At 41.7% G+C, this 61,882-nt stretch overlaps 6 protein-coding genes across 11 annotated transcripts; 3 read left to right on the top strand and 3 right to left on the bottom strand.

Annotated features, from left to right (window-relative positions):
• The first annotated feature begins 5,360 nt into the window (after positions 1-5,360).
• LOC108261303 (N-lysine methyltransferase KMT5A-like) lies at positions 5,361-7,789 on the top strand. Its single transcript, XM_017462211.3, has 6 exons — positions 5,361-5,555; positions 5,668-5,781; positions 5,949-6,082; positions 6,197-6,721; positions 6,849-7,064; positions 7,271-7,789. The coding sequence occupies exons 4-6, from the start codon at positions 6,586-6,588 to the stop codon at positions 7,678-7,680; spliced, it is 762 nt and encodes a 253-aa protein (XP_017317700.1). The 5' UTR covers positions 5,361-5,555; positions 5,668-5,781; positions 5,949-6,082; positions 6,197-6,585; the 3' UTR covers positions 7,681-7,789.
• Positions 7,790-8,632: 843 nt separating this feature from the next.
• On the top strand, positions 8,633-11,074 carry LOC128629019 (nanos homolog 1). 3 transcript variants are annotated; one of them, XM_053675080.1, is made up of 3 exons: positions 8,633-8,678; positions 9,722-9,824; positions 9,933-11,074. In XM_053675080.1, exons 2-3 carry the CDS (start codon positions 9,732-9,734, stop codon positions 10,305-10,307), a joined length of 468 nt encoding a protein of 155 aa, XP_053531055.1. In that variant the 5' UTR covers positions 8,633-8,678; positions 9,722-9,731; the 3' UTR covers positions 10,308-11,074. The 3 variants fall into 3 exon arrangements, with proteins under 3 accessions (XP_053531055.1, XP_053531053.1, XP_053531054.1); XM_053675078.1 differs by having other exon boundaries at positions 9,722-11,074; XM_053675079.1 differs by lacking the exon at positions 8,633-8,678 and adding an exon at positions 8,679-8,766 and having other exon boundaries at positions 9,722-11,074.
• Positions 11,075-11,859: 785 nt separating this feature from the next.
• Positions 11,860-17,821, top strand: LOC128629018 (uncharacterized). 3 transcript variants are annotated; one of them, XM_053675076.1, is made up of 10 exons: positions 11,860-12,233; positions 12,644-12,758; positions 13,417-13,516; positions 14,187-15,380; positions 15,522-15,946; positions 16,114-16,247; positions 16,362-16,583; positions 16,686-16,885; positions 17,057-17,272; positions 17,462-17,821. In XM_053675076.1, the coding sequence occupies exons 5-10, from the start codon at positions 15,770-15,772 to the stop codon at positions 17,809-17,811; spliced, it is 1,299 nt and encodes a 432-aa protein (XP_053531051.1). In that variant the 5' UTR covers positions 11,860-12,233; positions 12,644-12,758; positions 13,417-13,516; positions 14,187-15,380; positions 15,522-15,769; the 3' UTR covers positions 17,812-17,821. The 3 variants fall into 3 exon arrangements, with proteins under 3 accessions (XP_053531051.1, XP_053531050.1, XP_053531052.1); XM_053675075.1 differs by having other exon boundaries at positions 12,633-12,758; XM_053675077.1 differs by lacking the exon at positions 11,860-12,233 and having other exon boundaries at positions 12,550-12,758; positions 17,465-17,821.
• A 14,849-nt stretch (positions 17,822-32,670) lies between these two features.
• LOC128629075 (uncharacterized) lies at positions 32,671-34,554 on the bottom strand. The gene is made up of 3 exons (XM_053675333.1): positions 33,970-34,554; positions 33,634-33,840; positions 32,671-33,514 (listed from the first exon to the last, which is right to left on the bottom strand). The coding sequence occupies exons 1-3, from the start codon at positions 34,164-34,166 to the stop codon at positions 33,256-33,258; spliced, it is 663 nt and encodes a 220-aa protein (XP_053531308.1). The 5' UTR covers positions 34,167-34,554; the 3' UTR covers positions 32,671-33,255.
• An 8,513-nt stretch (positions 34,555-43,067) lies between these two features.
• On the bottom strand, positions 43,068-45,333 carry LOC108261509 (serine/threonine-protein kinase pim-2-like). Its single transcript, XM_047153835.2, has one exon. It carries the CDS (start codon positions 45,071-45,073, stop codon positions 44,150-44,152), a length of 924 nt encoding a protein of 307 aa, XP_047009791.1. The 5' UTR covers positions 45,074-45,333; the 3' UTR covers positions 43,068-44,149.
• A 151-nt stretch (positions 45,334-45,484) lies between these two features.
• LOC108261511 (uncharacterized) lies at positions 45,485-46,981 on the bottom strand. 2 transcript variants are annotated; one of them, XM_017462371.2, is made up of 5 exons: positions 46,925-46,981; positions 46,222-46,275; positions 46,083-46,109; positions 45,841-45,954; positions 45,485-45,731 (listed from the first exon to the last, which is right to left on the bottom strand). In XM_017462371.2, the coding sequence occupies exons 2-5, from the start codon at positions 46,264-46,266 to the stop codon at positions 45,666-45,668; spliced, it is 252 nt and encodes an 83-aa protein (XP_017317860.1). In that variant the 5' UTR covers positions 46,267-46,275; positions 46,925-46,981; the 3' UTR covers positions 45,485-45,665. The 2 variants fall into 2 exon arrangements, with proteins under 2 accessions (XP_017317860.1, XP_053531467.1); XM_053675492.1 differs by lacking the exon at positions 46,925-46,981 and adding an exon at positions 46,729-46,906.
• Between the last annotated feature and the right edge of the window lie 14,901 nt (positions 46,982-61,882).

Below are 61,882 nucleotides of genomic sequence, written 5' to 3'. Positions count from 1 at the left end.
CACCTCTGGGTCCTTGTGAGTCTCCGGATCTGTTTAGCATCCAATGCGCTGTCCACGGATCCATGGGGCTTCCATTCTTTGACGAACTGGGCTGCACTGGGTATGTTGCTCCTCCATCCCTGATCAGAGATCCACTTGCTGACCTTCTCCTCACTAGGTAGACGAGGGCCAAAGCGCGCTGTCAGGAAAACATGGAAAGATTTGGTTAGTTAAGACTATACTTCACAACTGTGAACATAGCACTATATTACTTGGTAAATATAAAGATTTTTACTTGGTAAATATCTTTTTAGATATAGTTTTAAAAAATACTTACAGTGAATATGTTGCTTGCGCAGTTTCATCTGGGCCTTCACCCATCGCTCGTACAGCTTCCGCTGAAAGCTAGGTGAGATGTCGGCGCGCAGAGCCTTATCTGGTTCTCCACCCTCCAGAGTCACCAGGTGCTGTTCTACAAGCCGGTTGTACGCTGCCTCAAAATCCATTTGCACGTCTGCCATCTCTGCCTTCTGCTGGGCAGCACTGCGAGCAATGCTACGGGCAGCGTGGCTGGATTCCCCTTCTGAGGGATCAGTGCTGAAAAAAAAGAAATAATATTTTAGAAGGAGATGAGCATGAGACTAGTGCGTATAATATAATTTGCTTACAAATTGTGGATTGTTTTAATTGTGTCTACAACTATAAAACATGTGTACCTCGACTGACCAGCCAGCAAATCCAGGAGCTGACTAGCCCTCACGACGTTGTCTGCCTGCTTCATGCGGTAATGTTTCTCTGCTTTAGCAGTCGAATGTGTCAGATAGTCAGCTACCAGAGACTTCTCTGTGTCAGTCAGACTCTTGGTGGCTGTCTCGAAGACCCGGCGTGCTCTCTGGCTGGTCACCCATGGTCTGATGCCATACCTAAAGTGCAAGTCGAAACCGTATATTAATTTGATGTTTATTTATTTATATACATATAAAACACATCTTCCCTCAGACCTCAGATGCCATACACAGTGTATGCGAAATGAATCATGATGGTCAGCTTACCTTATGTGCAGCCGTTGGAGGTCATTGGAGGGATTGTGTATTCTTCCACTCGCGGATGAGATGAAGAATCTCTCTTCAGTCCCATCTATATCTTCCCTCTTCCGCTTCCTGATGCAGGACTGGAGTTGTGGCCTCACACAAGTGTAGTACAGCTCAAACCACTGTTTGCAGTGGAAAAATAAAAAAGTAATTACATTCATTCATTAATAACATTAAGATAAATTAATGCATCCTGTTTCTGACAGGAAAATAATTTCCAACTTACAGTATCCTCCTCCTGGGAAAGGGCAAATGTGGCCACTTGTTGAGCACTCGTCTTGTGCTCCTTGACACCCACTACTGTGTACCCCGATGCAGTGGTCCTCTTGTTCAGCCACTCTGGAACCTACACAAAACAAGAATATCACGGCGGTTAATGTCGGTAATGGCAAAAACATCAGACGATTCACTGTGAAATTTAGAAAAAATTTAGGAAAACAATAGTACTCACAGTCATGTGCGTCACCACGCCCAGGCGATGGAGGTGCTTCAGTATGACCAGTGCCTGGAGATAGTACATATAATCCAAGCACTCGTCGGTGGTCAACTGTTTCTCTGAGAGCATCTTCCGGGTGATGGCCAGGAAGTCTCCTTTGGCGGCCCTGAGCACAGCTGTGCAGTCATGCGTTGTCAGTTCTCCATCTGCTGTCAACCTCTCGTGCCTGTGAAAAAGATCAAACATATTAACACATCATAATATTATTTGTCACAGTGCTCACATACATTTGCTGTAATTCAGAAAAATGGGTGCAAAAATAAACCTGCCTTTTTTGGGTAATCTCCTTGCTGACCTTCTTACTGCAGCTCTTCTGCAGCAGTCCGAGGTAGCCTATGAACTCCCTACAGACGGTATGCAGGTCCTTGTCATCATGCCTCAGGTTGGTGTTGATGGTCTGGTATTTGAGGAATCTGTATAGAAAGTACAAGTAAAAATTATGAACATGTATTCAAGCACGATTAAATTTTGTGTGCACAAGTTTTAATACGAAAAAAACCCCCCACCAAATTCTACCAACCTTTTCAAATTTTTCATGTAGTTAAGTTGAGTTTGTTTCGATAGCCCCGCGTCAGTCAACGAAAAAAAAAACCCTCAGCAAAGCATGGTCGATGGAGTGCTTCTTGTAAAGCCCCTTCTCTGTCATCAGCTTTCTTGCTGGATTCTTCCACTGCACACCACCGTAACTGCAGTGAGGAAAAGATGTTTGGTTATAGAACTGAATATGTCTGACTCAATTAAGAAAAGTATGAGATTTAACTAGGCAGGAGAAATCGGGCGTGGGGATATCCTGGGAATATCCTTTTTTCTGATTTTTCCTGCCTAGCTAAAGCTCATTGCGATGCCTGCCCCGGTGGACGTTGAAGGTACTGCAGTGAATTTCTGATATTTTCACTCTGACATTTCGAGAACCCATGTTACACCCCTCTTCATCTCCATTCACTGGCTTCCTGTAGCTACCCGCATCAAGTTCAAGGCCTTGATGCTCACCTACGAGACCTTGTCAGGAACAGCACCCTCCTACCTGAACTCTCTCCTGAAGGCCTACGTTCCCTCTCGCAATCTGCGATCGATTATCGACAGACGTTTAGCAGTTCCAACTCAGCGTGGAGCAAGGTCCCTTTCCAGAACCTTCACACTAACTGTTCCTCAGTGGTGGAATGCACTTCCAATCTCAATCCGGACCGCAGAATCTCTCACCATCTTCAAAAAACAGCTAAAGACCCACCTCTTCTATGAACACCTAAGCAACTCATAAATAAATAAATAAATAAATAAATAAATAAATAAATAAATAAATAATAATGCACTTACACCTCTACTCTGCACTTTGCTTCTTCTGGAATTTAATTAATAGATCTTGTATGGTAGCACTTCTTGTATTGTTCTCTGCTTGATATATCGCTTTGCTTGTATCTTTCTCATTTGTAAGTCGCTTTGGAATGTAAATGTAAATGTAAATGTAATCATTTCATTTTTCCCTAAAGGTCAGGGTCCACCGTTTCACGGGGAAGTCTTTTGTTCACCTCGATGGGCCGTTAACGAATGAGCTATCGAGCTATTCAGCTGATGGAGCTTAAATTCTAGGTGAGAATTTGTTACAATGAGCTATTCTGACTTCATCTGTCACGAAATAAGTATCTTTACAGGGTACACTTGAATTCTTGTTATAAACTTTATTTCAACACTTATACAAATACTTCTGACTTGTTTATATTATTATGTTATATATATATATATATATATATATATATATATATATATATATATGAAATAAATATGAAATATGAAATAAATACTTGTGAAAATAAAGTATGCAATGAAGGGAGTTTTTTCTACACACACACACACACACACACACACACACACACATATTTCTAGATTATATTTCTATATTATGCCATTTATATATATGTATATATATATATATATATATATATATATATATATATATATATATATATATATATAAATATATGGCAAAACTTTATTCCATATTTTATGGAGTTACAGACACTTCCCATTTGAATTCACGAGTCTGTTGTTGGGTTTTGCAGTATATACATAACCATGTAAAAATAAAACATTTTGGAAGAAAAAAAATGAATTCAATTTAATACTTTTATCTTGCGTACACAGACCAGCCCTAAAAAGTCCATTGTTCAGCTGTATCATGTGTCAAAACTAATGCAGTTTAATGGAGTGGCTAAAGGACGTGGGGTCTTTTTTTTTTAAATGAAAAAAAATTCTCGTAAACATGGAGTGCCTCGAAAAATGGACTTGTTAATTTGCATGGCCATATATATATATATATATATATATATATATATATATATATATATATATATATATATATATATATATATATATATATATATATCTGTATGTCAGTAAATGCTTCTTTCTGGGTTGTCGTTCAGAAATGTAATCATTTCATTTTTCCCTACAGGTTGAGTTCCAAGTGAGAATTTGTTGCAATATGGACTGTTTGTTATTATTATATAATAATATGAACTAGTCAGAATAACAGACTTCATCTGTCACGAAATAAGTATCTTTACAGGATACACTTAAATTCTTGTTATAAATTTTATTTAAACACTTATACAAATACTTCTGACTAGTTTATATTATTATTTTGTGCCACTAAAATATTATTTATAAAATACTAATAAATTGGCTTTCACATCCCTAATAGCAAGATGCTCCCTAGCGTTCCATCGGAATATCCATCCATCTCCCAGTGGCTAATGGACGTGATGTGTTTTTTTAAAGAAAAAAATTCTAGTGAACTCCAAAATGGTCTTGTTAATTTGCCTGACCATATATTTTTGTTATGTATATCTGTATGCCAGTGTTTTTTTTTTTTTTTTTAAAACTCTATTTATTTGCATAATGCTTAATCAAAACATACATTTTAGATAGTCCGAGCTGCATTTTCAAGACAAAGTGATATGCCAAGCATTACACCACAGAAGGCGTATCCCTCCAGACCTCAACCCAGCTTTGTATTACCTGTCAACGAATTGGTGATTGGTCGCCTGATGCCTCAGAATAGGTGGGCGTGTCTAATGTTTGGGCATAAATACAGAGGGTACATTCAAGGTACTTTACTCTTTTTTGGATAAGGATATATATTCTGTTCCTGCATTTGCTTAATTTTGCTTTGATACCGCTTTAAGAATGGCTCCAAACAGGTAAGACATTTTGTGTCATTTACTGTATTTGCTTGTGTTTATTTGTGTTTCCTTCACTGGACTTTCTCTGTACTCATGGTCTCGTTATTTTGAAGGTTTGCTGAACGCAACATTGTCCACTGCTTGCGGTGCAAGAAGCCGCAGAAACATCTCTCTGGCCACCTGGCTAGAGTGTGTATGAAAGACAGCACAGCAGAAGAAAGGCAAGCTGAGATCCAGAAGGCCAAGGTATCTTCCAGACGGTGGGTCTGGAGGAACAGGACCTGGGATTACCGCCAGCTTTGTTCTATCCTGCCCCACAGTCCGTGTGCTTCTTTACTGACGGAAGAATTTCAGAGGCGTGGGTTCTTTATCACCAACATGCCGCAAGAGTCAGACACGGCCATTGACTCAGGTGATGCCACCTCCTCACAACAGGATTCGACTTCTGCTCAGAGGTAACTACAATAAGTAATAAAGTGTTCTGTATGACAATTTCTGTATTATTACTGATTCCTTCTGTATTATTACAAATGTTATCATTCACTACTACAACGCTGAGTACGGCCTTTTTAATTACACGTCTCTGTTTCTTTTCTGTGTTATCAAAATAGATATGATGAAAGTGTTCGCACACCGACACAGTACCAGGCCATTTTGGCGGTAGCCAGGAACGACTTCCTGAAAATCTTTCGGAAGCTCGTCTCAAGCGCACAGGTCCTCTCAACAGAGGAGACCAGCTATCGCCGCTACTGCACGGCACTTTTGGTGTTACGTCACTTTCAGTGCCCGGCAGCTGTGCAAGGCCTGACAGTAAGTGTATCTATTTTAACGGTCTAAATGACATTTTTCTCTTAAAAATATGCTGTGGTGGTTATTTACAAATGTGTTCATTAACAAATTCTGCCTTTCCATTGTTTTTCAGGTGTCAGAGTGGGTCAACAGGAAGGAAGTTGACGACAGGGTGGTGATTGGCTTCGGCCGAAATGAAACGATGCAGCCAGCTGCCTGTTTTGCCTTGACAAAGGAGGAGGAAGCTGTAAGTTCTTCTGCTAGCCCATGATTTTAGTGGGGATTTTGGAAGTGTATATAATTGTGTCTATACTGTACCTTACAGAAATTGTTCAGCCTGTGGTTCAGATCATCTGCATTTTATTCCTGAGACAACCGTAAAATTAAGTGCCCGCGTATTTCTCATTCACACAGTGGTTGCAGGCATATTACTCGCACATCCGGCCAAGAGTGATCAGGAGTGACCTGAACTGTGACAGGTTCTTCCTTTCGTCAGCTGGCACTGCTTTGCTCACAGTTTCGAATGACCTCGGTGTGCTCCACAAAGCGTACGTACCTACACAATTCGACATACTCGTGTGTGATTGTTCACTTTCTATACAGAAAATATCAGACCCGATCATACTACAATTAACATTTCATGTAACCTTTTCTTTCTGCAGTTATGAAAAAAGCTGGAGTATGGGAACACTCGAAAACTTTTTAAGAGCCACCAGTCGTCAGGCGAGAGGTGCTTTAGAGATAGCGGCGGCTAACCTGACGGACACGGAGAAGGAGGCCGTGTCCTCTTACCTGGCCTACAACACTGCTGTGGCAAAACTGCGCAGAGTACCTACGCCACAGACTGTAGTGGCCACGGCTACACTGCTGGACTCCTTGGCAGGGTAGGGTTCTTCCTCTTAAACAGACACGAAACATCACAATTGCATGTATTTGTTGTTCACCTAATTTCTAATATGTTAACACATACCTTCTTTCCTCTTACAGCACTGACACCGACCGGTTTTCCGGTCCATCGGGCACGAAGTCTTTGGACTTTGCAGACTTTTTAATGAAGTTTCCGGCATCGGCAGACAGCAAAGCACCCACCAAACTGGACAGGTTAAAGGCAGGGTTTCCGGGCGATCGTGTCTTCTACGACAAGTGGCGTGCCGCCCAAAAGGCCAAAAGAATGGAACGGCTGCTGAGTAAGTACCCTGTTCAATAAATACCACGTTGACTACCAAAATGAATTTAAAAAAATTTTGACAAGGGAGCAAATCTATGGTCTCCACCCACAAGCTCAAACTGAAGTTATTTTATTCTTCGTTCTAGAGGCCTTTACCCGAAAACCCCAAGAAAGCACGGTGAAATACGGGATTCTGAAGGAAGGGTGGAAGAACAACTGTCCAAAGCCAGCGGACGTTTTGGCGGCTTGGAAACCAGCCACCAAACTTGTCATCGAGACTGAAGAGGATCTCCACCGGAACGTGTCTCAGCAGACGTTGAAAGGCCTGGCCATCAAAGATTTTGGTGGAGAGAAAGGGCTAGGTAAAAGGGCTAGGTAAAAAAAAAAGAAAAAGAAAAACTATTTTGTTATTTTTGTAATGAGGGGAGAAGTTATTATTACTTAAATTCTGGTTTTGCTATTTGAATTTACCTTACAACCTAACAGAAAAAATTAAAACAAAACACTGTTTGTAAACCTGTTGATTTCGTTCTTTTCATCTGATGCATACTGTTGCTCTCTTTTGCAGGAGTTGTTGCAACCCAACCCTTTTCCAAGGGTGACATCGTGTGTAATTACCATGGGAAGGTAATCACATATGCCCAGGGAAAAGTCATGATGCAGAATCTACAGGATGAAACAGGGTACCTGTTTTTCTTCAGGACCGGCCAGAGGCATCTCTGCATCGACGCCCAGACTTTTCCCTGTGAATGCCATCCCTGTGCAGACACTGTGGGCAGAAGACTGAACCATTCTTCCAAGCAAGCCAACCTGTGTCCAGAACCTTTCGTTTTGAAGGTGAATGTACAGGACGTGGATGTCATCCTCTTCAAGGCCCTGCGGGACATCAGTGTGGACACTGAACTGAAGTTTGACTATGGGGTGAAAAGGAAGTCCTTCCGAGGAGAGGGCCAGGATCTGCAATGGCTAGATGAGTGATTTTGCTCATCTGATGATGTGCTATGCTAGTCAAACGGGGTTCAGATCCCTATGTTGTAAATTATGTCAATATTTTAAAAGCCTAATTCTGTGTAGACTGTTACTAAGAATTTTTTTTCCATCCACTTTTTTGCAAAATAAAAATGTGACTAGAGTATGTGTTTTGTCTTCACTTGTGCTTGTTTAGGGTGGCTATTAAGCAGACACAATCTTTTTGACACAATCTTTGGTAGTTTAACTCAAATTTAAACTTGAAATCCTGTATCATGTAGACTTTGTATTTTTGTCTCACTTGTGCTAGTTTAGGGTGGCTATTAAGCAGACACAATCATTTTGACTTAATTTAATTCAAATTCAAACTTGAAATTCTGGGGGAAAGCAGGGCCATTAAGGAAGACAGAAGAGCATATTCCACCAGAGCATATTTTCATAGGTCAAGTACTTAAAGAATTAATAAACTTTTAATTATTGTGTGTGTGTGAAAACATTACATAATTGACAACTTTTTCAAACATGGTGCAACATTGTTCATGATTTGTTGAAATGGTTTGTCAGTGGCTAGTGACAATGGGACATTTTTCCTATGAAATGCTGTAGAAGTGATCATCTCAAAATTTTAACAAATGCTGAGATTAATATAAATAAATTGTTGAATATTGATATTGTCTGTTTCCCACCTGGTTAATTCATTCTTGATAATTATTGTGAGAAATCATTAACGTGATCAGTGTATTCACATAGATGAGTAACATTTATCATTAATAATAATATATATAACTAAAGGCAAACTGAGCAAATTTGTTATTTCAGAAGAGTTTATCAAACTAGTATCGCTTCGTATGACTCAGTACCCATGAAGTAGCTCTCAGTTTCAAAAAGGTTCGTGTTCTGCTAAATCATCACTGACTAGGAACTATATATTTGATTTCGTTTCCTGCATGTTCAGAATTTAGCGACGCACAACTACGTACTATTTAGGTTTTGGCTAGTTAATGTTTGTAAGTACAAATGTTTAAATTATTCAGTTTTACAGGTTTTTTCTGGTGGTAATTTGCCGAATTAATCCGCTAAATCTTCACTATATAAGTAGGAACTGATGTTTGATTATAGTTTCTTGATGTTTTGTAATGTTTGATTACCATTTACTGGACGTCCGTTATAGCGACGCACACCTAAATAAGATTAATTACTCAATCGTATTGTTCATATCTTGCTTCGGACTGGTCATCTGGTAATTTCAAACGTTTATATTGTTCAGTTTTACCGTTTATTTTTGTGATAATTTGCCGAATTAACCATCACTGGCTGCGATTTATATATATATATATATATATATATATATATATATTGTTAGAGGGGGGATTGTGAGAGTAAACAAAACATGCCAATGCTTTGAAGGATGTGAACTGGAACGGAGTAATGTTAGTCCATTGCGAATCTGTTTTTAGAGGATTTAAACCTAACATGGTGAACAAATCATATTATAGAATTCAGGCAATTTTACTGGGGTTATCTCACACAGTGTGGCAAGTAATAATCTGGAAAGACCTTTGTAATATCACAGTCTAAAACTGGATTTAAAGAGAAGTAAATGAATCACTTGAAAATGCATACATTTATTAAAAATTAATAAATTTCACTGATACACACATGTACATTTATAACCAAAGGAAGTCTAAACCCTTTCCTATAAAATAATTTCTTTGAACACCATAATAAAATAAAAAACCTAAATAAATAATAATAATAATAAAAATGTCAAAAAACATGTGGAGCAATCCTGAACATTTTTTTTTACTGTTAGGCATTAAAGTCAAAAAAAGCCTTAAGCTGCTATTGGGGACTGAAGGCCATACACCGTTTCGGGGGTAATTGTTCAGAATTCATTGATACGCTTCAAACCTAAAGGCCTGCAGACTGGAATGCCATTTTAAGGAAAATTGTGGAATTGCGTCTCTTTAAATCATAAGTACAGACGAACAGAGTAGTAGCTGATGTAAATGTTTAAAATTAACAGTCACTTTTTCCCCCCTCTATCTAGTTGAAGCGCAATGTGGTTTTTGCTGCTGCGCTACGAATCCGTGGAGCCCAAGGACCAGCGTTACTTCCAGCCGTGGCGGGATTACTTGGGTCTCGCGGACACGGTGCGTATGATGCGGGAAGCCTCTGTTCCCGAACCTCACCAGGTCCGGAAGTTCAGGTTTACGCCTGAGATTTCTCATCACCAGGGCCGTAATGCTGTAATGTTCCAGACTTTCCCCGAGCCTGAGATGTCCGTGGTCAGAGGCAGTCCGAAAACGCCGATGGGGCAACTGAAACGCGGCCGTACCAGGACCACAGGGTCTCCACCTCTACCTCCATCACCTCAAGGTTCTCACTCTGGGGAAATGTTCTGCGGTTTCTGCAAACATAACCGCGAGTCTGAAGAAGTGTTCAGGTCACACTGCCTGAGGGGAAGCGGCGGAGAAGTGGCGTGTCCTTACCTGCGCCGGTATGTGTGTCCGCTGTGCGGGGCGACGGGCGACCGCGCGCACACCATACGCCTCTGCCCGCTCGTGGACAGCACGTACACCTCCATTTACACCTCCAAGTGCACCTGGGCTGCCCGGAAATTACAGAAAATCTGAACGCCACTTTCACACTCGCTACCAAACTGTAGGTTATTTTTTATTGCTTTTATCTGAGTGTGTGTGGCTGTAGAAAGTTCAAAGTGCTAAAAAAAAAAAAAAAATTTAAAAACCTTGTTGCGCAAAAACAAGTTTTTCAGCATTATATTTTTAATGTCTGCATTATTGTACTTATAGTTATGGCTTAGAGCTGTTAGGCTTAGTTGTTTTTAGCTCTGGAATGACATGCCCTGGGTTTAGAGCTGTAACACCTGGAAAGGTGTGACTGTCAAGAGTTTTACTTTACTAACTTTGTGTGCACTTTATTTGTGTATGCACTTGTTTTGTGTGTTTATTTTCACTGGGGTTTTTGAAGCTGATTTCTCTAACAAGCTTGTGCTCAGACCTCTTTGGATCCTCACAGGTGCAACATGTTACAGGTGCAGGTTTTTCCAGGGCTTCATGATGGGACCGTGAATCTCTGACCTGATGCTATTTTTCTGGTCTATTTTATTGACAATTCTAAGAACTTCTGATGTGTGACCTTTTAAAATATTTTAGAGCATTTTGGATTTGAGTTAATATAGTTTATATGCATGTAACAAGCCTCGGTGCTGCATTTGTTTGTTTTTATATATTATATAAAACGTAAATGTTATACTGTCTTGGTACAAATGACATAGTCGATGCCTCTGAATCTTCTGCAATTTTGTAACAGTTTCCATTTCTAAAAAGATTTTTTTGTTGTTGTTTTAATTTTTTTGTCCACTCTTGTAAAATAAAAATGTGACCAGAGTGTGAATTTTTGTCTTCACTGACTTCAAGAGCTAGTTTAGGGTGGCTATTAAGCAGACACAATCTTTTTGACTTAATTTAATTCAAATTCAAACGTGAAATTCTGGGGGAAAGCCTGTATCTTCTGTGGCTGTGCCAACAACAGCAGGGCCATTAAGGAAGACAGAAGAGCATATTCCACCAGAGCATATTTTCATAGATCAACTATTTAAAGAATTAATAAAACTTTAATTATTATATTAAAGCTGAGAATTAGGCCTTTGCAGAGATGCCTAGAATGTTTATATGGGACCTTCTGGTGGTGAACAGGATATTATTTAGTGCAAGTTGAAGTTGACCTTTGAAGGCCCAAGACCAACCTTTGCCTGTCCCGGTGGATGTAGATGGTACTGCAGTGAATTTCTGAAATTTTCACCAGCTCTGGTGTAATGATTGAGGATTCCCTCATGCAAGCACACAGATAAGCCACATGTTTATATAATAACTTGTTTGATAATGGTGTGACTAAATAAATGTGTATCACATTAAATGTGAGAATAAATGTGACTCTGATCGTTTTGATCATTGCAATTGAATTGCATTTAATTTGATTTATTATTTCACCTTTTGAAGCAGTCAGCAAAAGACAGCCACTAAGGAGAACAATACATACACTATCATATATTTAAAATTGTTTTTTTATTTATTTCATTTTTATCATATTTCATTTATATTTTTCCCTCAAGTACTTTGGTGATGACGAGTATGAGAAAGACACAGATGAAGAGGAGGGGGATGGGCTGAATATTTAAATAAAATTGTTTTTCTTTAACTTTACCTCTGATCTTTGTGTATCTTTGAGCATGCAGTGTGACTGTGAGTCTTTGTGTTTGTGCCTTTACTACCATTACTACCACGACCAAATGTTACATACAACTCTGAGTATTATATACAAAGCCCGTTTGATATAATAAACAGTATTTAATTTGTGAACCTTTACTTTTACCGTTTATTTTTGTCTTAATTTGCGGAATTATTCCACTGAATCATCATTGTCTGACTAGGAAGTAATGTTTGATTCCCGTTCCTGCACGTTCCGTTATTAGCGACGCACACCGGGATAATTGGTATAGGTGTTCATATCTTGTTAGTATATTCCGGTCAGGACAATTGGTAAGTTCCCATGTTTATATTGTTCAGTTTTACCGTTTGTTTTGGTCGTTATTTGCCGAATTATTCTACTGAATCATCATTGACTGACTAGGAAGTAATGTTTGATTCCCGTTTCCTGCACGTTCGTATAGATCAGGGTCACCAACCTTTTTGAAACTGAGAGCTACTTCAGGGGTACTGAGTCATACGAAGCGATACCAGTTTGATAAACTCTTCTGAAATAACAAATTTGCTCAGTTTGCCTTTAGTTATATATATTATTATTAATGATAAATGATACTCATCTATGTGAAGACACTGATCACGTTAATGAGTTCTCACAATAATTATGAACAACGAATTAACAAGGTGGGAAACAGACAATATCGATATTCAACAATTTATATCTATTAATCTCAGAAATTGTTTAGGCAAACAGACCGAGAGCAAGCTATCAGAATTTATCACCACCCCACGACATCCTGCAGGATCTCGCTCCGGACTGAGCGAGCAACAGAATCACGGTCATCAACCACGTATGTGCAGGTTGGTGGTAGATATTTTCAGTGCTTTAAAAACTTCTGGTCTCCTTCTGTCTAGCTAGTCAACAAAAATGTCACAACAAGTGACATCAACAACATTTTTAATGGGCACCTGATGCATTTCATGGAGGCTCGTTAAATTCTTGTTATAAATTGTATTTATACACTCATGCACATACACATTTTTTTTTTTACAGAGGAGTATTTACACACATTTACACATCTAATCCCATTTGCTATAAAAGATTTTCTTGTATAGGAAATAAACCAATATACACCAAACCACACCAATAATAAATAAACTGGGAGCACATCGTTACAGGGTAAACTTACATTCTTGTTCCAAAACTGATTTATACACTCATACAAATGCAAATTTTATTTACAGATGAGTATTTACACATTTACACCGGTATTCTAGTGACACATATTAGTGATATATCTAGTGACATATCTAGTGAGCATATTAATATAAACTAGTCAGAAGGCAAGGCAAGTTTATTTACATTGAAAAACTCAATCATTAAAAAAAAGGAAGATAACAAGTAATACGGGCCGTATTTATGCACATTCTACATGTTTTTTTGTGTGGTTTTTTTTTTTTTACACTAGTATTTACACGAATTTAAATGTAAATGTAATCATTTCATTTTTCCCTACAGGTCAGGGTCCACTGTATGACAGGGCAGTCTTTTGTTCACCTCGATGGGCCGTTAACGAATGAGCTATCGAGCTATTCAGCTGATGGAGCTTAAATTCTAGGTGAGAATTTGTTACAGTAAGCTATTCTGACTTCATCTGTCACGAAATAAGTATCTTTACAGGGTACACTTGAATTCTTGTTATAAACTTTATTTCAACACTTATACAAATACTTCTGACTAGTTTATATTATTATGTTATATATATATATATATATATATATATATATATATATATATATATATATATATATATATATACATATATATATATATATATATATAAATGGCAACACTTTATTCCATATTTTATGGAGTTACAGAGACTTCCCATTTGAATTCACGTGTCTGTTGTTGGGTTTTGCAGTATATACATAACCATGTAAAAATAAAATATTTTAGAAAAAAAAAATTCATTCAATTTAATACTTTTATCTTCGGTACACAGACCAGCCCTAAAAAGTCAATTGTTCAGCTGTATCATGTGTCAAAACTAATGCAGTTTAATCAGTGGCTAAAGGACGTGGTGCCTTTTTTTTTTTAATGAAAAAAAATTCTCGTGAACATGGAGTGCCTCGAAAAATGGACTTGTTCATTTGCATGGCCATATATTTTGTTTTATATATATATATATATATATATATATATATATATATATATATATATATATATATATATATGGGTTGTCATTCAGAGAAATGTATATGTAATCATTTCATTTTTCCCTACAGGTTAAATTCCAAGTGAGTATTTGTTTCAATATGGACTGTTTGTTATTATTATATAATAATATAAACTAGTCAGAATAACAGACTTCATCTGTCACGAAATAAGTATCTTTTCAGGGTACACTTAAATTCTTGTTATAAATTGTATTTACACACTTATACCAATACTTCCGACTAGTTTATATTATTATTTTGTACCACTAAAGTATTATTTATGAAATACTATTAAATTTGCTTTCACATCCCTAATAGCAAGATGCTCCCTAGCATTCCATCGGAATATCCATCCATCTCCCAGGGGCTAAGGACATGATGTTTTTTTTTTAAAGAAAAAAATTCTAGTGAACTCCAAAATGGTCTTGTTAATTTGCCTGACTATATATCTTGTTATATATACCTGTATGCCAGTTTTTTGTTTTTTTTTTAACTCTATTTATTTGCATAATGCTTAATCAAAACATACATTTTAGATAGTCCGAGCTGCATTTTCAAGACAAAGTGATATCCTAAGCATTACACCACAGAAGGCGTATCCCTCCAGATCTCAACCCAGCTTCGTATTACCTGTCAACGAATTGGTGATTGGTCGCCTGATGCCTCAGAATAGGTGGGCGTGTCTAATGTTTGGGCATAAATACAGAGGGTACATTCAAGGTACTTTACTCTTTTTTGGATAAGGATATATATTCTGTTCCTGCATTTGCTTAATTTTGCTTTGATACCGCTTTAAGAATGGCTCCAAACAGGTAAGACATTTTGTGTCATTTACTGTATTTGCTTGTGTTTATTTGTGTTTCCTTCACTGGACTTTCTCTGTACTCATGGTCTCGTTATTTTTGAAGGTTTGCTGAACGCAACATTGTCCACTGCTTGCGGTGCAAGAAGCCGCAGAAACATCTCGCTGGCCACCTGGCTAGAGTGTATTTGAAAGACAGCACAGCAGAAGAAAGGCAAGCTGAGATCCAGAAGGCCAAGGTATCTTCCAGACGGTGGGTCTGGAGGAACAGGACCTGGGATTACCGCCAGCTTTGTTCTATCCTGCCCCACAGTCCGTGTGCTTCTTTACTGGCGGAAGAATTTCAGAGGTGTGGGTTCTTTATCACCAACATGCCGCAAGAGTCAGACATGGCCATTGACTCAGGTGATGCCACCTCCTCACAACAGGATTCGACTTCTGCTCAGAGATAACTACAATAAGTAATAAAGTGTTCTGTATGACAAATTCTGTATTATTACTGATTCCTTCTGTATTATTACAAATGTTATAATTCACTACTACAACGCTGAGTACGGCCTTTTTAATTACACGTCTCTGTTTCTTTTCTGTGTTCAAAATAGATATGATGACAGTGTTCGCACACCGACACAGTACCAGGCCATTTTGGCGGTAGCCAGGAACGACTTCCTGAAAATCTTTCGGAAGCTCGTCTCAAGCGCACAGGTCCTCTCAACAGAGCAGACCAGCTATCGCCGCTACTGCACGGCACTTTTGGTGTTACGTCACTTTCAGTGCCCGGCAGCTGTGCAAGGCCTGACAGTAAGTGCATCTATTTTAACGGTCTAAATGACATTTTTCTCTTAAAAATATGCTGTGGTGGTTATTTACAAATGTGTTCATTAACAAATTCTGCCTTTCCATTGTTTTTCAGGTGTCAGAGTGGGTCAACAGGAAGGAAGTTGACGACAGGGTGGTGATTGGCTTCGGCCGAAATGAAACGATGCAGCCAGCTGCCTGTTTTGCCTTGACAAAGGAGGAGGAAGCTGTAAGTTCTTCTGCTAGCCCATGATTTTAGTGGGGGTTTTGAAAGTGTATATAACTGTGTCTATACTGTACCTTACAGAAATTGTTCAGCCTGTGGTTCAGATCATCTGCATTTTATTCCTGAGACAACCGTAAAATTAAGTGCCTGCGTATTTCTCGTTCACACAGTGGTTGCAGGCATATTACTCGCACATCCGGCCAAGAGTGATCAGGAGTGACCTGAACTGTGACAGGTTCTTCCTTTCGTCAGCTGACACTGCTTTGCTCACAGTTTCGAATGACCTCGGTGTGCTCCACAAAGCGTACGTACCTACACAATTCGACATACTCGTGTGTGATTGTTCACTTTCTATACAGAAAATATCAGACCCGATCATACTACAATTAACATTTCATGTAACCTTTTCTTTCTGCAGTTATGTAAAAAGCTGGAGTGTGGGCACACTCGAAAACTTTCTAAGAGCCACCAGTCGTCAGGCGAGAGGTGCTTTAGAGACAGCGGCGGCTAACCTGACGGACACGGAGAAGGAGGCCGTGTCCTCTTACCTGGCCTACAACACTGCTGTGGCCAAACTGCACAGAGTACCTACGCCACAGACTGTAGTGGCCACGGCTACACTGCTGGACTCCTTGGCAGCGTAGGGTTCTTCATCTTAAACAGACACGAAACATCACATTTGCATGTATTTGTTGTTCACCTAATTTCGATTATGTTAACACATACCTTGTTCCTCTTACAGCTCTGACACCGACCGGTTTTCCGGTCCATCGGGCACAAAGTCTTTAGACTTTGCAGCCTTTTTAATGAGGTTTCCAGCATCGGCAGACAGCAAAGCACCCACCAAACTGGACAGGTTAAAGGCAGGGTTTCCGGGCGATCGTGTCTTCTACGACAAGTGGCGTGCCACCCAAAAGGCCAAAAGAATGGAACGGCTGCTGAGTAAGTACCCTGTTCAATAAATACCACGCTGACTACCAAAATGAATTAAAAAAATTTTGACAGGGGGGCAAATCTATGGTCTCCACCCACAAGCTCAAATCGTTTCTGTTGTGATTTGTTCCTTTCGATACCTGACGTGTGTGACTGAAGTGATTTTATTCTTCGTTCTAGAGGCCTTTACCCGAAAACCCCAAGAAAGCAGGGTGAAATATGGGATTCTGAAGGAAGGGTGGAAGAACAACTGTCCAAAGCCAGCGGATGTTTTGGCGGCCTGGAAACCAGCCACCCAATTTGTCATCGAGACTGATGAGGACCTCCGCCGGAACGTGTCTCAGCAGACGTGGAAAGGCCTGGCCATCAAAGATTTTGGTGGAGAGAAAGGGCTAGGTAAAAAAAAAAAAAAACTTTTTTATTATTTTTGTCATGCGGGGAGAAGTTATTATTACTTAAATTATGGTTTTGCTATTTGTAATTTACCTTACAACCTAACAGAAAAAATAAACACAAAACACTGTTTGTAAACCTGTTGATTTCGTTCTTTTCATCTGATGCATATTGTTTTGCTCTCTTTTGCAGCAGTTGTTGCAACCCAACCCTTTTCCAAGGGTGACATCGTGTGTAATTACCATGGGAAGGTAATCACATATGCCCAGGGAAAAGTCATGATGCAGAATCTGCAGGATGAAGCAGTGTACCTGTTTTTCTTCAGGACCGGCCAGAGGCCTCTCTGCATCGACGCGCAGACTTTTCCCTGTGAATGCCACCCCTGTGCAGACACTGTGGGCAGAAGACTGAACCATTCATCCAAGCAAGCCAACCTGTGTCCTGAACATTTCGTTTTGAAGGTGAATGGACAGGACGTGGATGTCGTCCTCTTCAGGGCCCTGCGGGACATCAGTGTGCACATTGATCTGAAGTTTGACTAAGGGGTGAAAAGGAAGTCCTTCCGAGGAGAGGACCAGGATCTGCAATGGCTAGATGAGTGATTTTGCTCATCTGATGATGTGCTATATTCTGCAGGAAAGTGACTTCTGTCTCAGTTCCTCAGAAGAGAATGACATGCCACCTCCTAAAGCCTAATTCAATGGCCAGCTATGTGATAATACTGTTTTAAATATTTGAAAAGCCTAATTCTGCGTAGACTATTACAATTATATTACAATATTTCAGAAGAGTGTATTTGACTTAATTTAATTCAAATTCAAACTTGAAATTCTGGGGGAAAGCCTGTATCTTCTGTGCCTGTGCCAACAACCGCAGGGAAGGAGGGGGAGGAGTGGGAGGAGGTAGCATGTCATCCTCTTCTGAGGAACTGAGACAGAAGTCACTTTCCTGTCGAATCACACTAAACTACATCTGCATACACTTTTTTTTTTTAAATATTAATGTATAACATTCAATGTGTCACGATTCCCCCTTGAAGCAGCGTGGTCGAAGCGCGAATGCGCGAGCACCTGCTTTTCCGCTGTTGACCGTAGGGACATCGGGACACGTGGGTTTTGTTTATGTCTGTCATGTCTCCTCCCTGTTCCGTCATTGGCTGGGAAGTCACGTGTGTCCGGATTACCCTCAGCTGTTAGCAGTTGCGAGGGTAATCATGTCCGCATATATACCGCACGCTTCCCAGCACACAACGCAGAAGATTAAGTTAGTAAGTAAGTAAATAATACGAAGTGAATGTTTAGCGTTAGTGTAATTCGTGTCATAGTCATGGTCATAGTCATAGTCAGTTCGTGCTGGATATCCGCTTCCAGTTAATCGTCTTAGTTCGTGTCTTGTTTTGTGTAACGACCTAGATTCCTGCCTAGCCCAGTGTATGCCTGTTTGCCAATCGCCTGACCTCTTGCATGTTTATGGATTACGTCTTGGATCACGTTTTGGATTTGTCTGCCTGTCTGTCGTCAAAATAAACACTGTTCACTGCTTCCGGACCCATTCAACGGATTTTTCGGTGCCCCAGAGTATTTCCTGGTAGACTGTCAATACTACTTCGCCAGTCTGTTAGACCCTAAGCCAGAGGAGAAGCAATGGCTCCGATTTATATGGTCCCGGTTCTTTGGACCGGCCCGTCAATGGGTTCAGCTCAAACTGGAGAAGCACTGTAGGAACCTGGACGGTGTAGAACAGTTTGTGGGGAATTTCATGTTGTGATTCGGGAGTCTGGAGGCGAAGGAGGAGCTAGAGCAACTTCTCAGGGGTGTAAGTCTGGAAGGCGAACCTGCCCTGCCGTTTACCCACTACTACAGGCAACGTCATACAGAGCTCAACCCTGAGATCCAAGCCAAGCCTCCAGTCAGGAAAGTCCAAGTCCCAGTCAAGTCTCATGTCCCTGATGTCCAAGTCCCAGTCAAGTCTGAAGTCCCTAAGGTCCAAGTCAAGTCTGAAGTCCCTAAGGTCCAAGTCAAGTCTGAAGTCCCTAAGGTCCAAGTCCAGTCTCGCGTCCCTGAGATCCAAGTCAAGTCTCGCGTCCCTGAGATCCAAGTCAAGTCTCGCGTCCCTGAGATCCAAGTCAAGTCTCGCGTCCCTGAGCTCCAAGTCAAGCCTCCAGTCCCTGAGCTCCAGGTCCAGCCTCCAGTCCCTGAGCTCCAGGTCCAGCCTCCAGTCCCTGAGCTCCCGTTCAAGGCTGCTGACACGCACAGCCAGGCCCTGCTCACGCCACAGTCCGCTGACACGCACCGCCAAGCTCCGCTCATGCCACAGTCCGCCGACACGCACCGCCAAGCTCCGCTCACGCCACAGTCCGCCGACACGCACCGCCAAGCTCCGCTCACGCCACAGTCCGCCGACACGCATCGCCAAGCTCTGCTCACGCCACAGTCCGCCTTGCAACACAGCCAGCAGAGTAACCTGAGCATCTGGGGCTTTCCACTGCAGGGGAGGCACACCTTGCTGCGCAGTCCAGAGGTGAAGGCTGGCCCAGAAATTTTTTTGGGGGGGGCAATGAGGACAGCAGAGCTCCAGCCTGAGGCCTACGGGGAGGTCTCAGCTGTGGAGCTCTCACCTGAGGTCAACATGGCGACCTCAGAGGGACTGGCTGAGGAGGCTGTCCCGCTGCCATGCACAGCCGAGGAGGCTGTCCCGCTGCCCTGCACAGCCAAGAAGGCTGTCCCGCTGCCCTGTTCAGCTGCGGACGTCGCTCAGCCTCCCCGTTCAGCTGTGGATGTCGCTCAGCCTCCCCGTTCAGCTGTGGACGTCGCTCAGCCTCCCCGTTCAGCTGTGGATGTCGCTCAGCCTCCCCGTTCAGCTGTGGACGTCGCTCAGCCCGCCTGTTCAGCTGAGGACGCCGCTCAGCCCGCCTGTTCAGCTGAGGACGCCGCTCAGCCTCCCTGTTCAGCTGTGGACGTCGCTCAGCCTTCCTGCTCCATGGCAGATAGCGTTCCCCCCTTCTGCGTCGAGGAGACCCACGTTCCTCTCCCTGGCCGCACGGAGACCCACGCTCCTCTCCCTGGCCTTACAGGGGACTTCGCTCTGCCTTCCAGTTCAGCTGGGGACGTCGCTCCGCTTTCAGGCTCCGACGAGGACGTCGCCCTGCTTCCCTGCTCCGCTGAGTACAGTGCTCTGTTTCCCTGTCCAGCTGAGGTCGTCGCTCAGCCTCCCTGTCCAGCTGAGATCGTCGCTCAGCTTTCATGCTCCGCCAAGGATTTCGCTCAGCTCGCCTGCCCGGCTGTGGACGTCGCTCTGCCTTCATGCTCCGCCGAGGACTTCGCTCAGCCCGCCTGCCCGGCTGTGGATGTCGCTCTGCCTTCATGCTCCGCCGAGGACTTTGCTCAGCCTGCCTGCCCGGCTGTGGATGTTGCTCCGCTTCCCTGCGCCGCCAAGAACACCGTGCAGTTTCCTGGTTCTGCCTGGGACATTCAGTCCAGGGGGCCGGGTCCACCAATTAAATGGGATGACTCATGGCACTCCGGGAGGAGTGCCTTTAGGGGGGGGTTCTGTCACGATTCCCCCTTGAAGCAGCGTGCTCGAAGCGCGACTGCGCGAGCACCTGCTTTTCCGCTTTTGACCGTAGGGACATGGGGACATGTGGGTTTTGTTTATGTCTGTCATGTCTCCTCCCTGTTCCGTCATTGGCTGGGAAGTCACGTGTGTCCGGATTACCCTCAGCTGTTAGCAGTTGCGAGGGTAATCATGTCCGCATATATACCGCGCGCTTCCCAGCACACAACGTGGAAGATTAAGTTAGTAAGTAAGTAAATAATACGAAGTGAATGTTTAGCGTTAGTGTAATTCGTGTCATAGTCATAGTCATAGTCAGTTCGTGCTGGATATCCGCTTCCAGTTAATCGTCTTAGTTCGTGTCTTGTTTTGTGTAACGACCTAGATTCCTGCCTAGCCCAGTGTATGCCTGTTTGTCAATCGCTTGACCTCTTGCATGTTTATGGATTATGTCTTGGATGACGTTTTGGATTTGTCTGCCTGTCTGTCGTCAAAATAAACACTGTTCACCCTGCGCTTGCATCCGCCTTATCTCTGCTCCGTCACGGTGTGTGACACAATGAAAATGACATTTAACAAAATAAAGTCTATACTGCTTACTGTTGGAGACAGAATGTAAGTGGATGCCTGTGGAAAAGCAGCAAAATTAAACTTTTATTGACATACCAAGTATTTATGCATGATATAAAAATCATTATTTTAAAAATTGATGGAATTCCTTTAGGCATGCTTACGCTTGAATGGTCAGAACTGTACGACCGTCCACAGTCCTCTGCCATATTCAGTTACTGAGAACATAAAATAAATGTAAATTGATATTTGATTTCAGAGAAATCAAACATCACAGTAATTACTGAAATTATCCATCACAATAATCACTGTGTGAGAGAGGGGTTTGCTTACCTGTGGGCACAATTTTCACAAATGATATACCTATGGTGGCCAAATATTTCACACACACACACACACACACACACACACACACACACACACACACACACACAAATGTCACGGTGCTGCAACAACATCGTGTGAAAGAGCATGGGTTAAAAAAAAAACCCCGAACATTTTAGACACATAAAAAAAAGACCCAGTTTTTTTTTAAAAATAGTTTTGCCATGATATTTATAGCTTTTTAGCATGTTAATTTGATAGCTTGTTATAGCTTGTTAGACGTAAAGCCAGCTTTAATTGTGTTTACAGAAGAAGTTAACTTTAGTTAGATAGCAACTTCTTAATGATGCAGTAAGTGAGTAATTTATATTACCATCACTTTAGCTTGACAGAAGGAGACCAGAATTTTTTAAAGGACTGAAAAGTTATTTTTCTTTCTTTCTTTCTTTTTTTCCTGAGTCCAAAATTTTTTCTAATCATCATCTGTCTTCCTCGTCCTCTTCATCACCAAAATACTTGAGGGGGAAAAATATAATTGAACAAAATGAAATTAATCTAAATTAAAAAGGGTATTTTAAAAATATATGATAGGGTACCTGTGTGTGCGTGTGTATGTGATTGTGCCCTGCGATGCACTGGCACCCTGTCCAGGGTGTACCCCGCCTTGTGCCCGATGCCCCTGGGATTGGCTCCAGGTTCCCCCGCGACCCTGAAGAAGGAGTAAGTGTCGTTCTGTCTGTGTCTTGTTTCACACAGGTCCTTCTGTCACCTACCCACCCACCCACATACGGCACTCTTTTGTCTTCCTTAATGGCCCAGTGCTGCTGCTGTTGGCACAGAAGATACAGGCTTTCCCCCAGAATTTCACGTTTGAATTTGAATTAAATTAAGTCAAAAAGATTATGTCTGCTTAATAGCCAGCATAAACTAGCACTTGAAGTCAGTGAAGACAAAAATTCACACTCTGGTCACATTTTTATTTTACAAGAGTGGACAAAAAAAATTAAAACAACAACAAAAAAATCTTTTTAGAAATTGAAACTCTTACAAAATTGCAGAAGATTCAGAGGCATCGACTATGTCATTTGTACCAAGACAGTATAACATTTACGTTTTATATAATATATAAAAACAAACAAATGCAGCACCGAGGCTTGTTACATGCATATAAACTATATTAACTCAAATCCAAAATGCTCTAACACCTGGAAAGGTGTGACTGTCAAGAGTTTTACTTTACTAACTTTGTGTGCACTTTATTTGTGTATGCACTTGTTTTATGTGTTTATTTTCACTGGGGTTTTTGGTTGAATATTTAAATAAAATTGTTTTTCTTTTACTTTACCTCTGATCTTTGTGTATCTTTGAGCATGCAGTGTGACTGCGAGTCTTTGTGCCTTTACTACCATTACTACCACTACCAAATGTTATATACAACTCTGAGTATTATATACAAAGCCCGTTTGATATAATAAACAGTATTTAATTCGTGAACCTTTACTTTTACCGTTTATTTTTGTCTTAATTTGCGGAATTATTCCACTGAATCATCATTGTCTGACTAGGAAGTAATGTTTGATTCCCGTTCCTGCACGTTCCGTTATTAGCGACGCACACCGGGATAATTGGTATAGCTGTTCATATCTTGTTAGTATATTCCGGACAGGACAATTGGTAAGTTCCCATGTTTATATTTTTCAGTTTTACCGTTTGTTTTGGTCGTTATTTGCCGAATTATTCTACTGAATCATCATTGACTGACTAGAAAGTAATGTTTGATTCCCGTTTCCTGCACGTTCGTATAGATCGGGGTCACCAACCTTTTTGAAACTGAGAGCTACTTCAGGGGTACTGAGTCATACGAAGCGATACCAGTTTGATAAACTCTTCTGAAATAACAAATTTGCTCAGTTTGCCTTTAGTTATATATATTATTATTAATGATAAATGATACTCATCAATGTGAAGACACTGATCACGTTAATGATTTCTCACAATAATTATGAACAACGAATTAACAAGGTGGGAAACAGACAATATCGATATTGAACAATTTATTTCTATTAATCTCAGCAATTGTTTACTTTTTGAGATGATCACTTCTACAACATTTCATAGGAAAAATGTCCCATTGCCACTAGCCCATAAAAATGTGTATAATGTGTATAAAATGTGCAGGAGTGTATAAATAAAATTTATAACAAGAATTTAAGTTTACCCTGTAAAGATGTGCTCGCGGTTTATTAGAGGTAGACATTTTCAGTGCTTTAAAAATTCTGGTGTGCTTCTGTCTTTAAGTCAACCTGACCATTGCGAACAGGAATAAGCCACCCAGTAAGGAGTCTCTGAGTTTGGACTTGCGCGATGTATCCCTACCTAAGACACCGAGAGCAAGCCATCAGAGTTCATCACCACCCCACGACATCCTGCAGGATCTCGCTCCGGACTATGAGCCGGTCAACAGAATCATGGTCATCAACCATGTATGTGCAGGTTGGTGGTAGATACTTTCAGTGCTTTAAAAACTTCTGGTCTCCTTCTGTCTAGCTAGTCAACAAAAATGTCACAACAAGTGACATCAACAACATTTTTAATGGGCAGCTGATGCATTTCGTGGAGGCACAGCTCGTTAAAGGGGTAGTAAGAGACAGCTAATAAGTGATATGGGTGAAAGTGTACAAGGAATGACGCTACATCAATAACAAACTTTGAGCACGTCTTCACAGTGTAAACTTAAATTCTTGTTATAAACTGTACTTATACACTCATGCACATACACATATTGTTTACAGAGGAGTATTTACACACATTTACACATTTATAACCAACGGAAGTCTAACCCCATTTAATTCAATTCAGTTCAATTCAATTTTATTTGCATAGCGCTTTTTACAATAGACATTGTCTCAAAGCAGCTTTACAGAAATATCAACATGGTATACAGATATTAAAGTTGCGAATTTATCCCGACTGAGCAAGCCACTGAGTGGCGACGGTGGCAAGGAAAAACTCCCTAAGATGTTTTAAGACGAAGAAATCTTGAGAGGAACCCGACTCAGAAGGGAACCCATCCTCATCTGGGTAACAACAGTTAGTGTGAAAAAGTTCATTATGGATTTATATGAAGTCTGTATGGCGTTAGGAGCAGCCGTAGTCCCAGCAGTCTGGAATTAAAGAAGATTTGAGCTCCATCCAGAGGCAGAAAGGATCTGGATCTCTAGTATCTCCATAAATTCGTGTGGGGCTCGGCGAAAGGAGAGAGGGAGAAAAAAGATAATTATGACTGCGAAGTAGTAGAACAGAATCTAGTCAGGGTAGGCTTGAGTAAACAAATACGTTTTAAGCTTAGACTTAAACACTGAGACTGTGTCTGAGTCCCGAACACTAATAGGAAGACTGTTCCATAACTGTGGGGCTCTATAAGAGAAAGCTCTTCCCCCTGCTGTAGCATTCACTATCAGAGGTACCGTCAAATAGCCTGCATCTTTTGACCTAAGTAGGCGTGGCGGATCATATAAAACCAAAAGGTCGCTTAGATATTGTGGCGCGAGACCATTTAGTGCTTTATAGGTTAATAAAAGTATTTTATAATTAATGCGAGATTTTACTGGGAGCCAGGGCAGTGTGGATGAGATCGGGGTGATGTGGGCGTATCTTCTGGTTCTAGTTAGGACTCTAGCAGCTGCATTCTCGACTAACTGGAGCTTATTTATATTCCTACTGGAACATCCAGACAGTATGGCATTACAGTAATCTAATCTAGAGGTGACGAATGCATGAACTAGTATTTCCGCATCGTGTAGTGACAATATGTTTCTTATTTTAGAAATATTTCTGAGATGAAAGAAGGCTATCCTAGTAATATTATCTACATGAGCATCAAATGATAGGCTGGAGTCAATAATCACTCCAAGGTCTTTAACTGCTGTACATGATGAAACAGAAAGACCATCCAGAGTTACTGTGAGATCAGAAAGATTACTTCTAGCTACACGTGGGCCTAATAAAAGTATTTCTGTTTTATCAGAATTAAGTAGAAGGAAGTTAATTAACATCCAATGTCTAATGTCCTTTACACAGTCCTCAACTTTACTAAGCTTCTGTCTGTCCTCTGGCTTCGCTGAAACATACAACTGTGTATCATCAGCATAACAGTGGAAGCTAATTCCATGTTTTGACCTAGGGGTAGCATATATATAAAGTAAAGAGCAGTGGGCCTAAAACAGAACCCTGTGGAACTCCAAAAGTAACCTCAGTACGTATGGAGAAATCACCATTTACATCTACGAACTGATAACGATCGGTCAGATAAGACCTGAGCCAGGAGAGGACTGTTCCCTTAATACCAACAACATTTTCTAATCTATCAAGTAGAATAGTGTGATCTATAGTATCAAAAGCTGCACTAAGGTCGAGTAACACAAGCAGCGAGACACAACCCTGATCGTAAGTCACTAGAAGGTCATTTACTACTTTAACTAACGCTGTCTCTGTGCAGTGATGAGGTCTAAATCCTGACTGATACATTTCATGAATGTTATTCCTATCTAAGTACGAGCATAACTGCTTTGCTACAACCTTTTCTAAAATCTTAGAGATGAAGGGGAGATTTGATATTGGTCTATAGTTGGACAATTGAGACGGGTCAAGATCAGGTTTTTTAATCAAGGGTTTAATAACTGCTAATTTAAGTGATTTAGGTAAATAGCCAGTGCTTAGGGAAGAATTGATTATATTTAGAAGTGGTTCAATTACTCCTGGACAAATCTGTTTAAACAAACATGTAGGTAAGGGATCTAGTATGCAAGTTGATGAATTGGCTGAAGAGATTAATGTAGCTAGTTCGGTCTCTCTAAGCGGAGCAAAACACTCTAAACATTGATCTGATATTGCTACATTGTCATGTAATGGGTTTGTTACAGTACTGTCCGGTTTTAATTTAATGGCCTGTATTTCACGTCTAATATTTTCAACCTTATCAATGAAAAATTTCATGAAATCTTCACTGCTATGTAATGATTGAGTGTTTCTCTCTGTAGTGGTTTTATTCTTAGTTAATTTTGCTACTGTGTTGAAAAGGAATCTAGAATTGTTTTTGTTGTCTCCTATTAAGGTGGAGAAATAGATTTTTCTAGCATCGCCAAGAGATTTCCTATATTTCAGTAGGCTCTCCTTCCATGCTGTTTGAAATATCACCAGTTTGGTTTGACGCCATTTACGTTCTAATTGTCGAGTTGTCTGTTTTAAGGTTCGCGTTTGATCGTTATACCAGGGTGCTAATTTTTTTTCTCTAATTATTTTCCTTTTGAGTGGAGCCACTCTATCTAGCGTGTAGCGGAGTGTTGACTCCAAGCTTTCAGTCGCCTGATCGAGTTCTGTGTGATCTGACGGTGATCCAAATCTAATTGATGTTTCTGCGAGGTTATTTATGAAGCTCGGTGCAGTAGCTGATTTGTAGGTACGTTTTATGCGGTAGCGAGGCGAGGTGTAAATATTATGATCAATACGTATTATGAACGAGATAAGATAATGGTCTGAGACAACTTCAGACTGCGGAAAAATGGTAATATTTTCTATACTTAGTCCGTATGTTAGTATGAGGTCAAGAGTGTGACCACCATTATGAGTAGGCCCGATTACGTTCTGATTAATCCCTACTGAATCTAAGATGGACACAACCGCTAATCTTAGAGGGTCTTCCAGGTTATCAAAATGAATATTAAAGTCTCCGACGATTAATGCTTTATCTACAGACACAACCAGGTTTGAGACAAAGTCTGCAAATTCACTAAGAAATTCAGTATATGGCCCTGGGGGTCTGTAAATAATAATTAGAGGAATTGACTTATTTTTTTGTGGCTACATAACTTATACTGGTATAAAGAATTTCAAAAGAATTAAATTTATGCTTAGGTTCTTACCGTGTTGATATTTCTGTAAAGCTGCTTTGAGACAATGTCTATTGTAAAAAGCGCTATACAAATAAAATTGAATTGAAATTGAATTGAATTGAATTTTTGTGTGAGGACTAGATTTTTACTATGGATGAGTCCAACACCTCCTCCTCTACCAGTTGAACGAGGCTGATGTACATAACTGTATCCAGGAGGACTGGCTTCATTTAATGCTATGTACTCGTTTGGTTTAATCCAAGTTTCTGTTAAATACATTAAATTACATTCCTGATCAGTAATGATGTCGTTAACAATAAGAGCCTTAGACGCGAGAGATCTAATGTTTAATAGTCCTAGCCTCAGATCAAAAGTGCTGGCTGTGCATTCAATATGATTTAATTTTATGTTAATTAGGTTACGAAGATAGACTTTCCGAGATTTTCTATATATTTGTATAGCTCGGAGAACAGACACAGTCTCTATAGTATGTATTACCTTTGCCGGATTTTTAATTGAACATTGATTATACTAAATGTTGTTATTATTGGAAGATGTACTTACGGTAGGCAGTCACTTGGAGTGTAGCGCCTTGGAAATGTTGTCTGAAAGCAGTTCCGCTCCAAGGCTGCTGGGGTGCAGGCCATCAGGACGAAACAACCTAGGACGCTCCCAGAACAGATTCCAGTTATTGACAAACACCAGATTCTGCTCATACACCAGATACTGCTCATACATTTACTATAAAAGATTTTCTTGTATAGGAAATAAGCCATTATACACCAAACCACACCAATAATAAATAAACTGGGAGCACATCGTTACAGGTTAAACATAAATTCTTGTTCCAAAACTGATTTATACACTCATACAAATGCAAATTTTATTTACAGAGGAGTATTTACACATTTACACCGGTATTCTAGTGACACAGAGCATATTAATATAAACTAGGCAGAAGGCAAGGCAAGTTTATTTACATAGAAAAACTCATTCATTAAAAAAAAGGAAGATAACAAGTAATACGGGCCGTATTTATGCACATTCTACATATTTTTTACACTAGTATTTACACGAATTTTCACAGGTATTTACACATTCATACCCAAAGGAGGTTTAAACCCTTTCCTATAAAAGACCTTCTTTCAACACCGTAATCAAACAAAAGTTCTTCATTTTCTTTAATGTTCTTTGTGGCCAGGAAAATAATAATGTCCACCCCGTTTTGAAGAGTGTATGCTCTGGGCCTCAGGTTGCAACGTTTCCTTGAGTGGTTGATTAACCGCCCAAAAGTCTGTCGGTCTGGATGGCACTCACAGCAAGGCGAATGTGCGTCAGTGCACATAGCCTGTCCATTCATGTTTTCGAAAAAAAACATGTGAACACCGTCCTCCGCACTCACAGTGCTGTGAGTGCTGTGTCCCTCTGAGGCTGTGACGACCTGCCCGTGGTAGTCACACACCTCTTCACCAGCCAGAAATCTTCGGGTAGCAATAAAGCCCTTGCCCTTCCCTCCATCTTCCGTCACACAATATTTTAGAAGGAGAAGAGTATTAGACTGGTGCATATAATATAATTTGTTTACAAATTGTGGATTGTATTAATTGTGTCGACAAATATAAAACATGTGTACCTCGACTGACCAGCCAGCAAATCCAGGAGCTGACTAGCCCTCACGACATTGTCTGCCTGCTTCATGCGGTAATGTTTCTCCGCTGTAGCAGTCGAATGTGTCAGATAGTCAGCTACCAGAGACTTCTCTGAGTCAGTCAGACTCTTGGTGGCTGTCTCGAAGACCCGGCGTGCTCTCTGGCTGGTCACCCATGGTCTGACGCCATACCTAAAGTGCAAGTCGAAACCGTATATTAATTTGATGTTTATTTATTTATATACATATAAAACACATCTACCCTCAGACCTCAGGTGCCATACAGAGTGTGTGCGAAATTAATCATGATGGTCAGCTTACCCTATGTGCAGCCGTTGGAGGTCATTGGAGGGATTGTGTATTCTTCCACTCGCGGATGAGATGAAGAATCTCTCTTCAGTCCCATCCATATCCTCCCTCTTCCGCTTCCTGATGCAGAACTGGAGTTGTGGCCGCACACGTGTAGTACAGCTCAAACCACTGTTTGCAGAGGAAAAATAAAAATTAATTACATTCATTCATAAATAACGTCAAGATAAATTAATGCATCCTGTTTCTGACAGGAAAATTATTTCCAACTTACAGAATCCTCCTCCTGGGAAAGGGAAAATGTGGCCACTTGCCATGGGTGATGATAAATTCTGACTGCTTGCTCTCAGTCTGTTTGGCAGATATACGGGTTGTAAGTCCAAGTAAGTTGTAAGTTGGGAAAGGGCAAATGTGGCCACTTGTTGAGCACTCGTCTTGTGCTCCTTGTGTACCCCGATGCAGTGGTCTTCTTGTTCAGCCACTCTGGAACATCTTCCGGGTGATGGCCAGGAAGTCTCCTTTGGTGGCCCTGACCACAGCTGTGTAGTCATGCGTTGTCAGTTCTCCATCTGCTGTCAACCTCTCGTGCCTGTGAAAAAGATCAAACATATTAACACATCATAATATTATTTGTCACAGTGCTCACATATATTTGCTGTAATTCAGAAAAATGGGTGCAAAAATAAACTTGCCTTTTTTGGGTAATCTCCTTGCTGACCTTCGTACTGCAGCTCTTCTGCAGCAGTCCGAGGTAGTCTATGAACTCCCTACAGTCTGTATGCAGGTCCTTGTCATCATGCCTCAGGTTGGTGTTGATGGTCTGGTATGTGTGGAATCTGTATAGAAAGTACAAGTAAAAATTATGTACATGTATTCAAGCACAATTAAGTTTTGTGTGCACAAGTTTTGATACGCAAAAAAAAAAAAAACCCCACCAAATTCTACCAACCTTTTCAAATTTTTCATGTAGTTAATTTGAGTTTGTTTCGATAGTCAGTCAGCTCCCTGAAAAACTGCTGCGTCTTCTCTCTGTCTCTGACAAATTCCAGGGACGGTGCCCATGGGTCCATGTTACACAGAAAACGTGCAACGTTTTCAACCTGAAAAAAAGGACACGTTAGATGACCTTGTCATCATGACTAGTTTTCTGTGTGAAAACTAGGTGGTGTGTGACTACCACTAGTTTCTGTGGTAGTCACTCACCACCTCACCAGCCAGAAATCTTCGGGTAGCAATGACGCCCTTGCCCTTCCCTCCATCTTCCGTCACAACAAGTCCTTTCCACCTCTGGGTCCTTGTGAGTCTCCGGATCTGTTTAGCGTCCAATGCTGTGTCCACGGATCCATGGGGCTTCCATTCTTTGATGAACTGGGCTGCACTGGGTATGTTGCTCCTCCATCCCTGATCAGAGATCCACTTGCTGACCTTCTCCTCACTGGGTAGACGAGGGCCAAAGCGCGCTGTCAGGAAAACATGGAAAGATTTTGTTAGTTAAAACTATAATTCACAACTGTGAACATAGCACCTTACTTGGTAAATATCTTTTTACATATAGTTTTAAAAAATACTAACAGTGAATATCATCTGGGCCTTCACCCATTGCTCGTACAGCTTCCGCTGAAAGCTAGGTGAGATGTCGGCGCGCAGAGCCTTATCTGGTGCTCCACCCTCCAGAGTCACCGGGTGCTGTTCTACACGCCGGTTGTACGCTGCCTCTAAATCCATTTGCAGATCTGTCGTCTCTGCCTTCTGCTGGGCAGCACTGCGAGCAATGCTACGGGCAGCGCGGCTGGATTCCCCTTCTGAAGGATCAGTGCTAAATAAAAAGAAGTAATATTTTAGAAGGAGAAGAGTATTAGACTGGTGCATATAATATAATTTGTTTACAAATTGTGGATTGTATTAATTGTGTCGACAAATATAAAACATGTGTACCTCGACTGACCAGCCAGCAAATCCAGGAGCTGACTAGCCCTCACGACGTTGTCTGCCTGCTTCATGCGGTAATGTTTCTCCGCTGTAGCAGTCGAATGTGTCAGATAGTCAGCTACCAGAGACTTCTCTGTGTCAGTCAGACTCTTGGTGGCTGTCTCGAGGACCCGGTGTGCTCTCTGGCTGGTCACCCATGGTCTGATGCCATACCTAAAGTGCAAGTCGAAACCGTATATTAATTTGATGTTTATTTATTTATATACATATAAAACACATCTACCCTCAGACCTCAGGTGCCATACAGAGTGTGTGCGAAATTAATCATGATGGTCAGCTTACCCTATGTGCAGCCGTTGGAGGTCATTGGAGGGATTGTGTATTCCTCCACTCGTGGATGAGATGAAGAATCTCTCTTCAGTCCCATCCATATCCTCCCTCTTCCGCTTCCTGATGCAGGACTGGAGTTGTGGCCGAACACGTGTAGTACAGCTCAAACCACCGTTTGCAGAGGAAAAATAAAAATTAATTACATTCATTCATAAATAACGTCAAGATAAATTAATGCATCCTGTTTCTGACAGGAAAATTATTTCCAACTTACAGTATCCTCCTCCTGGGAAAGGGCAAATGTGGCCACTTGCCATGGGTGATGATAAATTCTGACTGCTTGCTCTCAGTCTGTTTGGCAGATATACGGGTTGTAAGTCCAAGTAAGTTCTAAGTTGTAAGTTGGGAAAGGGCAAATGTGGCCACTTGTTGAGCACTCGTCTTGTGCTCCTTGTGTACCCCAATGCAGTGGTCTTCTTGTTCAGCCACTTTGGAACTTCTTCCGGGTGATGGCCAGGAAGTCTCCTTTGGTGGCCCTGACCACAGCTGTGCAGTCATGCGTTGTCAGTTCTCCATCTGCTGTCAACCTCTTGTGCCTGTGAAAAAGATCAAACATATTAACACATCATAATATTATTTGTCACAGTGCTCACATATATTTGCTGTAATTCAGAAAAATGGGTGCAAAAATAAACTTGCCTTTTTTGGGTAATCTCCTTGCTGACCTTCTTACTGCAGCTCTTCTGCAGCAGTCCGAGGTAGTCTATGAACCCCCTACAGTCTGTATGCAGGTCCTTGTCATCATGCCTCAGGTTGGTGTTGATGGTCTGGTATGTGTGGAATCTGTATAGAAAGTACAAGTAAAAATTATGTACATGTATTCATGTACATAATGCGTCTTCTCTCTGTCTCTGACAAATTCCAGGGTTGGTGCCCGTGGGTCCATGTAACACAGAAAACGTGCAACGTTTTCAACCTGAAAAAAAGGACACGTTAGATGACCTTGTCATCATGACTAGTTTTCTGTGTGAAAACTAGGTGGTGTGTGACTACCACTAGTTTCTGTGGTAGTCACTCACCACCTCACCAGCCAGAAATCTTCGGGTAGCAATGACGCCCTTGCCCTTCCCTCCATCTTCCGTCACAACAAGTCCTTTCCACCTCTGGGTCCTTGTGAGTCTCCGGATCTGTTTAGCGTCCAATGCTGTGTCCACGGATCCATGGGGCTTCCATTCTTTGATGAACTGGGCTGCACTGGGTATGTTGCTCCTCCATCCCTGATCAGAGATCCACTTGCTGACCTTCTCCTCACTGGGTAGACGAGGGCCAAAGCGCGCTGTCAGGAAAACATGGAAAGATTTTGTTAGTTAAAACTATAATTCACAACTGTGAACATAGCACCTTACTTGGTAAATATCTTTTTACATATAGTTTTAAAAAATACTAACAGTGAATATCATCTGGGCCTTCACCCATTGCTCGTACAGCTTCCGCTGAAAGCTAGGTGAGATGTCGGCGCGCAGAGCCTTATCTGGTGCTCCACCCTCCAGAGTCACCGGGTGCTGTTCTACACGCCGGTTGTACGCTGCCTCTAAATCCATTTGCAGATCTGTCGTCTCTGCCTTCTGCTGGGCAGCACTGCGAGCAATGCTACGGGCAGCGCGGCTGGATTCCCCTTCTGAAGGATCAGTGCTAAATACAAAGAAGTAATATTTTAGAAGGAGAAGAGTATTAGACTGGTGCATATAATATAATTTGTTTACAAATTGTGGATTGTATTAATTGTGTCGACAAATATAAAACATGTGTACCTCGACTGACCAGCCAGCAAATCCAGGAGCTGACTAGCCCTCACGACGTTGTCTGCCTGCTTCATGCGGTAATGTTTCTCCGCTGTAGCAGTCGAATGTGTCAGATAGTCAGCTACCAGAGACTTCTCTGTGTCAGTCAGACTCTTGGTGGCTGTCTCGAGGACCCGGTGTGCTCTCTGGCTGGTCACCCATGGTCTGATGCCATACCTAAAGTGCAAGTCGAAACCGTATATTAATTTGATGTTTATTTATTTATATACATATAAAACACATCTACCCTCAGACCTCAGGTGCCATACAGAGTGTGTGCGAAATTAATCATGATGGTCAGCTTACCCTATGTGCAGCCGTTGGAGGTCATTGGAGGGATTGTGTATTCTTCCACTCGCGGATGAGATGAAGAATCTCTCTTCAGTCCCATCCATATCCTCCCTCTTCCGCTTCCTGATGCAGGACTGGAGTTGTGGCCGAACACGTGTAGTACAGCTCAAACCACTGTTTGCAGAGGAAAAATAAAAATTAATTACATTCATTCATAAATAACGTCAAGATAAATTAATGCATCCTGTTTCTGACAGGAAAATTATTTCCAACTTACAGTATCCTCCTCCTGGGAAAGGGCAAATGTGGCCACTTGCCATGGGTGATGATAAATTCTGACTGCTTGCTCTCAGTCTGTTTGGCAGATATACGGGTTGTAAGTCCAAGTAAGTTGTAAGTTGTAGGTTGGGAAAGGGCAAATGTGGCCACTTGTTGAGCACTCGTCTTGTGCTCCTTGTGTACCCCAATGCAGTGGTCTTCTTGTTCAGCCACTCTGGAACTTCTTCCGGGTGATGGCCAGGAAGTCTCCTTTGGTGGCCCTGACCACAGCTGTGCAGTCATGCGTTGTCAGTTCTCCATCTGCTGTCAACCTCTCGTGCCTGTGAAAAAGATCAAACATATTAACACATCATAATATTATTTGTCACAGTGCTCACATATATTTGCTGTAATTCAGAAAAATGGGTGCAAAAATAAACTTGCCTTTTTTGGGTAATCTCCTTGCTGACCTTCTTACTGCAGCTCTTCTGCAGCAGTCCGAGGTAGTCTATGAACTCCCTACAGTCTGTATGCAGGTCCTTGTCATCATGCCTCAGGTTGGTGTTGATGGTCTGGTATGTGTGGAATCTGTATAGAAAGTACAAGTAAAAATTATGTACATGTATTCATGTACATAATGCGTCTTCTCTCTGTCTCTGACAAATTCCAGGGTTGGTGCCCGTGGGTCCATGTAACACAGAAAACGTGCAACGTTTTCAACCTGAAAAAAAGGACACGTTAGATGACCTTGTCATCATGACTAGTTTTCTGTGTGAAAACTAGGTGGTGTGTGACTACCACTAGTTTCTGTGGTAGTCACTCACCACCTCACCAGCCAGAAATCTTCGGGTAGCAATGACGCCCTTGCCCTTCCCTCCATCTTCCGTCACAACAAGTCTTTTCCACCTCTGGGTCCTTTTGAGAAATATTGTTCTTGGATATCAAACTCAAAACAAGTGTTTTTTTGGTAGTGCTCACCTACTCCTAATGTTTAGGATTCTCATTTTGAAGGTCTGTCCGCAGGAACGAAAAAAGCTTTGAGCTAACGCATGAGCTTTAGCTAGGCAGGAGAAATCAGGGGGTTGGGGATCCCAGTCCAGAAAGATTTCCAGGCCTTAATAAAAGCTTACCCAGTGAAGATGCAGGCACTTTAACTTCACCCAGTATTTTAGTAAAAAAAAAATACATGACATTTGATACATGACCTTTGAAGGCCCAAGACCAACCTTTGCCTGCCCCGGTGGACGTAGATGGTACTGCAGTGAATTTCTGATATTTTCCCTCTGAGATTTCGTAATCTTAAATCACCGTGTTACAGCTGGATTTATATTGGACATTCGCTGTACATTCGAACCTCTCTCTTCTATTTCTCAAGAAATAAACACACAAAAAGGACATAGTGTGTATTTTCTTAATAATGTGTATTAAGTGGACATAGAAAAATTAAAAGTATATTCAGTTGTATTGGTTCTATGTCCACTCAATACACATTATGTCTGTCACGATTCCCCCTTGAAGCAGCGTGCTCTAAGCGCGAATGCACGAGCACCTGCTTTTCCGTTGTTGACCGTAGTGACATCTGGACACGTGTGTTTTGTTTATGTTTCTGTCATGTCTCCTCCCTGTTATGTCATTGGCTGGGATTTCACGTGGGTCTGTATTGCTCTCAGCTGCTAGCAGTTTAGACGCTGATCATGTCCGCATATGTACCGTGCGCCTCCCAGCACACAATGCGGAAGATTAATACCGTAGAGTTAGATTAGTTCGTATCGTAGTCATAGTCACGGTCCATGTTTAGAGTTAGTTTAGTTCGTATCGTAGTCATAGTCACGGTCCATGTTTCCATGATTCCAGCCTTGCCCCGTGTATGCCTGTTTGCCAATCGCCTGACCTCTTGCATGTTTGTGGATTACGTTTTGGATCACGTTTTGGATTTGTCTGCCTGTCTCTCTTTCCAATAAACAACTGTTCATCCTGCACTGGCATCTGTCCTATCTCTGCTCCGTCACGATTCGTGACAGAATCTTCCCCCTCAACATGGATGCAGCACGAGGACGAGAGAGAAGTCACGCCACAGAAACCAGGGAAGTAGTAGGACAATACCTCATCGGGGAACGCTCGGATTACTGGCCGCATTTTTCGTCCGTGCAATTTCCCCAAAGGTACGCCGTTGAATTGCCACCAGAGACAGCGGGATTGGGGAGCTACCCGCTGGAGTTCCTCTTCAGCTGCCAGGAGTATTTCTGCAGCTTGGCGTTTCCCAAGCCTACTAAGAGAGAGTGGATCGGGTTCCTGGTGTCCAGGTTTTGCGGTCCGGCCCGTGACTGGGCGGAGCAGCTGGTGAGTGCTGGGTCGCCAGCCCTCCATGATGTCACTCAGTTTGCAGAGCTGTTTATGGAGGAGTTTTCACAGCCTGGACAACTTCGTGGTCTTGATTTACTGGGGTGGAGAGTCAATGGACAGCCCCAGGTGGACCCACCATTCAACCTCTATTATGAGGAGATGGACAGGGCAGTAACCAGCGATCCACTTCAGTTTCCGGCCAACGCGGGGGCGAAATCTCCGAGATGTATGACCGAGGGCTGCGGGAGAGAGACTCAGCTTCAATGTCCCACCTGCAAGAAGCTGGGCCTCCAGGAAGCTTTCTTCTGCTCTCAGGAATGCTTCAAGAGCAGCTGGCGGGAGCATAAGAAACTCCACCGGAGAGCCCGTGCAGAGACCCAGCCCGGGATCAACCGGGTGACATCGGAGCGCCCGTCGGAGGTCATAGAACCAGAGCTCAACCCTGAGGTCCAAGTCCAAGTCAAGTCCCAAGTCCCTGAGGTCCAAGTCAAGTCTCAAGCTTCTGAAGTCCAAGTAAAGTCTCAAGTCCCTGAGGTCCAAGTCAAGTTTCAAGCTTCTGAAGTCCAAGTGAAGTCTCAAGTCCCTAAGGTCCAAGTCCAAGTCAAGCCTCCAGTCTCTGAAATCCAAGTCAAGTCTCCAGTCCCTGAAATCCAAGTCAAGTCTCAAGTCCCTAAGGTCCAAGTCCAAGTAAAACCTCCAGTCTCTGAGGTCCAAGTCAAGCCTCCAGTCAGTGAGGCCCAAGTCCAAGTCAAGCCTCGAGTCTCTGACGTCCAAGTCAAGCCTCCAGTCTCTGACGTCCAAGCCAAGCCTCCAGTCTCTGACGTCCAAGCCAAGCCTCCAGTCTCTGACGTCCAAGCCAAGTCTCCAGTCTCTGACGTCCAAGCCAAGTCTCACGTCCCTGAGCTCACGTCCAAGCCTGCTGATCCAGTTGACCAAGCTCTGCTAATATCTAAGCCTAATGACCCAATTCTGCTCACGCCCCAGTCTGCCGACACGCCCAGCCAAGTTCCGCTCACGCCCCAGTCTGCCGACACAACCAGCCAAGTTCCGCTCACGCCCCAGTCTGCCGACATGCCCAGCCAATTTCCGCTCATGCCCAAGCTTCACCTGGTGACCTCAGAGCCTCAGCCTCCCTGTTCAGCCGAGGTCGTCGCTCAGCCTCCCTGTCCAACCGAGGTCGTCGCTCAGCCTCCCTGTCCAGCCGAGGTCGTCGCTCAGCCCCCCTGTCCAGCCGAGGTCGTCGCTCAGCCCCCCTGTCCAGCCGAGGTCGTCGCTCAGCCCCCCTGTCCAGCCGAGGTCGTCGCTCAGCCCCCCTGTCCAGCCGAGGTCGTCGCTCAGCCCCCCTGTCCAGCCGAGGTCGTCGCTCAGCCTCCCTGTTCAGCCGAGGACGTCGCTCAGCTTCCCTGCTCTGCCGAGGTCGTCGCTCAGCCTCCCTGTGCAGCCGAGGTCGTCGCTCAGCCTCCCTGTTCAGCCGAGGTCGTCGCTCAGCCTCCCTGTTCAGCCGAGGTCGTCGCTCAGCCTCCCTGTTCAGCCGAGGTCGTCGCTCAGCCACCCTGTTCAGCCGAGGACGTCGCTCAGCTTCCCTGCTCTGCCGAGTACAGTGCTCTGTTTCCCTGCTCAGCCGAGGATGTCGCTCTGCCTTCATGCTCCGCCGAGGTCGTCGCTCAGCCTGTCTGCGGACGTCATTCTGCCTTTCTGCCACGATTCCCACTTGAAGCACCGTGCTCTAAGCGCAAATGCGCGAGCACCTGCTTTTCCGTTGTTGACCGTAGTGACATCTGGACACGTGTGTTTTGTTTATGTTTCTGTCATGTCTCCTCCCTGTTCTGTCATTGGCTGGGATTTCACTTGGGTCTGTATAGCTCTCGCTGCATGTTTAGAGTTAGTTTAGTTCGTATCGTAGTCATAGTCACGGTCCATGTTTAAAGTTAGTTCGCGCTGGATTATCCGCTTCCAGTTCCTCGTCATAGTTCGTTTCTCGTTTTGTTTCTCGACCCGGTTTTCCGTGTCCACGACCTAGATTCTAGCCTTGCCCCGTGTATGCCTGTTTGCCAATCGCCTGACCTCTTGCAAGTTTGTGGATTACGTTTTGGATCACGTTTTGGATTTGTCTGCCTGTCTCTCTTTCCAATAAACAACTGTTCATCCTGCACTTGCATCCGTCCTATCTCTGCTCTGTCACGATTCGTGACAATGTCCTTTTTGTGTGTTTATTTTTTGAGAAACGGATTGCAAAACTGAGAGCACAGATTGCACAAGACTTTTTATTTCTGATTTTTTTTTTATCTGGCACTAGGGGGGCTCCGTAATATCAGAAATTCACTGCAGTAAAGCTAAAACACAATCAGTAAAGCTATAAAACTGAGATTCTCACCATTGAAAGGTTTCGCCACTGCTCCTTCCGCTGCTGCCAGAGGAGCTCTCTGACGGTTTGCCGTCCAACCCTGTTGGCTGTGTGGCTCTGGAGGAGGAAGGCCCTGACCTCTCAATGGAAGTAGGTAGGGGTGGGGGCACATTGGTCACCACCAGAAAGTGACTCTCCAGTTCCTCTATCAGCCTTTCCAAAACAGAAAACAAGGTTTAGATACAAGGTTTAGATGTAAATACATTTCAGACAGAAGGAGACCAGACTTTCTTAAAGGACTGAAAAGATCTTCCACCTACCTGCTGATTGGGTCAGCAGCAGCCAAAATCTGACACAGTCGGCCGTACTTAAACACCCTCCCTGTTGCCAGAAGCACACGCATTTCCGCCTTTGCCTGCCCCACTGCTGCTTCGATCGCTGCTTCGTCGTGTGTCTTCATGCAGACTCTGCGCAGATGCACCGACAGGCAGTCCCAGGTCTTCTTGCAGACAGGGCAGAGAAGGTAGTTCCTTTTGAATTCACTGGAAATAGAAAAAAGACACTTCATTTAAAGCTTCGACGTGTTCGACGTACTCATGTGTGATTGTTCACTTTCTATACAGAAAACATCAGACCCGTTCATATTACAATTAACATTTCATGTAACCTTTTCTTTCTGCAGTTATGAAAAAAGGTGGAGTGTGGGCACACTCGAAAACTTTCTAAGAGCCACCAGTCGTCAGGCGAGAGGTGCTTTAGAGACAGCGGCGGCTAACCTGACGGACACGGAGAAGGAGGCCGTGTCCTCTTACCTGGCCTACAACACTGCTGTGGCCAAACTGCACAGAGTACCTATGCCACAGACTGTAGTGGCCACGGCTACACTGCTGGACTCCTTGGCAGGGTAGGGTTCTTCATCTTAAACAGACACGAAACATCACAATTGCATGTATTTGTTGTTCACCTAATTTCTAATATGTTAACACATACCTCATTTCCTTTTACAGCTCTGACACCGACCGGTTTTCCGGTCCATCAGGCACAAAGACTTTGCAGCCTTTTTAATGAAGTTTCCGGCATCGGCAGACAGCAAAGCACCCACCAAACTGGACAGGTTAAAGGCAGGGTTTCCGGGCGATCGAGTCTTCTACGACAAGTGGCGTGCCGCCCAAAAGGCCAAAAGAATGGAACGGCTGCTGAGTAAGTACCCTGTTCAATAAATACCACGTTGACTACCAAAATGACTTTTAAAAAAATTTTGACAAGGGAGCAAATCTATGTTCTCCACCCACAAGCTCAAATCGTTTCTGTTGTGATTTGTTCCTTTCGATACCTGACGTGTGTGACTGAAGTGATTTTATTCTTCGTTCTAGAGGCCTTTACCCGAAAACCCCACGAAAGCAGGGTGAAATATGGGATTCTGAAGGAAGGGTGGAAGAACAACTGTCCAAAGCCAGCGGACGTTTTGGCGGCCTGGAAACCAGCCACCAAACTTGTCATCGAGACTGATGAGGACCTCCGCCGGAACGTGTCTCAGGAGACGTGGAAAGGCCTGGCCATCAAAGATTTTGGTGGAGAGAAAGGGCTAGGTAAAAAAAAAAACTTTTTAGTTATTTTTGTAATGAGGGGAGAAGTTATTATTACTTAAATTATGGTTTTGCTATTTGAATTTACCTTACAACCTAACAGAAAAAATTTAAACAAAACACTGTTTGTAAACCTGTTGATTTCGTTCTTTTCATCTGATGCATATTGTTTTGCTCTCTTTTGCAGGAGTTGTTGCAACCCAACCCTTTTCCAAGGGTGACATCGTGTGTGATTACCATGGGAAGGTAATCACATATTCCCAGGGAAAAGTCATGATTCAGAATCTGCAGGATGAAGCAGTGTACCTGTTTTTCTTCAGGACCGGCCAGAGGCATCTCTGCATCGACGCCCAGACTTTTCCTTGTGAATGCCACCCCTGTGCAGACACTGTGGGCAGAAGATTGAACCATTCATCCAAGCAAGCCAACCTGTGTCCTGAACCTTTCGTTTTGAAGGTGAATGGACAGGACGTGGATGTCGTCCTCTTCAGGGCCCTGCGGGACATCAGTGTGGACACTGAACTGAAGTTTGACTATGGGGTGAAAAGGAAGTCCTTCCGAGGAGAGGGCCAGGATCTGCAATGGCTAGATGAGTGATTTTGCTCATCTGATGATGTGCTATATTCTGCAGGAAAGTGACTTATGTCTCAGTTCCTCAGAAGAGGATGACATGCCACCTCCTAAAGCCTAATTCAATGGCCAGCTATGTGATAATACTGTTTTAAATATTTGAAAAGCCTAATTCTGCGTAGACTATTACAATTATATTACAATATTTCAGAAGAGTGTATTTGACTTAATTTAATTCAAATTCAAACTTGAAATTCTGGGGGAAAGCCTGTATCTTCAGTGCCTGTGCCAACAACAGCAGGGAATGAGGGGGAGGAGTGGGAGGAGGTAGCATGTCATCCTCTTCTGAGGAACTGAACTTTTTTTTCTTAAATATTAATGTATAACATTCAATGAAAATGACATTTAACAAAATAAAGTCTATACTGCTTATAAAGCAGCAAAATTAAACTTTATATATATATATATAAAGCTATATATACATATATATATATATATATATATATATATATATATATATATATATATATATATATATTCAGAGGGACACAGCACTGCTGTGTGAGTGCTGAGGATGGTGTTCACATGTTTTTTTTTTTTTTTGAAAACTTGAATGGACAGGCTATGTGCATTGACGCACATTCGCCTTGCTGTGAGTGCCATCCAGACCGACAGACTTTTGGGCGGTTAATCAACCTCTCAAGGAAACGTTGCAACCTGAGGCCCAGAGCATACACTCTTCAAAACGGGGAGGACATTATTATTTTCCTGGCCACAAAGAACATTAAAGAAAATGAAGAACTTTTGTTTGATTACGGTGTTGAAAGAAGGTCTTTTATAGGAAAGGGTTTAAACCTCCTTTGGGTATGAATGTGTAAATACATGTGAAAATTCGTGTAAATACTAGTGTAAAAAAAAAAAAAAAAAACATGTATAATGTGCATAAATACGGCCCGTATTACTTGTTATCTTCCTTTTTTTTTAATGATTGAGTTTTTCAATGAAAATTAACTTGCCTTGCCTTCTGATTAGTATATTAATATGATCTGTCTCACTAGAATACCGGTGTAAATGTGTAAATACTCCTCTGTAAATAAAATTTGCATTTGTATGATTGTATAAATCAGTTTTGGAACAAGAATTTAAGCTTACCCTGTAACGATGTGCTCCCAGTTTATTTATTATTGGTGTGGTTTGGTGTATATTGGTTTATTTCCTATACAAGAAAATCTTTTATAGCAAATGGGGTTAGATTTCCTTTGGTTATAAATGTGTAAATGCATGTGTAAATGTGTGTAAATACTCCTCTGTAAACAATATGTGTATGTGCATGAGTTTATAAATACAATTTATAAGAAGAATTTATGTTTACACTGTGAAGACGTGCTCAAAGTTTGTTACTGATGTAACGTCATTCTTTGTAGACTTTCACCCATATAACTTAGCTGTCTGTTTTGAACTAATGAGCTGTGCGGTATAAATAAACATGCTTTGCCCTTCGTTCTAACAAGTTCTGCTGCAACGGAAAAAAAACACAATATAGCTAGTGATGACGAAGAAGGCCAGTTCGGACAGTCACTTGTGCAGTAAACTAATATTTCATCACCGTCTGCTAGCTGTCTGGCTAGTTTTTTGTGATTTCCACAACATAATCTTTCTACAGCATCACTTACTACTGTCTGATTAGTAGGGAAATGTGGTGCAAGTCCATACACAGAGACTTCAGAGACTCCTTACTGGGTGGCTTATTCCTGTTCGCAGCGGTCAGGTTGACTTAAAGACAGAAGGACACCAGAATTTTTAAAGGACTGAAAAGGTCTACCTCTAATAAACTATGAGCACATCTTAACAAGGTATACTTAAATTATTGTTATAAATTTTATTTACAATTATATTATAAATATAAATTATATATATATATATATATATATATATATATATATATATTTTTTTTTTTTTTTACAAATGGTAAAACTGAACAATACAAACATCGGAATCAGTGGGGTTTTTTAAAAAAAAAATTTTTTTAATTAAATTGAACTTAAATATGGTCACGTGACCACTGCCACAAAATTATAAAAATTCAACACACAAGTATTTAGAGAACAGTTGTGCAAACCCGAGCAAACCAGCAGGGATTTCAATGGTTAACAAAAGATGACTTTTCACTTTCGAAAACAAAAACAAAACAAAAAAAGCCAGATTCAATTTAAACAGCACAAGATCTAATACATTCATTCATTCATGCGTCCATTAGTTCGTGTGTTCTTTACTTGAAAAGGTCCTGTTTTCACATTCGAGCCTGACGTTTGGTCCTTTAGCTTAAATGCGGACACAATTAGTCAACAGCTTTCCAAAAATAAAAAAATAAAAAAATAAAATAAAACAACCCTTAGTGCTTATTTAGATCTCTTTGGCTTTAACAGAAACGACTTTCTCTTTCTTTCTAAGTAAAGACACACACTGTTTCCGAGTCAGGGACGATATTCATGCTCCGTTTTCTGACCACGTGTTAAATCACGTCACCAGTGCAGCACCTGCTTATTATGACTTCAGAGCACTTGACAAAACAAAGATACCGAAAGTAAAAGGCACATCGATGTATAAGGTTTTTTTTTATTTCCCAGAAGGGAATTTAGTGAACAGTGGTGTTGTTTTGTTATTTTAAACACAAACATGAGTCACAAGAACGTATCCTGGATCAAGACACACTGATGTCACTCGACACTCTAGCCAATGTATCCGCGCTCCCAGCGGGACACGACACAAAAGCCTCCTCTTAAAACGAGGGCATCAAACTATACACAGAGAGCCTGTAGAACCAGGCAGGAACATGTTATCAGAACTATTTATCATGTGCACCGGTTGTGTGTAGCAGTGTAGATTCAAGATGCACACGGGGTGGGCTGGAGAACAGGGGACGGGGCACGGGAGACGGGATGGCGTCCGTGAGACGACGCAATGCCGGAGAACTTTTCCATAAATAAGGATGTGTTGAGAGGCCAGTGTAAAAGTGGGATGTAATCCAGTGTATAATCAAAACAGCAGGTGTGGGGTTTCGACAGCCATCTTTAAACCGGTCCGTGTTTTCAAATTAAAGACTCGGCGCGATGTTGCTGTCGTGCCGCAGGTCTCCGATGTCTTCCGAGTTACCCATCAACCAGGGATGAATCAAAATCTGCTCTAAGCTTGGACGCTCTTCTGGGCGGTACGCCAGGCACCAGAGAATGAGAGACTGGCATTCTGTAGAGACATGCTTAGTGAAACAGGGCGTCGCCTTGACTATGTCTCTATCTCTTTCAAAGGGAACATCTCCACACACCATGTCAAACAGAAGGATGCCCAGAGACCAGACGGTGAGTGGAAGTGCTTCGTAACGGTGATGAAGGATCCACTCAGGTGGGCTGTAAACTCTGGTTCCTTCAAAGTCCGTGTAGGCCGTGTCCTTCAGCAGAGCGCCAGATCCAAAGTCGATGATCTTGATGTCTCCGGTACCTGTGTCCACTAGAATGTTCTCGTCTTTGATGTCTCGATGGACGATTCCTCTCGAGTGGCAAAACTGAACCGCTTCAACCACCTGTTTCAAGATCTTTCGTGCCATCGGTTCATCTATGGTACCGCGCTCGGTGATGAAGTAGTATAGGTCCTGGCATGGCTGCGGTCTCTCGAACACGATAAAGAAACCCTTACGGGGCTCCTCAAACCAGTCGAGCATGCGGATGATGCCAGGGTGACCTGAACGACCGACCTTCAGCAGGAGCGCCACCTCCATGGGGACCGTCATTGATTCGCCAGCCACCTCTGCCCACTCCTGCACTCGGTCATAGCACACTTGTTTGATAGCAACCTGTAAACCATCGGAGATTCGCTGTCCCGAAAACACATAGCCGAATCCACCGCTGCCAAGGAGCTCCCCTAACTTATACTGCTTATCAAAAGACTCCTTAACTGGAGCGGATTTTCGTTTCACGTCCTCTGTTTGGTCCCGGTGCGAATCAACTACACGTTCATCGGACATGTTTTTACGGAGATAAAAGGAAAAAAAAATAGTAAAAAAAAAAAAAAAAGAAAATGCGTGGCAAAGCAGAAGAATCTGCTATAAAGTCCTCAGCGCTGTGATCTCGTGTGTGCGCGTTCGTGCGTGCGTGCGTGTGTGTGTGTGTGTGTGTGTGTCTGCTCTTCTTCGTCTTCTTTTTGTTTTTAATGGCGGTTGGAAAACCACTAAAGGTGCATTACCGACACCTAGTGGACTGGAGTGTGGGCAGTATTGTGTGCGTATCTGCGTCTCTCTGCAGGCTTTTGTTTGGAGTGCGTCACTAATAACGGAACGTGCAGGAACGGGAATCAAACATTACTTCCTAGTCAGACAATGATGACTCAGAGGAATAATTCCGCAAATTAAGACAAAAATAAACGGTGAAAGTAAAGGTTCACGAATTAAATACTGTTTATTTGATCAAACAGGCTTTGTAAATAATACTCAGAGTTGTATGTAACATTTGGTAGTGGTAATAATGGTAGTAAAGGCACAAACACAAAGACTCACAGTCACACTGCATGCTCAAAGATACACAAAGATCAGAGGTAAAGTAAAAGAAAAACAATTTTATTTAAATATTCAACCCATCCCTCTCCTCTTCATCTGTGTCTTCCTCATACTCGTCATCACCAAAGTACTTGAGGGAAAAATATAAATGAACAAAATTAAATGAATCTTAAAATAATAATAATAATAATAATAATAATAATAATAATAATAATAATATATGATAGTTTATCCCTTACATCTTCAATTGGAGGAAGAGAAGGAGGAAGGGGAGTAGGAGGAGATGGAGAAGGAGGAGGGGGAGGAGGTGGCATGTCATCCTCTTCTGAGGAACTGAGACAGAAGTCACTTTCCTGCAGAATACATCACACTAAACTACATCTGGATACACTTTTTTTTTTTTTTTTTTTTTTTTTTTTAATATTAATGTATGACATTCAATGAAAATGACATTTAACAAAATAAAGTCTATACTGCTTACTGTTCGAGACAGAATGTAAGTGGATGCCTGGGGAAAAGCAGCAAAATTAAACTTATATTGACATACAAAGTATTAATACATGATATAAAAATCATTATTTAAAAAAAAAAATAGGTGGAATTCCTTTAGGCATGCTTACGCTTGAATGGTCAGAACTGTACCCCCGTCCACTGTCCTCTGCCATATTCAGTTACTGAGAACATAAAATAAATGTAAATTGATAATTGATTACAGAGAAATCAAACATCACAGTGTCACGAGTTCCCCTTTATGCAGCGCGCTGTGGAGCATGTGAGCGCGCGTGCACGAGCAGGTGCACCTGCTTTTCCCTTGTGCACAACATTTCCACACGTGCATTTGTTTACGTTTCTGGAACGTTTGATTGGACGCAACTTGTGAAAAAAAACACCAACACCCCCCCCCCCCCCCCCCCCCCCCCAAACATTTTAGACACTTTAAAAAAAAAGACCCAGTTTTTTTTAAAAAAAAAAAAAAATAGTTTTGCCATGATATTTATTGCTTTTTAGCATGTTAACTTGTTAGCATGTTATTTATAGCTTGTTAGACGTAAAGCCAGCTTTAATTGTGTTTACACATTTTATTGTTAGTCATACCATTAACAAATTAGCTGTCATTGTGTACCTACTCATGCAAAAGAAGCTAACTTTAGTTAGATAGCAACTTTAGAACTGTACGACCGTCCACTGTCCTCTGCCATATTCAGTTACTGAGAACATAAAATAAATGTAAATTGATATTTGATTTCAGAGAAATCAAACATCACAGTAATTACTGAAATTATCCATCACAATAATCACTGTGTGAGAGAGTGGTTTGCTTACCTGTGGGCAGAATTTTCACAAATGAAATACCCATGGTGGCCAAATATTTCACACACACACACACACACACACACACACACACAAATGTCAGGGTGCTGCAACAACTTCGTGTGAAAGAGCATGGGTTAAAAAAAAAAAAACTCGAACATTTTAGACACTTAAAAAAAAAGACCCAGCTTAAAAAAAAAAAGTTTTGCCATGATATTTATTGCTTTTTAGCATGTTAGTTTGTTAGCATGTTATTTATAGCTTGTTACAGCTTGTTAGACGTAAAGCCAGCTTTAATTGTGTTTACAGAAGAAGTTAACTTTAGTTAGATAGCAACTTCTTAATGATGCAGTAAGTGAGTAATTTATATTACTATCACTTTAGCTTGACAGAAGGAGACCAGAATTCTTTAAAGGACTGAAAAGTTATTTTTCTTTCTTTTCTTTTTTTTTTTCCTGAGTCCAAAATTTTTTCAAATCATCATCTGTCATCCTCGTCATCTTCATCACCAAAATACTTGAGGGGGAAAAAATATAATTGAACAAAATGAAATTAATCTAAATTAAAAAGGGTATTTAAAAAATATATGATAGGGTATTTGTGTGTGTGTGTGTATGTGATTGTGCCCTGCGATGCACTGGCACCCTGTCCAGGGTGTACCCCACCTTGTGCCCGATGCCCCTGGGATTGGCTCCAGGTTCCCCCGCGACCCTGTAGAAGGAGTAAGCGTCGTTCTGTCTGTGTCTTGTTTCACACAGGTCCTTCTGTCACCTACCCACCCACCCACATACGGCACTCTTTTGTCTTCCTTAATGGCCCAGTGCTGCTGCTGTTGGCACAGAAGATCCAGGCTTTCCCCCATGATTTCAAGTTTAAATTTGAATTAAACTACCAAAGATTGTGTCAAAAGGATTGTGTCTGCTTAATAGCCACCCTAAATGAGCACAAGTGAAGACAAAATACATACTCTAGTCACATTTTTATTTTGAAAAAGTGGATAAAAAAAATTCTTAGTAACAGTCTACACAGAATTAGGCTTTTCAAATATTGACATAATTTACAACATAGGGATCTGAACCCCGTTTGACTAGCATAGCACATCATCAGATGAGCAACATCACTCATCTAGCCATTGCAGATCCTGGCCCTCTCCTCGGAAGGACTTCCTTTTCACCCCATAGTCAAACTTCAGTTCAGTGTCCACACTGATGTCCCGCAGGGCCCTGAAGAGGACGACATCCACGTCCTGTCCATTCATCTTCAAAACGAAAGGTTCAGGACACAGGTTGGCTTGCTTGGATGAATGGTTCAATCTTCTGCCCACAGTGTCTGCACAGGGGTGGCATTCACAAGGAAAAGTCTGGGCGTCGATGCAGAGAGGCCTCTGGCCGGTCCTGAAGAAAAACAGGTACACTGCTTCATCCTGTAGATTCTGAATCATGACTTTTCCCTGGGCATATGTGATTACCTTCCCATGGTAATCACACACGATGTCACCTTTGGAAAAGGGTTGGGTTGCAACAACTCCTGCAAAAGAGAGCAAAACAATATGCATCAGATGAAAAGAACGAAATCAACAGGTTTACAAACAGTGTTTTGTTTTAATTTTTTCTGTTAGGTTGTAAGGTAAATTCAAATAGCAAAACCATAATCTAAGTAATAATAACTTCTCCCCTCATTACAAAAATAACTAAAAAGTTTTTTTTTTTTTTACCTAGCCCTTTCTCTCCACCAAAATCTTTGATGGCCAGGCCTTTCCACGTCTCCTGAGACACGTTCCGGCGGAGGTCCTCATCAGTCTCGATGACAAGTTTGGTGGCTGGTTTCCAGGCCGCCAAAACGTCCGCTGGCTTTGGACAGTTGTTCTTCCACCCTTCCTTCAGAATCCCATATTTCACCCTGCTTTCGTGGGGTTTTCGGGTAAAGGCCTCTAGAACGAAGAATAAAATCACTTCAGTCACACACGTCAGGTATCGAAAGGAACAAATCACAACAGAAACGATTTGAGCTTGTGGGTGGAGAACATAGATTTGCTCCCTTGTCAAAATTTTTTTAAAAGTCATTTTGGTAGTCAACGTGGTATTTATTGAACAGGGTACTTACTCAGCAGCCGTTCCATTCTTTTGGCCTTTTGGGCGGCACGCCACTTGTCGTAGAAGACTCGATCGCCCGGAAACCCTGCCTTTAACCTGTCCAGTTTGGTGGGTGCTTTGCTGTCTGCCGATGCCGGAAACTTCATTAAAAAGGCTGCAAAGTCTTTGTGCCTGATGGACCGGAAAACCGGTCGGTGTCAGAGCTGTAAAAGGAAATGAGGTATGTGTTAACATATTAGAAATTAGGTGAACAACAAATACATGCAATTGTGATGTTTCGTGTCTGTTTAAGATGAAGAACCCTACCCTGCCAAGGAGTCCAGCAGTGTAGCCGTGGCCACTACAGTCTGTGGCATAGGTACTCTGTGCAGTTTGGCCACAGCAGTGTTGTAGGCCAGGTAAGAGGACACGGCCTCCTTCTCCGTGTCCGTCAGGTTAGCCGCCGCTGTCTCTAAAGCACCTCTCGCCTGACGACTGGTGGCTCTTAGAAAGTTTTCGAGTGTGCCCACACTCCACCTTTTTTCATAACTGCAGAAAGAAAAGGTTACATGAAATGTTAATTGTAATATGAACGGGTCTGATGTTTTCTGTATAGAAAGTGAACAATCACACATGAGTACGTCGAACACGTCGAAGCTTTAAATGAAGTGTCTTTTTTCTATTTCCAGTGAATTCAAAAGGAACTACCTTCTCTGCCCTGTCTGCAAGAAGACCTGGGACTGCCTGTCGGTGCATCTGCGCAGAGTCTGCATGAAGACACACGACGAAGCAGCGATCGAAGCAGCAGTGGGGCAGGCAAAGGCGGAAATGCGTGTGCTTCTGGCAACAGGGAGGGTGTTTAAGTACGGCCGACTGTGTCAGATTTTGGCTGCTGCTGACCCAATCAGCAGGTAGGTGGAAGATCTTTTCAGTCCTTTAAGAAAGTCTGGTCTCCTTCTGTCTGAAATGTATTTACATCTAAACCTTGTATCTAAACCTTGTTTTCTGTTTTGGAAAGGCTGATAGAGGAACTGGAGAGTCACTTTCTGGTGGTGACCAATGTGCGCCCACCCCTACCTACTTCCATTGAGAGGTCAGGGCCTTCCTCCTCCAGAGCCACACAGCCAACAGGGTTGGACGGCAAACCGTCAGAGAGCTCCTCTGGCAGCAGCGGAAGGAGCAGTGGCGAGACCTTTCAATGGTGAGAATCTCAGTTTTATAGCTTTACTGATTGTGTTTTAGCTTTACTGCAGTGAATTTCTGATATTACGGAGCCCCCCTAGTGCCAGATAAAAAAAAAAATTCAGAAATAAAAAGTCGTGTGCAATCTGTGCTCTCAGTTTTGCAATCCGTTTCTCAAAAAATAAACACACAAAAAGGACATTGTCACGAATCGTGACAGAGCAGAGATAGGACGGATGCAAGTGCAGGATGAACAGTTGTTTATTGGAAAGAGAGACAGGCAGACAAATCCAAAACGTGATCCAAAACGTAATCCACAAACTTGCAAGAGGTCAGGCGATTGGCAAACAGGCATACACGGGGCAAGGCTAGAATCTAGGTCGTGGACACGGAAAACCGGGTCGAGAAACAAAACGAGAAACGAACTATGACGAGGAACTGGAAGCGGATAATCCAGCGCGAACTAACTTTAAACATGGACCGTGACTATGACTACGATACGAACTAAACTAACTCTAAACATGCAGCGAGAGCTATACAGACCCAAGTGAAATCCCAGCCAATGACAGAACAGGGAGGAGACATGACAGAAACATAAACAAAACACACGTGTCCAGATGTCACTACGGTCAACAACGGAAAAGCAGGTGCTCGCGCATTCGCGCTTAGAGCACGCTGCTTCAAGGGGGAATCGTGACAGACATAATGTGTATTGAGTGGACATAGAACCAATACAACTGAATATATTTTTAATTTTTCTATGTCCACTTAATACACATTATTAAGAAAATACACACTATGTCCTTTTTGTGTGTTTATTTCTTGAGAAATAGAAGAGAGAAGTTCGAATGTACAGCGAATGTCCAATATAAATCCAGCTGTAACACGGTGATGTAAGATTACGAAATCTCAGAGGGAAAATATCAGAAATTCCCACATTCCCGCATTTCCACACGTGCATCAAATTACATGAAAAATTTGAAAAGGTTGGTAGAATTTGGTGGGGTTTTTTTTTCGTATTAAAACTTGTGCACACAAAACTTAATTGTGCTTGAATACATGTACATAATTTTTACTTGTACTTTCTATACAGATTCCTCACATACCAGACCATCAACACCAACCTGAGGCATGATGACAAGGACCTGCATACAGACTGTAGGGAGTTCATAGACTACCTCGGACTGCTGCAGAAGAGCTGCAGTAAGAAGGTCAGCAAGGAGATCACCCGAAAAAGGCAAGTTTATTTTTGCACCCATTTTTCTGAATTGCAGCAAATATATGTGAGCACTGTGACAAATAATATTATGATGTGTTAATATGTTTGATCTTTTTCACAGGCACGAGAGGTTGACAGCAGATGGAGAACTGACAACGCATGACTGCACAGCTGTGCTCAGGGCCGCCAAAGGAGACTTCATGGCCATCACCCGGAAGATGTTCCAGAGTGGCTGAACAAGAAGACCACTGCCTCGGGGTACACAAGGAGCACAAGACGAGTGCTCAACAAGTGGCCACATTTGCCCTTTCCCAACTTACAACTTACTTGGACTTACAACCCGTATATCTGCCAAACAGACTGAGAGCAAGCAGTCAGAATTTATCACCACCCACGGCAAGTGGCCACATTTGCCCTTTCCCAGGAGGAGGTTACTGTAATTTGGAAATAATTTTCCTGTCAGAAACAGGATGTATTCATTTATCTAGACGTTATTTATGAATGAATGTAAATAATTTTTATTTTTCCTCTGCAAACAGTGGTTTGGGCTGTACTACACGTGTGCGGCAACAACTCCAGTCCTGCGTCAGAAAACGGAAGAGGGAAGATATGGATGGGACTGAAGAGAGATTCTTCATCTCATCCGCGAGTGGAAGAATACACAATCCCTCCAATGACCTCCAACGGCTGCACATAAGGTAAGCTGACCTTCATGATTCATTTCCCATACAATATGTATGGCATCTGAGGTCTGAGGGAAGATTTTTTATTTTATTTTTATGTATGTATATGGTGGTCTTCGAGACAGCCACCAAAAGTCTGACACAGAAGTCTCTGGTAGCTGGCTATCTGACAAATTCGACTGCTACAGCGGAGAAACATTACCGCATGAAGCAGGCAGACAACGTCGTGAGGGCTAGTCAGCTCCTGGATTCGCTGGCTGGCCAGTCGAGGTAAGCATGTTATATTTGTCAATACAGTTAATACAATCCAGAATTTGTAATCAAATTATATTACACACACTTTGAACACTAGTCTTATACTCGTCTCCTTCTAAAATATTATTTCTTTTTATTCAGCACTGATCCTTCAGATGGGGAATCCAGCCGCGCTGCCCAGCAGAAGGCAGAGACGACAGATGTGCAAATGGATTTTGAGGCAGCGTACAACCGGCTCGTAGAACAGCACGCGGTGACTCTGGAGGGTGGAGCACCAGATAAGGCTCTGCGCGCCAACATCTCACCTAGCTTTCAGCAGAAGCTGTACGAGCGATGGGTGAAGGCCTAGATGATATTCACTGTAAGTATATTTTAAAACTATATGTAAAAAGATATTTACCATGTAAGGTGCTATGTTCACAGTTGTGAAGTATAGTCTTGACTAACAAAATCTTTCCATGTTTTCTTGACAGCGCGCTTTGGCCCTCGTCTACCCCGTGAGGAGAAGGTCAGCAAGTGGATCTCTGATCAGGGATGGAGGAGCAACATACCCAGTGCAGCCCAGTTCGTCGACGAATGGAAGCCCCATGGATCCGTGGACACAGCATTAGACGCTAAACAGATCCGGAGACTCACAAGGACCCAGAGGTGGAAAGGACTTGTTGTGACAGAAGATGGAGGGAAGGGCAAGGGCGTCAACGCCACCCGAAGATTTCTGGCTGGTGAGGTGGTGTGTGACTACCACGGGCAGGTCGTCACAGCCTCAGAGGGACACAGCACTGTGAGTGCGGAGGACAGTGTTCACATGTTTTTTTTCGAAAACATGAATGGACAGGCTATGTGCACTGACGCACATTCGCCTTGCTGTGAGTGCCATCCAGACCGACAGACTTTTGGGCGGTTAATCAACCACTCAAGGAAACGTTGCAACCTGAGGCCCAGAGCATACACTCTTCAAAACGGGGTGGACATTATTATTTTCCTGGCCACAAAGAACATTAAAGAAAATGAAGAACTTTTGTTTGATTACGGTGTTGAAAGAAGGTCTTTTATAGGAAAGGGTTTAAACCTCCTTTGGGTATGAATCTGTAAATACCTGTGAAAATTCGTGTAAATACTAGTGTAAAAAATATGTAGAATGTGCATAAATACGGCCCGTATTACTTGTTATCTTCCTTTTTTTTAATGAATGAGTTTTTCAATGTAAATAAACTTGCCTTGCCTTCTGCCTAGTTTATATTAATATGCTCTGTGTCACTAGAATACCGGTGTAAATGTGTAAATACTCCTCTGTAAATAAAATTTGCATTTGTATGAGTGTATAAATCAGTTTTGGAACAAGAATTTATGTTTAACCTGTAACGATGTGCTCCCAGTTTATTTATTATTGGTGTGGTTTGGTGTATAATGGCTTATTTCCTATACAAGAAAATCTTTTATAGTAAATGTATGAGCAGTATCTGGTGTATGAGCAGAATCTGGTGTTTGTCAATAACTGGAATCTGTTCTGGGAGCGTCCTAGGTTGTTTCGTCCTGATGGCCTGCACCCCAGCAGCCTTGGAGCGGAACTGCTTTCAGACAACATTTCCAAGGCGCTACACTCCAAGTGACTGCCTACCGTAAGTACATCTTCCAATAATAACAACATTTAGTATAATCAATGTTCAATTAAAAATCCGGCAAAGGTAATACATACTATAGAGACTGTGTCTGTTCTCCGAGCTATACAAATATATAGAAAATCTCGGAAAGTCTATCTTCGTAACCTAATTAACATAAAATTAAATCATATTGAATGCACAGCCAGCACTTTTGATCTGAGGCTAGGACTATTAAACATTAGATCTCTCGCGTCTAAGGCTCTTATTGTTAACGACATCATTACTGATCAGGAATGTAATTTAATGTATTTAACAGAAACTTGGATTAAACCAAACGAGTACATAGCATTAAATGAAGCCAGTCCTCCTGGATACAGTTATGTACATCAGCCTCGTTCAACTGGCAGAGGAGGAGGTGTTGGACTCATCCATAGTAAAAATCTAGTCCTCACACAAAAATTCAATTCAATTCAATTTCAATTCAATTTTATTTGTATAGCGCTTTTTACAATAGACATTGTCTCAAAGCAGCTTTACAGAAATATCAACACGGTAAGAACCTAAGCATAAATTTAATTCTTTTGAAATTCTTTATACCAGTATAAGTTATGTAGCCACAAAAAAATAAGTCAATTCCTCTAATTATTATTTACAGACCCCCAGGGCCATATACTGAATTTCTTAGTGAATTTGCAGACTTTGTCTCAAACCTGGTTGTGTCTGTAGATAAAGCATTAATCGTCGGAGACTTTAATATTCATTTTGATAACCTGGAAGACCCTCTAAGATTAGCGGTTGTGTCCATCTTAGATTCAGTAGGGATTAATCAGAACGTAATCGGGCCTACTCATAATGGTGGTCACACTCTTGACCTCATACTAACATACGGACTAAGTATAGAAAATATTACCATTTTTCCGCAGTCTGAAGTTGTCTCAGACCATCTCGTTCATAATACGTATTGATCATAATATTTACACCTCGCCTCGCTACCGCATAAAACGTACCTACAAATCAGCTACTGCACCGAGCTTCATAAATAACCTCGCAGAAACATCAATTAGATTTGGATCACCGTCAGATCACACAGAACTCGATCAGGCGACTGAAAGCTTGGAGTCAACACTCCGCTACACGCTAGATAGAGTGGCTCCACTCAAAAGGAAAATAATTAGAGAAAAAAAATTAGCACCCTGGTATAACGATCAAACGCGAACCTTAAAACAGACAACTCGACAATTAGAACGTAAATGGCGTCAAACCAAACTGGTGATATTTCAAACAGCATGGAAGGAGAGCCTACTGAAATATAGGAAATCTCTTGGCGATGCTAGAAAAATCTATTTCTCCACCTTAATAGGAGACAACAAAAACAATTCTAGATTCCTTTTCAACACAGTAGCAAAATTAACTAAGAATAAAACCACTACAGAGAGAAACACTCAATCATTACATAGCAGTGAAGATTTCATGAAATTTTTCATTGATAAGGTTGAAAATATTAGACGTGAAATACAGGCCATTAAATTAAAACCGGACAGTACTGTAACAAACCCATTACATGACAATGTAGCAATATCAGATCAATGTTTAGAGTGTTTTGCTCCGCTTAGAGAGACCGAACTAGCTACATTAATCTCTTCAGCCAATTCATCAACTTGCATACTAGATCCCTTACCTACATGTTTGTTTAAACAGATTTGTCCAGGAGTAATTGAACCACTTCTAAATATAATCAATTCTTCCCTAAGCACTGGCTATTTACCTAAATCACTTAAATTAGCAGTTATTAAATTGTCTCAATTGTCCAACTATAGACCAATATCAAATCTCCCCTTCATCTCTAAGATTTTAGAAAAGGTTGTAGCAAAGCAGTTATGCTCGTACTTAGATAGGAATAACATTCATGAAATGTATCAGTCAGGATTTAGACCTCATCACAGCACAGAGACAGCGTTAGTTAAAGTAGTAAATGACCTTCTACTGACTTACGATCGGGGTTGTGTCTCGCTGCTTGTGTTACTCGACCTTAGTGCAGCTTTTGATACTATAGATCACACTATTCTACTTGATAGATTAGAAAATGTTGTTGGTATTAAGGGAACAGTCCTCTCCTGGCTCAGGTCTTATCTGACCGATCGTTATCAGTTCGTAGATGTAAATGGTGATTTCTCTATACGTACTGAGGTTACTTTTGGAGTTCCACAGGGTTCTGTTTTAGGCCCACTGCTCTTTACTTTATATATATGCTACCCCTAGGTCAAATTATTCGTAAACATGGAATTAGCTTCCACTATTATGCTGATGATACACAGTTGTATGTTTCAGCGAAGCCAGAGGACAGACAGAAGCTTAGTAAAGTTGAGGACTGTGTAAAGGACATTAGACATTGGATGTTAATTAACTTCCTTCTACTTAATTCTGATAAAAGAGAAATACTTTTATTAGGCCCACGTGTAGCTAGAAGTAATCTTTCTGATCTCACAGTAACTCTGGATGGTCTTTCTGTTTCATCATGTACAGCAGTTAAAGACCTTGGAGTGATTATTGACTCCAGCCTATCATTTGATGCTCATGTAGATAATATTACTAGGATAGCCTTCTTTCATCTCAGAAATATTTCTAAAATAAGAAACATATTGTCACTACACGATGCGGAAATACTAGTTCATGCATTCGTCACCTCTAGATTAGATTACTGTAATGCCATACTGTCTGGATGTTCCAGTAGGAATATAAATAAGCTCCAGTTAGTCCAGAATGCAGCTGCTAGAGTCCTAACTAGAACTAGAAGATACGACAATATCACACCGATATGATCAATACTGCATTGGCTCCCAGTAAAATCTCGCATTAATTATAAAATACTTTTATTAACCTATAAAGCACTAAATGGTCTCGCGCCACAATATCTAAGCGACCTTTTGGTTTTATATGATCCGCCACGCCTACTTAGGTCAAAAGATGCAGGCTATTTGACGGTACCTCTGATAGTGAATGCTACAGCAGGGGGAAGAGCTTTCTCTTATAGAGCCCCACAGTTATGGAACAGTCTTCCTATTAGTGTTCGGGACTCAGACACAGTCTCAGTGTTTAAGTCTAAGCTTAAAACGTATTTGTTTACTCAAGCCTACCCTGACTAGATTCTGTTCTACTACTTCGCAGTCATAATTATCTTTTTTCTCCCTCTCTCCTTTCGCCGAGCCCCACACGAATTTATGGAGATACTAGAGATCCAGATCCTTTCTGCCTCTGGATGGAGCTCAAATCTTCTTTAATTCCAGACTGCTGGGACTACGGCTGCTCCTAACGCCATACAGACTTCATATAAATCCATAATGAACTTTTTCACACTAACTGTTGTTACCCAGATGAGGATGGGTTCCCTTCTGACTCGGGTTCCTCTCAAGAATTCTTCCTCTTAAAACATCTTAGGGAGTTTTTCCTTGCCACCGTCGCCACTCAGTGGCTTGCTCAGTCGGGATAAATTCGCAACTTTAATATCTGTATACCATGTTGATATTTCTGTAAAACTGCTTTGAGACAATGTCTATTGTAAAAAGCGCTATGCAAATAAAATTGAATTGAACTGAATTGAATTAAATGGGGTTAGACTTCCGTTGGTTATAAATGTGTAAATGTGTGTAAATATTCCTCTGTAAACAATATGTGTATGTGCATGAGTGTATAAATACAGTTTATAGCAAGAATTTAAGTTTACACTGTGAAGGCGTGCTCAAAGTTTGTTATCGATGTAGCGTCATTCCTTGTAGACTTTCACCCATATCACTTATTAGCTGTCTGTTACTAGCCCTTTAACGAGCTGTGCCTCCATGAAATGCATCAGCTGCCCATTAAAAACGTTGTTGATGTCACTTGTTGTGACATTTTTGTTGACTAGCTAGACAGAAGGAGACCAGAAGTTTTTAAAGCACCGAAAATATCTACCACCAACCTGCACATACATGGTTGATGACCATGATTCTGTTGACCGGCTCATAGTCCGGAGCGAGATCCTGCAGGATGTCGTGGGGTGGTGATGAACTCTGATGGCTTGCTCTCGGTGTCTTAGGTAGGGATACGTAGTGCAAGTCCAAACTCAGAGACTCCTTACTGGGTGGCTTATTCCTGTTCGCAGCGGTCAGGATGACTTAAAGACAGAAGGACACCAGAATTTTTAAAGGACTGAAAAGGTCTACCTCTAATAAACCGCGAGCACATCTTAGCTAGTAATAGCAATTTTACTGGGGTTATATCACACAGTGTGGCAAGTAATAATCTGGAAACACCTTTGTAATATCACAGTCTAAAACTGGATTCAAAGAGAAGCAAATCAGTAAATGAATGACTTAAAAATGAATAAATGTATTAAAAATTGATAAATTTCGCTGATACACACATGTGCGTTTATAACCAAAGGAGGTCTAAACCCTTTCCTATAAAATAATTTCTTTGAACACCATAATAAAATAAAAAACCTAAATAAATAATAATAATAATAATAATAAAAATGTCAAAATACATGTGGAGCAATCCGGAACAATTTTTTTTTACTGTTAAAGTAGGCATTCAAGTAAAAAAAGCCTTAAGCTGCTATTGGGGACTGAAGGCCATACACCGTTTCGGGGGTAATTGTTCAGAATTCATTGATACACTCCATACCTAAAGGCCTGCAGACTGGAGTGCCATTTTAAGGAAAATTGTGCAATTGCATCTCTTTAAATCATAAGTACAGACGAACAGAGTAGTAGCTGATGTAAATGTTTAAAATTAACAGTCACTTTTTTCCCCCTCAATCTAGTTGAAGCGCAAATTGTTTTTTTCTGCTGCGCTACAATCTGGCGCCTCACGGCTACATGGAGCCCGAGGACCAGCGTTACTTCCAGCCGTGGCGGGATTACTTGGGTCTCGCGGACACGGAGCGTATGATGCGGGAAACCTCTGTTCCCGAACCTCAGCAGTTCCGGAAGTTCGGGTTTACGCCTGAGATTTCTCATCACCAGGGCCGTAATGCTGTAATGTTCCAGACTTTCCCCGAGCCTGAGATGTCCGTGGTCAGAGGCAGTCCGAAAACGCCGATGGGGCAACTGAAACGCGGCCGTACCAGGACCACAGGGTCTCCACCTCTACCTCCATCACCTCAAGGTTCTCACTCTGGGGAAATGTTCTGCGGTTTCTGCAAACATAACCGCGAGTCTGAAGAAGTGTTCAGGTCACACTGCCTGAGGGGAAGCGGCGGAGAAGTGGCGTGTCCTTACCTGCGCCGGTATGTGTGTCCGCTGTGCGGGGCGACGGGCGACCGCGCGCACACCATACGCCTCTGCCCGCTCGTGGACAGCACGTATACCTCCGTGTACACCTCCAGGTGCACCTGGGCTGCCCGCCACTTTCACACTCGCTACCAAACTGTAGGTTATTTTTTTATTGCTTTTATCTGAGGGTGTGTGGCTGTAGAAAGTTCCAAGTGTCTTAAAAAAAAACTTGTTGCGCAAAAAAACAAGTTTTTCAGCATTCTATTTTTAATGTCTGCATTATTGTACTTATGTTACGTTATGGCTTAGAGCTGTTAGGCTTAGTTGTTTTTAACTCTGGAATGACCTGCCCTGGGTTTAGAGCTGTAACATCTGGAAAGGTGTGACTGTCAAGAGTTTTACTTTACTAACTTTGTGTGCACTTTATTTGTGTATGCACTTGTTTTGTGTGTTTATTTTCACTGGGGTTTTTGGTTTTTGAAGCTGATTTCTCTAACAAGCTTGTGCTTGAAAATCTGAACGCCACTTTCACACTCGCTACCAAACTGTAGGTAATTTTTCATTTTATTTAATTTTTTTAATTTTTTTTTTTTTACCTGGGAAGGTGAACAAGAAGCTTCACAGGTACGTCAGCGATCCTTAAAGTCCGGTACTGTACCTGAAATACTTTTACATGTAGCCTTCACTATATATTCAAAAGGTACTAAAGATGTACCAGTTATGATAACATTTCAGAGAAAAGATAAAGTACAGTTGGTGCTTTTATCTGAGAGTGTGTGGCTGTAGAAAGTTCCAAGTGCTTATCGTTATGACTTAGAGCTGTTAGGCTCAGTTGTTTTTAACTCTGGAATGACCTGCCCTGGGTTTAGAGCTGTAACACCTGGAAAGGTGTGACTGTCAAGAGTTTTACTTAACTAACTTTGTGTGCACTTTATTTGTATATGCACTTGTTTTGTGTGTTTATTTTCACTGGGGTTTTTGGTTGAATATTTAAATAAAATTGTTTTTCCTTTTACTTTACCTCTGATCTTTGTGTATCTTTGAGCATGCAGTGTGACTGTGAGTCTTTGTGTTTGTGCCTTTACTACCATTACTACCACGACCAAATGTTACATACAACTCTGAGTATTATATACAAAGCCCGTTTGATCATATAAACAGTATTTAATTTGTGAACCTTTACTTTTACCGTTTATTTTTGCTTAATTTGCGGAATTATTCCACTGACTCATCATTGTCTGACTAGGAAGTAATGTTTGATTCCCGTTCCTGCACGTTCCGTTATTAGCGACGCACACCGGGATAATTGGTATAGGTGTTCATATCTTGTTAGTATATTCCGGTCAGGACAATTGGTAAGTTCCCATGTTTATATTGTTCAGTTTTACCGTTTGTTTTGGTCGTTATTTGCCGAATTATTCTACTGAATCATCATTGACTGACTAGAAAGTAATGTTTGATTCCCGTTTCCTGCACGTTCGTATAGATCGGGGTCACCAACCTTTTTGAAACTGAGAGCTACTTCAGGGGTACTGAGTCATACGAAGCGATACCAGTTTGATAAACTCTTCTGAAATAACAAATTTGCTCAGTTTGCCTTTAGTTATATATATTATTATTAATGATAAATGATTCATTGATGTGAAGACACTGATCACATTAATGATTTCTCTCAATAATTATCAACAATGAAATAAGGTGAGAAACAGACAATATCGATATTCAACAATTTATTTCTATTAATCTGAGCAGCTGCTTACTTTTTGAGATGATCACTTCTACAACATTTCATAGGAAAAATGTCCCATTGCCACTTGCCAATAAAAATGTCATCAAAGTTCATCACCACCCCACGACATCCTGCAGGATCTCCCTCCGGACTGTGAGCCGGTCAACAGAATCATGGTCATCAACCATGTATGTGCAAGTTGGTGTTAGATATTTTCGGTGCTTTAAAAACTTCTGGTCTCCTTCTGTCTAGCTAGTCAACAAAAATGTCACAACAAGTGACATCAACAACATTTTTAATGGGCAGCTGATGCATTTCGTGGAGGCACAGCTCGTTAAAGGGGAAGTAACAGACAGCTAATAAGTGATATGGGTGGAAGTCTACAAGGAATGACGCTACATTGATAACAAACTTTGAGCACGTCTTCACAGTGTAAACTTAAATTCTTGCTATAAGTTGTATTTATACACTCATGCACATACACATTGTTTACAGAGGAATATTTACACATGTATTTACACATTTATAACCAAAGGAAGTCTAACCCCATTTGCTATGAAAGATTTTCTTGTATAAGAAATAAACCAATATACACCAAACCCCACCAATAATAAATAAACTGGGAGCACATCTTTACAGGATAAACTTAAATTCTTGTTCCAAAACTGATTTATACACTCAGACAAATTTTATTTACAGAGGAGTATTTACACACATGTACACATGTGTTTACACACTTATAACCAAAGGAAGTCTAACCCCATTTCCTATAAAAGATTTTCTAATCAAACAAAAGTTCTTCATTTTCTTTAATGTTCTTTGTGGCCAGGAAAATGATAATGTCCTCCCCATTTTGAAGAGTGTATGCTCTGGGCCTCAGGTTGCAACGTTTCCTTGAGTGGTTGATTAACCGCCCAAAAGTCTGTCGGTCTGGATGGCACTCACAGCAAGGCGAATGTGCGTCAGTGCACATAGCC

This window comes from Ictalurus punctatus, chromosome 24 (assembly GCF_001660625.3).
Source record: "Ictalurus punctatus breed USDA103 chromosome 24, Coco_2.0, whole genome shotgun sequence".
Taxonomy (NCBI): domain Eukaryota; kingdom Metazoa; phylum Chordata; class Actinopteri; order Siluriformes; family Ictaluridae; genus Ictalurus; species Ictalurus punctatus.
This window is presented reverse-complemented; position numbering and strand designations above follow the sequence as displayed.

What these genes read in the sequence shown, in the direction of transcription:
- LOC128629018 (XM_053675076.1), top strand. Translation starts at nt 15,770, where the DNA reads ATGCTGTGGTGGTTATTTACAAATGTGTTCATTAACAAATTCTGCCTT. An exon ending in CTCGGTGTGCTCCACAAAGC is followed by an intron (nt 16,248 to 16,361) that starts GTACGTACCTAC and finishes TTCTTTCTGCAG; the next exon opens with TTATGTAAAAAGCTGGAGTG. An exon ending in CTGCTGGACTCCTTGGCAGC is followed by an intron (nt 16,584 to 16,685) that starts GTAGGGTTCTTC and finishes TTCCTCTTACAG; the next exon opens with CTCTGACACCGACCGGTTTT.
- LOC128629019 (XM_053675078.1), top strand. Translation starts at nt 9,732, where the DNA reads ATGTGGTTTTTGCTGCTGCGCTACGAATCCGTGGAGCCCAAGGACCAG.
- LOC128629075 (XM_053675333.1), bottom strand. Translation starts at nt 34,166, where the DNA reads ATGAATGTAATTAATTTTTATTTTTCCTCTGCAAACAGTGGTTTGAGC. An exon ending in CTCCAACGGCTGCACATAGG is followed by an intron (nt 33,841 to 33,969) that starts GTAAGCTGACCA and finishes CTTGCACTTTAG; the next exon opens with GTATGGCATCAGACCATGGG. An exon ending in TTGCTGGCTGGTCAGTCGAG is followed by an intron (nt 33,515 to 33,633) that starts GTACACATGTTT and finishes CTTTGTATTTAG; the next exon opens with CACTGATCCTTCAGAAGGGG.
- LOC108261511 (XM_017462371.2), bottom strand. Translation starts at nt 46,266, where the DNA reads ATGGCAGAGGACAGTGGACGGGGGTACAGTTCTGACCATTCAAGC. An exon ending in ACAGTTCTGACCATTCAAGC is followed by an intron (nt 46,110 to 46,221) that starts GTAAGCATGCCT and finishes GCTTTTCCCCAG; the next exon opens with GCATCCACTTACATTCTGTC. An exon ending in CTCTTCCTCCAATTGAAGAT is followed by an intron (nt 45,732 to 45,840) that starts GTAAGGGATAAA and finishes TTTTCCCTCAAG; the next exon opens with TACTTTGGTGATGACGAGTA.
- LOC108261509 (XM_047153835.2), bottom strand. Translation starts at nt 45,073, where the DNA reads ATGTCCGATGAACGTGTAGTTGATTCGCACCGGGACCAAACAGAGGAC.
- LOC108261303 (XM_017462211.3), top strand. Translation starts at nt 6,586, where the DNA reads ATGAAGTTTCCGGCATCGGCAGACAGCAAAGCACCCACCAAACTGGAC. An exon ending in AAGAATGGAACGGCTGCTGA is followed by an intron (nt 6,722 to 6,848) that starts GTAAGTACCCTG and finishes TCTTCGTTCTAG; the next exon opens with AGGCCTTTACCCGAAAACCC. An exon ending in TGGTGGAGAGAAAGGGCTAG is followed by an intron (nt 7,065 to 7,270) that starts GTAAAAGGGCTA and finishes TCTCTTTTGCAG; the next exon opens with GAGTTGTTGCAACCCAACCC.